Raw genomic sequence first — 72,089 nt, forward strand, 5'->3', positions numbered from 1 at the left:
AGTTCTCTCAAGGTCTTTCCTGCTGCAACAATCTCCTGACAATGCCGCTAAAAAACACATGACCTCAAATTCATCTGTGGTGTTGTAGTAGGCTGCAACTCAGCCTTCCTCTTCCAACCTAGAGTTGACCATTTTCCTGCAGTCTTGGACGAATCAGCTCTCTCATGTAGACTCATATCAACTACCAGACATAGTGCATCAACATAGTGGTTGGCCTGAAGGCTCAAACAAAACCCTAGAGGTCTAATCTGAGACCGGTAACAAACTTGTTGGTCCTAGCAGCTTCATTCCTTACTACCTCAGGAGTAAAGTGGGACAGCATGTCAAACTTTGCATCGTACTGCTCCACAGTCATATCGCCTTGCTCCAAGTTTAGAAACTATTGGTGCTTAATATATCTCAGGCTGGCAGAGAAGAATTTTGCATAGAAACTCTCCTTGAACTGCTCTCAAGTTATCTGGTTGACATCACCACCCAACATTCTCTCTATAGTCTCCCACTAGGCGGTGCCTCTATCTGCCAAAAAGAATACGACACACTGAACTTTCTGGTTGTTAAGGCACTTCATATATAGAAAAATGGCCTCCGCAGAAGCCAACCACATCTGGGTCTTGGTTGGATCTTCCAATGACCCATCAAATATCTTAGGGTTGTACTTCCTAAAATCTCTCAAATGTTTAGCCTTTGCTAATAGTTGGTCTCGCACTTTCTGTGGTTCCACACTAGGGCCTGAGCAAGGGCTGGCGAGGTCTGTTGGGCAGTATCGAACGATACCAATACATCTCTTAGCATATCCGGTTATCTCTGCTCCATTGTAGTGAGGTCTACTTAAGTGACTGATGCAATAGGGTTGGCAGCTTGCATAGCAAGTTATTCTTCAGGCTGGGTACGTCCAGCTCCTCTGCCTCCCTACCACCAATACGTATACCTCTACATGGCAGCATTTTTCCTAAATTCCACTAGCATAAGTTTTTCACAATACAACAATAATATTCATACTTTATCTAGTTTAATTCAGGTAAAGTCATAAACATAGCATCATCATAAATCATAAAACATACCTAGCAAGTGACGAAGGGCCGTATAAGCCATTGGGGTAAAACAAAAACAAAGACTTACATCATAAGTCAGTCTGCATAACCTAAAAACTTAGGCTCTGATACCAACTGTAATAACCTAACCCTTTATACTAAGCTGAGGTCATTACTACTTAAAAGAAAAGAAAAACTTTCTTAAAACAAAATGGAAAATAAAACAAATTTTCATAATCAAAACCTCAGGTACTCATTAAAATCATAAATAAACTAATGTTTGTAGAAATAAGTATCTAGAAAAAAAAAACTCTAGCTTGGGCCCTATCTAGTTTTAAAAGAATAATAATGAAAATAAAAAAATACTGAAATCAAAACTGATAACATAACGGCGAAAGGAAAATGTTTCCCTATGACACACCACAGTCACTTCTTGTTATTCGCCAGCTTTCTTCTACCTCTACCTCTACCTTTTCCTGAAAAATAAAACATCTAAAAGCTGAGTATAAAAATATATACTCAGTAAGGGACCTACTACTAGTCCCGCTAGGTGTCTTTAACTTTCTATTAGAGTCTTGTAAAGTAGTACCCCTAAACTAGCACGTTTCCAAACATGCACAAATCGTGATCCCATCGAAACATCTGTAGTCGTTGGTGAACCCAAAGGAACACCTAGGACAAAACTGGTCTTTGGTGAACATAAAGGAACACCTAGTACAAAACTGATCTTTAGTGAACTCCAAAGAAGCACTAAGACAATCAGGCTATGAGTGACGTCGTCGAGTCACTCATATACATATCATCTCATATTGGACTAGTGATCCCATCGGACTACATAGTCATAAAAAGGTGGTGACCTCGAGAGACGCCCATGTGGGTACGACTCTAATAGATAACGCTAACAGTACACCTTATCCATAGCATGTAGCATAACATAACATCATAAGCATGACATGAATATTAATCATAGCATTCTTAATCATGAGATTAATATTTCATGCATTAACATTAACATCATCAATCATCATCGACGTAAATAAGTCGTAACTATCAGTCATCATCAGCATAAACTCAGTCATAACTATCAGTCATAACAAACATAAACTAAGTCATGATTATCAGTCATCATCATCATCAACACATTATGCATATTAGCTACATCAATGCATAATGAAAAATTACATGCAATCTCTTACTTCCGTTCAGAGGTCTAGTAAGAGAATATTTTACCTGGAGATTAACTTAATCCAAAAATATAATCCTAATAGCAAAGTCTAGCTTCCCAAGAAAAATCCTAAACAGTAAGGGTAAAATAAACTAAGTTCAATAACTTAATAAACAGTTGCTTAAGGATCCAAAAATCATTTAGTTCAACTTACCTAAAGTTGAGGTTGAATTCCAATTAAACCTTAATTTAGGAAAAATTCCACAGCACCTACTCCTAATTTGATCCAACCAGTCCTTCATGAAAAAATCGAATTTAATCCAAAATTAAATTATTTAGGGTCCAAAATTAATCTTTCTTGGGCATTAACCAAAACCCAATCAAACTTACCAAAAATAGGGGAAAAAAGACCAAAAATAAGCTTGGTGGCTAAAAATAATGGCTTGGCGGCTCAAGAAAATCAGCTGCAAGGACGCGGCTCATTGACACACACGGCTCGAGCGACTGACACAACTAGGATCAGCTGGCACGTGTTGGTGGCTTGCAAGGGGACTCAGCTTGGCGTATGCGGACGCATGGCTTAGAAAGAGTCACGTGCGACTTGGGTTGGGCCCGACTAAGGCACGCGTGCAACTCGACTTACGAAGATGTGGCTCGATTGATACAGACGTTCAACTAGCTGTTCACAAGTAGCGGCCAGTGCGACGAATGCAATAGATAGCAACGCTTAGTGGTGGACGACGGAGGAGAGACGTGATCGGCGCGTTAATTAGTGAAGGCTGAAGACTTCGTCGATGGCAAATATTTCAGAGGAAGATGGACGGGAGAACGGCGATTCAACCGGCAACGCAAATGGAAGCTTACAAATGGCTCCCAGAGGCAGTCGAACGAAGAAAGGTGGAGACGACGACGGACTTAATTGGAATTTGAGGGGTTAGGGATTTTTTTAGGGTTTCTTGAGGAATGAGATGATGAATAGCGATGGAACGCATCATGAAGTCCTATTTAAAGAAAATAATAATAATATAATTATTATAAATTTTCTTTTTTTTTCCTTTTCCTTTTCCAAAACAAAATAAATCTCATACCTTCTCCACATTTAAAACCAATAAAATCTAATTTTTAAACTCAAATATTCTCTCTCTTCAATAATTTTTAAACCATCACATCATCACCTTTATCTTCTTTTATTTTTTCTCCCAAAATAATTATATCTTTTCTCAAATAATTATATTATTCCCAATAATATAATTATTCTTATCCTTTTCACAATTTAATTAATTAATTAATCATACATACATACATCCATCCATCCATCTAATTAATTCTAATTTCTACAAAATCAAATAATTTCAAAGATTAATCCAAATAACACCTAAAACAATTTCAACATGGCCGAAATTAGATTTAAGATAATTAAGATTAAAATTACCTTAATTTGAGGCCTTATATTTTTTCATTCAAAATTGTTCTTTGATGGTTTGTTATATTTTTTTAAAAAAAAATCCTAAATAAATAAATAAAAATAAAATAAAAGAAAAATGGTTTAAAGCAAAAAGGGAAAGAGAGATTCTCTCCTAAAAACCGCAAAATATAGAGAGAGTGTGGTGCCCTAGAAAAAACACCCCTATTTATTCACCTAATTTGTTTCAAATAACCCTTTCTCTCCGATCTTTTTTCAAAATTGCATTATTTTTTCAATTTCCCCAACTAAGGCAACCGTATATAATATATATCATCCATATGAAGGTAAATCATATTGTTTAGCGAACAATTTGGAAGGACACACACCTGTTTTTCAAAATCATCCTTTTAAAACATTAGAGTTTCTTTAAACCACTAGCTACATGTCATGTACATGACATTTGTGTTTCATTTTTATTTTATTGTCTAGCATGAATTTTCTTTCATAACAATTTTTTTTTTCTGTTAAGTATCTTCATTGATTAATTTTCCTCCCAATAATTGTTGTTTAAGATTAAACTCATAAATAATTCTTAAAATGGAATGCTATAATGATTGCTAGACAATTCTACTTTGCAACCGTTGAGAAAAATAAATTAACTATACTACATTGGTTTACCATACTAAATTCTAGAAACTTGTAGAGAAGAGAGTTGATGAATGAATAAAAAAATACAAATTAAGAGAAAGTAACAAATCCAAAGCCTTTTTTTTATATAAATACATATAGATATTCTTAATGATGTCAATTTATGAGATATTGTTTTTTAAAAAAGGAACAATAACTTCATAAATCACATACTATCACTTAAAGATATATTTTTCTATCAGTGGAATCTTTTTCTATTGTTGTTTGTATTGGCCTTTGGATATGCTTTCATTTTTATTGTTGTTTATGGATTTATTGGATCAAACCCAATAACTTCTCGATTTGACCAGCCTAGCCCCTAGGTGGATAGATCGACCGAACACTCGATGACTAATGGAGATGTTCTAAAGTGCATGTTTTATCAACTTGAAACATCAATGAAATGTAAAAGATTTTCAAAGGATATATTTTTAAAATAAACACATCTAGAAAAGCATAAAAATAATAATAAATAAATAAAAAGAAATAGAAAGGAAATGAACAACCCAGAACTAGAAACATGCAATGAAACTGAGATATTTCTTCTTAGTTGGAAGACTATCCAAATTGTGTGCAAATTCTAATGTAGAAAAAGAGGTTTTATTGCCATACATATTTAAGAATTCCTAAAGATTCATTCATTGTATTTTGTGTAAGAGTTAATAATTAAATGTATTATTAATTCTTTCCATTTAGAAGGTGGACTTTTTTATTTCCTTAGCTATAAAATTGCTCATTAGTTATAACTTTTAGTTTTCTTGAGCTATTAGAAGTTGGAAAGACTTTCAATATTTTTGAGCTATTAATTATTCATAAGTTACAATTAGCCTAATCAATTAACAAAATTATCTCAACATTCATTAGAATAAAAATAGGAAAGGAAAAAGACAACGTTGTCATCTACCTAATTATAGAAGCTACTTCTAAGAAAGGTCAAAAATGAAAAAAAAAATCTCCTTATTCAAGCTTTTATATATACAAGTAAAAGACACGTGCATGACACGTATAATGTGTAGCTTTAGATTATATTAAATATTGCATGTATATGTTTAGGTTGTGCTAAATTTAAAGGTATGAAATTCAAAATGTGATAGAATTAGATTGTACATGGGAAGAAATTACAATAATTAGATTAAAATATAAAAATTTAAATGTAAGATTTGCATACATCAAAAAAAAGGATTTCTTTATAAACAATATTTTTTGTTTATTGTCATCTATGGGTTTGATCCATACTTTTGTTGTCTTCATTGAAATTCCTCTCGATAGTGCAACATAAAGTTGTTCATGAGAAAACACATTTTTCAGGAAGATATATTCCAACATTTGGAATTGTTTGTCCTTGTGTTTTCTTAATTGTCGTTGCAAAGCATAAAGGATCTATTGTAATTTGGTGGGCTTAATGGTATTCGTGGAAGAAAAACTTATTTTCCTGCATGATCATCCATTGCTATTTCAACATGTATAATGTTTTTACTAAATGATCAACATACCAATCTTGTCCCATTGGATGGATCCAAATTTCTCAATAACGACGTTGGTAGAAAAAAATCAAGGAAGTCTTTTATATAATAGAAATAAATGTTACAAAAACTTTCTAACTTTCAAGTCTTAAAATTTGTATTGTTAATTAGGATTAATAAGATATTTAATTTTTAATTAATTTTTTAAAATATAAATGAAAGACTATTTGCATTCCAACTCTTCACATCCTACATACTTTAATTTCACTAAACTTAAGTATAATTAATTTAAAAAGTAGTGGGTAAATGAAAAATCATTTACATTCAACTTTTCACATTGTGCATACTAATTCCACTAAACTTAAGTATAATTAGTTCAAAAAGTAGTGGGAGAAGGTGTGCCTTTTATAATTATACATATTACAAAAAAAATAAAATTAAAAATGAATTTACCATAAAATCAAAGAGTGATTGGGAACATAGAATTAAATTCAAGGGTATAATGAAGAGAAAAAAGTTTATCCACACTAATGCTTTTATATATACTATAGACTAGTAACAACACATTCTATGCACGTCGAAGGTCAAGGTTTTACTAAAAATTTAAAATATACTTTTTTCAGAAAAATATAATATTTATTTCTTTTTATATTTATAACCTACTTTTATTTCTATAAAGTTGTTTAGAGTTAAAGGATATCATAGAAATTGTGCTAATAAATTATTTGTTAAATAGACATATTAGGTATTGTAATATACACAATAAATCAAATATTTTTAACGATATTTTCAAATATGTATAGTAGAGTTTTCCTGATCTTTTTATTAAAGTATTTTTTTCATAAAATATTTTCTACATAGTACAATACAAAGTAAAGTAAATTATTAGAACAATAAATTTTTAAATGGAAAACAGTTTGTTGGAAGTATTTGTGTGTTTCTTTTTTTTTTACATATTGTTAATAATCTTTTTTATACTAACCATAAGTTATTAATTATCTATTTTTTTAAAGACAACCCATGATTATGAAATACAATAAAAATAAATCCTAGAATCACCCCTTCATCTTCATGTGATAAAACAAGGGCAAAGACAATTTTCAAATCAAACCGTTATAAGTAGTCAAAATGCAGTTACCATGAATAACAATTAATTGACATTGCCATGACAAAAAATCTTTTGCTCACTATTTGTCGAATAGAAAATCTTAAATAAGTTATTCTTGATATTACTCTAATGACTATTGCGTATACTTAACTTAATCAACAATACTTCAATACGAAAATCTCTATTAATTTTGTTAGCTCATAACTTTTGGTATCTCATTCCTCTATTTAGGTTTTTGTCTTAATGGATTAGCTTGTAAAAAAATCGAAGGTCTGCCCGACGTCGAAAAAGGCGTTGGAAAAAGTGACATCGTAAGAAGAACCTTTTCGCAATGCCGTGAAGAAACCGTCGATAGTATGGATTTCTGACGGTGTCGAACAAATAACGTTGATAGAGGGTGAAGCTTCCACGATGACACGCGAGAAGACATCGTGAAAACATTTAATTAAGATAATAATATAGACTTTCACGACGCCATGCATGTATACGTCGCCGTTACCCTAATTACTGCTGGCATTGCATGCAATGTAACGTCCCAAAATTGTGAGGTATGTTCTCAATATAATTACTTTAAGTTATTGAGAATTTAATTTGTTGGATATAAGGTTATTTAAGTTTATAAAGGAAAAGAAAAGAAAAAGAAGAATATGAATTTTATAATAATATAATATAATATAAATTATATTATTATTATTATTATTATTACTAAATTTCTTTAAAAAAATCCTTAAAGTTCTTATTCTTCTTCATCTCAGCCGTCGGCATCCCCCCCTTCCCATCTTCTTCTTCTTCTTCCTTAACCAATTGCTGCCGCCTCACTCCATCTCCTCACTTCTCCATCGAACGCAACCGTCCATGTGTCCCAGTAGTTTGCTGCATTTAAAGTTGTCGCATTCCTTCCATAAGCCTCAGTCTCGTCTGTCTAAGCCGAGCGTCGAGCGTCGCATCGTTCTTCTTTCCGTGTGTCGTCGACAAAGCGCAACCACCACCGCCGCAGTTCTTCAAGCCGCACACTAGACCCGACCCGACCCGAACCAATGTCTCTGTCATTCGAACTAATTTTCTATCTTCTTCAGCTGCGTGCGTCGAGCTACCTCCCAAGCCAAGCTGCACGCCAGCCACCCTTCCTTACAGCCACTTGAGTCAGTACTTGGTAAGAGAGAGTGTGAATCTTCTAGTTGTTTCCTTAGTCGATTTCAATATTATTGTTGGAATAAATTTTTGGATTGATTGGGTTCATGACCATGGATTTTTTTTAAGGTTTGGAACTCGAATCCTTGGATTCTATGACGGGTTTGTCTGGAGTTTAATTCTCCATTTGCTTAGGTAAGTTGTAGATTCTATAAATTGGGTATTCCTTGATTGGGCAGCTTGCTTGTTTAGTATTTAAATACCTTATGATGTGTTTAGGTTGGTTCTTTGGATCTTAGTTTGGTTAAGGAGCGTAGCTAAATCTAAGGTAAGGGAATTTCTACTACTGGACTCCATTTGAAATGTAGAATGCAGTAACTGATATGAAAGTTATATTATATTGACTGTACTGGACTGAATGATGTGCGTTTATATAGTTCGTAATTTGTGTTTGGGATGTCATGTGTAGTCTATGCATAATGAAAGGTTGTGTTGTTGATGGAGTTTGAATGTTTGGGCTATTATGAGTAATTTGCTTTGACTGATGGGTCGTGCTATTGACTGAATCTAGGTTATGGGAATTTGACATAGATGATAGGGATTTGTTTGTTTTATGTAATTTGGCTGTATTAATGGGTCGTGCTATTAGTTGAATACATATGATATCGGACTGTCAGGTGTACTTACATATTGGTGGCTTGTACTCTGGAATGGAATTCGACTTCTAATTGTGATGTATAGTTTAGTTGAATATACGGGCTAAGGGCACTATGACTATACTTAGATTGCTGGACTGATATATTATGTATAGAAACTGAACCATTAGTTGAAATGTTTAGTATATGACTATCCATGGACTGTTTAGACTGGACCTATGGGTAACATTAGCTTTATTTATGAGGTAGCGTACCTTGCAGGCACGGTGTCCTATGGGATCACCACATGTTGTGTATCCTTCGGGATCACTAGATTGATATGTTTATCCAACGAGATCACTAGACTAATTGAGATGTGCATCCCATAGGATCACTAGAATGTTATGTTGCAGGATACCCCTCAATAGGAAGCTAACCGTTATTCTCCCCTAACGCGACTAGTAGTGGGTCCCTTACTGGGTATATTTTATATTCACCTTTTTTATATTTAACTTTTTTAGGTAAAGGTAACATGCGAGGCAGAACGACAAGGGCAAGAAGAATTTGTGAATGCCATATGGGGATGTCTACTTTAATGCTTCCGCTAGACGTTTCTTTTGTTTTGTTTCCTTTTTGTTATCTTAAATTGTTTTGAGGATGGGAGTGAGTCAAATTTTAGGATATTTAATTGTTTTGTTTGATAGTTTTTCCTAGGTGGTTATGTGAACATTTGAATTTCGTTATAAACAGGGCCTGAAAACAGTTTTCCTATAGTTTTAGATATTATTTGAATTTAAACAGGATTTATGAAATTTTTGTTTTCAATTTGGTGATGTGTCTTGATAGTAAAGTAATGACCTCAGTCTAGTCTGTAAAGTTGGGTCGTTACATGCAAGATATCGTGAGAGGTCGACCTTTTGCCAACGTTACTTTGGCTACAGCAAAAGTTGAACTTTTAAAAATTCCGATAACCATATCTCGACGCCGGATTGCATGACATCATGAGAGGTCGAACCTCTGTCGACGTGGGGAAGACCACATCACGAGATGTGTGACGTTTTGAATGCTTTAATAGGGTTTCACGGCGCCATAAGTGACTGCCTCGCGAGGTTGAGATCCTATGCCGACATATGGTAGGTAACATCGCGAGATGTGTGACGTTTTGATTGCTTTTGACTGGATTCTCACGATGTCGTAAGTAACTGTGTCACGAGTTGAGGATCCTATACCAAGTCATAAGTGAAACATCGGGAGTTCCTCTATACAAAACCAACTTCACATTTTGTAATTCACAAAACTGAGAATGAGAAGTCCGAGAGAGAGTTGAGAGAAGTTGAGAGAGAGTTAAGAGAGGTCAAGAAGAAGTGCAATCGTTGCCGCCCACTCTATTTCGTTTGTCGTCATCTATCGTGTCACTCTTCATTTTGGTAAGTGGTTTACTTTGTTTTACTTTTGTTTTAGCTAATTATTTTTAGTATTTAGATTTCAAATTAGTTTTAGGTTTTAGATTTTAAATTAGTTTTATGTTTTAGATTTTGATTTAGTCGTAGGTTTTAGTATTGCATTCTAATTTAGTGTTATTAGGATGTAAGATTGAAGTTGAGATTAAAGTTACCAATACCACATTCTACTAGCCACATGTATTTAGATTTTGATTAAAATGATAGCAACATACATAATACTAATATGACTGCATGCTTAGGTGAATAACTGTAACGTTATTGATTTTAAAGAAGAAAAAATTACCTTTGCAGTGGGATGTACTTTACTGATGGATGAATGTATATTGTATGTATGTTTATATCAAACCTGTTGTGTATTTCAGAATTACAATATGCTATATTGAAGCAACGAAGAAAGAAAAGGAATAGTATGAGAAGTCTATAGAGGAGCTTATGTGAAATTGAGGAACTCAAAGAAAGTCAAATAGTAGTAGTCAAGAGTTCAACATGGACTATAGCTAGTATGGCCAAAAAGACGTGGGCAGAATGTGTAAAGAGGAAAGTTGAACATTATTACGAGCTGCGTTGAGAAAAATACAAGCTTGCTTCAAACGGAAACAACCCTTACTCTGGTGGTTCAGAAAATTGATTCGAAAGAGAGGAGCATAAAGTGACAAGATTGAGAACCGAACAGATAAGTCATTAGAAAGTTCCTCACTTGCATATTATGTAAATATGATTTATTGTTAAAAACGCTATCAATCACATTTACTTAATATACAAGTGGAAAACTTTCTATGCCTTACTATTCTGTTATCAATCTTGTCATTTACGACTACTCTATTCCTAATAAATTATCTAGAACTGCCAGAGTAAAGGTTGTTTCTGTTTGAAGCAACCTCGTATTTCTCTTGACGCACCTCATAATGTTCAACTTCCCTCTTTGCACATTCTGCCCATTTTCCTATGATCATACTAGCTACAATCATGCTGAGGCAATGTGTAGAAATTGAGAAACTAGTGTCGGCGCTTACAACTATGTTTTAAGTTTTCATTTTTACTTTTTATCATTCATGTAATTTCTGAACTTATGAACTTTTACTTTTTTAATACTTGAATTAATATTAATATAAATTCGATTTAGTATTTTAATAATTTCTTTTTAGTTTTACGTTAATCATAATTCAATTTGAATTTTTAATAATTTATTATTAATCTTACGTTAATTGTGTTTTAGAATGAATTTAAATCAAATAACACTATTGATGATGCGTACTAGACGACGCTGACGTATTTGACAACGTTGGTTGTAAGGTATTTGCGACGTTATTAATAAACATCGGTAGTTTCCCAGTGTCGACATGTTGACCATGTCGCCGAACAGTGCATTGGTAGTAACCCTTTGCCGACGTCGTCCCGTTTGCGCGTCGAGAGTGCCTTTCACGACACTTTTCTCATGATGTTCTTGTCGACGTCCATTTTTGCGTCTGTGTAGCCTTTCCTGACGTGGATCTAACATCTGCCGATGCATCTCTGCGTCAGCAAAACCCCTTTATTTTTGTAGTGTGACTTGATGGTCATGGCCTCAAACATTCTCATATTTTTATATCGTTGTTCGTCATCGTAGGCTTGAGAGAATGATATTTTTCAATTAGCATATCGACTTTATATAGTAAACTAAATTTGTAGAATGAGAAGAGACCTCAGGTGCACAAAATTTCTTTATTTATTATTCGTGTGAACTGTTTGATTAATGTAGTTAGTGAATGATTTTATAACGATAAAAAATTGATTAAAATCATTATCCAAAAGAATAAATGAAAATATTGGAAGCTAAAAAGAATTTTGGAATTAAAAATAATAAAGTGTAATTAATATCTACCAAATGTATTTAGTGGTAATTTGTTTCAAATAATGTAATTAATATTTAGATATTAATTGTTAATTAATTTAACAAGTTATGTTACTTTACAATTTTCTTTTAAATTTTTATTTAACAAGTTTTAAAATTGACAAAATTAACACTATTGTTATAGTTAGAATTACTAAAATTGAGAGGGGCAAAATGGGAAGAAAATATTTCTGTCTGTTGGTCATTTTATATATAGTATACACTATAGATTAGTTCCTTGAATCATTAATTAAGGTAAGTTGTTCCGTTTGATGTTTATTAACATAAATGTAATGTTACAACATTCACATATATAAACGTAAGGTTACAACCATATCTCAACCTAAAGTTGTGTCAATTCCACTGGTCCCACGTAGATTTTCTATAAAATATCAAAGTTTTTCATTTTATTTTCAAGAAAAATACATTTTGACTTAAAGGAAGCTTGACTAAAGTTATATCGGGATCATTGAGATTTCACATTCTACGATGAGAACTTTTAGTTCTTCGTTTAGCTCACCTTTTGGAAAAATTAAAACACCTCAATTTCTACTCTATAGAATAAGTAGAGAGAAATAACAAAGAAACTAAATTTAAAGAAAACAATAAAATCAGTAACACAAAAAGTAACGTGGATAAAACACTAAAACAAAGGAAAAACCTACCCACCGAAAAGGTTAGGACTGTTACGTAAAAATCTATTGTTGATTCCAATTACAAAATCACTTTCAAAATTTTGGACTATTCACACTTTTTTTCATTCTTATAATAGAGAATAGACAAAAAAAAAAAAAAAAAAAAAATCTAGAATTTCTGACTAAGACGACTTGAAATTAAAAAATTATGCTTCTTTTATAGTGTTTGGAGCTTATGGCTTTCTTAAACCTTCTAGATTCGAGGTATTTGTATTGTTAATATTTGGCCAAAATTTAATAATTCCTTCATGCCAATGAACGACCCAATCCAACGAGCAAGTTTGTTTTTTTGAGAAAGATAATACACCAATTTCAATCCACACGTGTTTTAAGTTCCAAAATCGGGTGTTTTACCTTGTATCAGTCTCGGATCTAGCTAGGACAAATATGAGGGTGTGAAAGGGAAAAAGCAAGAGGAAAGAACTCGAAGAAAAATAGGAAGAAAGACGAGAAAAAACAGAGGTAGGCACCATGACAGATAGAGAGTTTTGAAAGAGGGAACGGAAAAAACTGTAGCAAAATTTTAAATAGTTGAAAAATTACAGAAGATATATATTTATTATTAACGTTTTTTTTCTTTTGGGAAAATACTTTTCTGTATAAAAAATTTTGGTTTCAGTTTTTCTTCGATCTTATTAAGTTTTAAAGTATTCTCTCTTAAAATGTGAACACGTATTTGAATCTTTACCTTAAATTTAGAAATACACTCGCATTGGTTTTGTTTCTTTATATATCAAAGTAACATGCGTCCATAAATTATATAAATATATTTTACATGTACAATATAATTGATGTGATATTTCAATGAATAAAAACAACGGGTTTTTAAAAAAATATAACAAAAAGCAAAAATATTTACGATCGTATATGAAAATTTTGAAAACGAAAAAAAATTCAGAAGCCTACAATATGAAATAACAAAAATACTCTGATTAATCGGTCACACGCGAATGCAAAAAGTTTGGTGTATAATCGTTCAAATATTAGTAAAGTGATATTGGTTACATGATCTTGTACCAAATCTTAACGATCTTGGTATATGATCTTGTACCAAATCTAAATGAAATGATCGTATACAAATACCTAAACAATCTTGATGCAAGATCTTGTATCAAATCTAAACGATCTTGGTATACGAACTTGTACCCAACCTAAATGATTTTGGTACACATCCTATACCAAGATCATTTAGATGTTGGTACACAATCATTTAGATATTGATAAACGATATAGTACCAAATTTAAATGATCTTGGTATACGATCTTGTACAAAATCTAAATTATCTTGATACACAATCTTGTACCAAGATCGTTTAGTTATTAGTACATGATCATTTAGATCTTAGTAAACGCTCGTTTAGTTCTATCACTTATCTATCTGGAATAGATAATTGATTTATCTTTGTCTATCTCGGATAGACGACTGATCATTTAGATTTTGGCATACGTTCGTGTAGTGAAAAAAGAAGAACAAAAGAAAAAGATGAAGTGGGAATATGAAGAAGGACAAGTAATAATATGAAGCAGATGCATTGGAATTTAATAATTATTTTGGCAAATTTAAAACTAGCAATGAAAATTTTGGAATTTATGAAAAGAAATGCTGACTTCATAGACTTTTTTTTATGAAAAAAATGCTGGTTTCGTAGACTTTTTTTTTTTTTTTTGTTATACCGATCCTATATATTTTTGCTTTTTATTTTATATATGTAAATTAACCTAAAAACAATATTAAAATGGTTTTTTTTTTTAATATAACAAACCGACAAAATTTTTGCACTATATTGAACAATTTTGAAAATTAAAAAAAAAACTCACAGGCACACAATGGAAAATACCAAAAATGCCCTAGTCAACGTACGACTAATCGACCACACACGTGTGTGTAATTCTTCTTTTAAGCAATCATGATACACAATCGTGTATGAAATAATACTTGATCATGTAAATAATATCAACATGATCGTGTAGGTAGTATGTCCTAAAACTCGTAGATAGTAAATATAATCTATTGACCATTATTAATAAAGTGTTTTATTCTTATAATTTCAATAAGTGTTATTAATTATATTATTAGTTTTATCTTAATAACCTAAATCCAATAAACTAACATCCTAAGATGTTTGATGAGTCTTGAACAGTATATAGAAACATACAGGGATCAATATTCATGATTTGTTGGGGCCCTATCTAGTTTAAAGGAAGAAAGACGATAGAAAAAAATAGCAGAGGAGAAGAAAGATAGAAGGACAAACTTGAAATATTTAAAAAATTGCTAACTTTATGGGCTTTGTTACACGGGCCGTAAATATTTTAATAGTTTGTTATATATATATATATATATATATATATATATATATATATATATATATATATATATATATATATATATATATATATATATATATATATAAAAGATGGTAGGAAAGAAAGTGTTCTGATTTTGTTTTCACTCATTTTCTCTATTTATAGATTATGGAAGGTGACAAATCTGAACCAGAATTCTCAACAAACTTGTTGAGATTGAGTTAGGACTTGAGATTGAGTTTGATTAGGCAAATCTCAACCCGTTCTCCTAATTAATCTAGGATTGAAGCAACAGAAATTGGAAGAAAAAAATCCTAAATCATTTTGGTCTTTTGTTAGAAAAATTTTTAAAATAAAAAATTCATTTCAAATTCAAGTGAAGTAAAAAAAACAAAAAAAATGGCAAACTTTTCAAATTTTAAGTTTGGGGCAATTCAAGTAGTACAAGTTTTGATAAAAATTCAAATTATGAGATCATGCAAAAAAAAAAAAAAAACAATCAAAACTTTGACTTAAATTCATACTTTGATGAATTGGCGATATTCCAAATTTATCAATTTTAAGTCTCAATTCTCTCAATAAATTCATTGGTAAAAAACAATAATCTAACTTCATTCAAATTTATTTCTCGGCCATATTCCAAGTGATTTAAATTTTAAAAAAAAATTGAATTTAATTCAAATTTCTCTACAAAATTGACATTGGGTTATATTCCAAAATTCTTCATATAGCATTTTAATCACACTTATGTCCAAATGTATAGTATGACTAATTTAGCATATTAGCGTTGGAGTCAAAATCAAGAACAAATCACTTGTATTTTTTTGTTCCAACTTATCGTTTTCGAGATTCACCCACCCATACACGTGAATGAATCTCGAAAAGGGGCATTTGTTGAACAAGAAATTTTGGCCATTTAAATCGTGTCATGTCATCACAGTAAAACTGTGATGATTATATTTTGATTGGATTCAAGGAGTCAAGTTTTTTCAAATCCAACCCAATTCAAGTCCCTGATGAAAAATTAGACCAAAAAAGTAATGGACCCGAGCACACCAAGCAAATGTGTAACGACCCAACTTTTTATACTAAACTGAGATCATTACTACTGAAAGGAAAATAAATTCCTTAAATTAAATTAGAAAATAAAAAAAATGTTCATAATCAAAACTTCAAATACTCATTAAAATCATAAATAAATAAATAGAAATAGAAATAGAAATAAATCTCAAAATAACAAAATCCTAGTTCGGACCCTATCTAGTTTAAAGATTAATCATTAAAGTACGAAAAAAAAATACTAAAAACATAACGGCGGAAGAAAAACGTCCCTATCGCATGCTACGGTCACTTCTTGTCATTTGCCAGTTTCTCTCTACCTCTCCCTTGACCTTTACCTTAAAAAGTAAACATGAAAGAGTGAGTATAAAAATATACTCAATAAGGGACCTACGACTAGTTCTGCTAGGTAACTGTTAACTTCCTATTAGGGTCCTGTAAAGGGTACCTCTAAACTAGCACGTTCCCGAACATGCGCAATCTGTGATCCCGTAGGAACATCTCTGGTCTTCAGTGAACTCGAAGAAACACCTAGGACAAAACTGGTTTTCGGTGAACACAAGGAACACCTAGGACAAACTGGTCTTTAGTAAATCTCAAAAGAAACACTAAGACAATCAGGTTATAAGTGACCTCGTTGAGTCACTCGTAACATATCATCTCATACTGGACTGGTGATCCCGTCGGACTACACAGTTATAAAAGGTGGTGATCTAGAGGGATACCCATGTGGGTACGACTCTAATAGATAAAGCTAACAGTACGACTTATCCATAACATGTAGTATAATATAACATCATAATCATGGCATGAACAATAATCATAGCATTCTAAAACATGAGATTAATGTTTCATGCATTAATATCAACATCATCAATCATCATCAACATAACTCAGTCAGATCCATCAATCATCCTAACCATAGACTAGTCATGACTATCAATGATCATAAACATAACCACATTATGCATATTAGCTACCTCAATGCATAATGGAAAATTTTACATGCAAGTCCTTACTTCGATCTGAAGGTCTAGTAGGAGAATATCTTACCTATAGATTAGCTTAAACCAAATTCTAACAGCAAATAGCCAATCTTTCTCAAACAACGAAGTCCTAAATAGTAAGGGAAAATACTAAAGTCAATAACTTAATTCACAGTTGATTAAGAATCCAAAAATCCAGTTGATTCAACTTACCTAAAGTCAAGGTTGAATCCGAATTACCCTTGGTTGGGAAAAACACCACAGCTCAAACTTCCAATGAAAATCTAACTAATTTAATTCAAAATTAAATTATTTAGGGTCCAAACTCAATATTTGTTGGGTATGCCAAAAACCCAATCAAAACTTACCAAAAATAGTTTAAAAAGGATTAAAAACAAGCTTGGCGGCTCAAACGGCTCGACTGGAGGGGAAAATCAGCTAGGCAGCTCGGCTGAGGGAGGGAATCGACTTGGGTAGGGGTTGGCTCGCGACTTGCTTAGGCGTGCATGGCTTGGACGCTGGAGGGCGACTTGGCTAAAACATGCGTGCAACTCGGCTCGGAGTTCACGGCTGAAGACGACTCGAATGAAGGAAGGCTCGGCTACAACGTACGACTCTACTTACGCAAGGACGTAGCTGCTGCAAATGACTTGCGCGGCTCAAGCAGACATGAACAATCGACTGATGGACGACTGTCGACGAGGCAAAAGGCAGACGATCGATTGACGAACGACTGCCGAAACGCGGTGGAAGGCAGACAACACATAACGGTGAGCCGATACGATCAACAGACGACGAAGGTGCAGACGGAGACGGCTAACTGAGATAGAGACGACTGATGCTTGGGACGACGACTTGCGAAAGGTGGCGGCGACTTATGGTGGCTATCGAACGGAGGATGGTGGCGGTGGTGGACTTGTTGGTGGCTAAGGTTTCCATTGAAGGGTTAGGGTTGAAATGAAGAACATGATTAATAGTTCTTTCCTAAGGAGCCTATTTAATGAAATAATAACAATAAAATTATTATTATTTTCTTTTCTTTTTCCTTATTCTTTTCCAAAAAATCTTATACTCTCTCTCTTCATTTAACTCCATCAAATCTTCTTTCTAAACTTAAATCTTTCTCTCTCTCCAATCACATCACTTTATCTTTCCAAAATAACAAACCAATCTTATACTTAATATAATCATTTCATTATCCCCTTAATATCAATTATATATAACTATATATAATTAGCCCCAAATCCACCAAAAATAAAACAAACAATAACATTCACTTAAAACAAACAATTTTATTTGTAAACTCCAAATTTAATTAATTAGATATTTTCCAAAGTATCTAATTAATTCTAATTTCTACAAATCAAGGATTTCCACAATTAAATCAAATAACACCCAAAATAATTCCATCATTGGTCAAAATTAAACTTAAGATAATTAAAAATAAATTACCTTAATTTGAGGCGTTACAAAATGGGCCCAAGCCTACCTAAAGCCCATCAAATTTCTCTATAAATAGAGATCTTTTCCATTCATTTGGTGATCTTTGGTTGAAGGAAGAATTGAAGCTCTAAAGAATTAAAGATTCAAACTTCAAAAAGCTTTCAAGACATGCAAGTTTTTACCAACATTGAGATCATTATCTTCTGAAAGATTGAAGACTTGGAATATCAAACTTTTCTTGAGTTTCGGAAGATTAAAGCTCAAATAGACTTGCAACCACAACTTTCTAAAGATCGAAGATCAAAAAGTTATAAGTCTTAATTTGTATTTGAAAGAAAGCATCAAATGAGTAAATATTAGATATTATATCTACAACAACATATAAATCAATATACAAAATTCAATTTAAGAAATCTCGTGTGAACATTTTCCTCTAACTTTTAATCGCAAAAGATTTAAATACCTCTCTCTCACAACAACTCCTTTAATCCTCACAAAGTTTATCGATAACAAAAAAATTATTTTGGAAGATAATATTGGTTCTTGAAAATTTTTGAAGTTGTGGGTTAACTTGAAGAAAGATTTAGAGGAAATGCCTAATTTGGCTACGAAATTTCGGAAATATTCTAATTTATATATTTTTTACTTAAATAAGAAATCACTTTTTTTAGGATCATTTTATCATTATCGTTAACCATTAATATATATAATTTTTCATTATAATAAATAGTTATTTCCTTAATTACATTATTGTTATAATAATTGTATACATATAATTTCCTTATTTATATTGACAATTAATATGCAATAATGGAATAATTAAAGAACGTTTCCCATTGTATCTTCATTTAATTTCCTTAATTATAATTCCAATATCTTTATAATGTAATAATATATGTTTTAATATGGAAATATTATTAAATATGTATATCTTCATCTAATTTTCTCCATTTTCTCCATTTTTGTCTCCTCTGTCCTCTTTATCCTCCGTCCTCGTGGTTGTATTTTTTTTTGTTTATATTTCTCATGATTAATCTTCTCTATTTACATTCTTCATCTCTCGAAATTGAATAATTTGTCGATTTTGTACACAGCCAGTTATATTTCTTCTTCGATTTTGTACACAGCCGGTTATCTTTCTTCACAGTCTTTTCTTTACGAATCCATCCGCCTTCACATATATTCGGTTAGTTAAGATTTTGTGATATATACACAATTTTAAGTAGTTAGATTTTCAATATTAACACTACAGTAGTCAGATTACATTTTGTGATATATACATACATATTACAGTAGTTAGATTTTGTGATATATACCCAATATACTGTATTTTATATTTAAATCTTACAGTTCTATAGTTTTTTTTTATCGTAAATGTGTATTGAAATTTATACCCGTTCATATTAACAAAGTACTTCGTCCGGATTGACATTATTGAAGTATATTTAATTTGTTATATACCCCTTATTATTTTCATTAATACATATATTTTGTCATATAGTAATACTTTCATATGTTTTACAGGATGGCCAGAATTGCAGTATACTTCGATGAGTTTTTCAATGAATCACACAATTACGTTAGTTTTAGTGTGTCCGACATTATAGTTAATGAACATATGTGCTATAAAGATTTGTACAGTAGCCTTAGATCTAAGTTAGGCAGTATTATTGATATGAACAATATTGATATATACCTTTGCCTAGGTCCTATAGAATGTGTTAAGAAGGATTTGGCTATAACAAATGATAATGATGTTAAATGGGTTTACCATATAATAACATTGAATGTTGAGCGTCATATTGCCCTTATTGTTCATTCTGTTGGTCCTTTATCTATTTGTTTGGGTTCATCATTGTCGAGTTCTTTTCAAACTCAAATTCATGATGATGGGGGTAGAGTTTTTGAAAACATAGATATGTCTAAGGTAGATTCCAATTTTGCACCGAAAGTCTAAGACATGTTTTCAACTAAATCTTTGTTCAAAAAGTGTGTACAAGTTATTGCTCTTAGAGATAATTTTCAGTACGTTACTATGAAATCGAACAAGGAAGTTATGATTTTACAATGTGCCATTGGAAACTGCAAATGGTCCTTGTGTGCTTCTTGTTCTATTCATGAGGATAGGTCAATATGAGTTCTTACTAGGTTTGATTCAGAATGTACATGTTCAGTAGATGTTCCATTAATGGATCATAGACAAGCCACATTTACTGTTATCAAGGACCTAATTAAGAACAAAAGTTCTTTAGCTAGTTCTGAATTGTCAACTCTCAAAGATATAGTTCATTTCATTCGTGCTGAACATGGTTTAAGTATATCTTACCAAAAAGCATGGCATGCTTGTGAGGCTGCGTCAGATGATATTCGCGGATCTCCTGAGAACTCCTACAAGATGTTACCCAGATTTGCATACATATTAGAACTCAACAACCCAAGTATATTAACAATATACTTGAGTATATTGTTATACATTTTTTCTTAAATGTTCTTATTTTTTTATGTTTATAGGTTGTGTTATTGAATACAAAGTTGATGTCGATGGTAGATTTCTTTACTTCTTCATGGCATTATCTGCTTCCATTTCTTGTTGGCAACATTATCGTCCACTCATTTCTATTGATGGAACTAGTCTGAAGAATAAGTACGATGGTACTTTGTTATCTGCTTCAACACCTAATGCCAATGATCAGATCTTTCCACTAGCTTTTTGTGTTGTGGATTCTTAGAACGATTCCTCATGGACTTGGTTTTGCAACCAGTTGAAGAGAATTATAGGTAGCCGGAATGATGTTGTCGTAGTATTTGATAGGCATAAAAGTATATGCAAAGCTATAGAGGTAGTATTTTCCAACGTTTTACATCGCATCTGCCTTGTTCATTTACTTAAGAAGCTCAAGTTGAAGTATAAGAGAATAGTGGATTTCGTCCTTCATTCATATGGGAAGGCCTTTAATATTGTAGATTTTGAACATGAAATGCGTTTGTTGGAATCTTCTGCCTCTGGTATACGTAAGGAGCTTGAATCCATTTCTTTTGCTAAGTGGTCTCGTGCCTACTCACCACGTAGAAGATATAATGTCATGACCACTAATATATTCGAGAATTTGAATTCTACTATGTTGAAGGCTAGGGAGTTATCAATATGTTCAATGCTTAAGGTTTTGCGAATAATGTTGCAAAGATGGTTTTTTGAACGAAGAAATGAAGTTGATTATCAAATGACTGATTTTACGAAAACTATTTAAGATATATTAAGGGAACAGATTAAACTTAGTCGATCAATAAAGGTATGGTCATTTTAACAATTATTACTTATGTTTAATATACATCTTCATATCTCATATATACAGTATATATGACTCTTATATTTTTCCATTGTAGGTTAATCCGGTTAATAACATGCAATATCAGGTCAGAGATGGAACATTCCAATATGTTATTTACTTACCTACGAAGGTTTGTAGTTGTAGGATGTGGGATATATTGGAAATACAGTGTGCGCGTGCATGTGCTGTTTTCACCATGAAACATTTATCAATTAAGTCATATGTCTCCCCCTTTACTTGAATAGCACTTTAAGTTTAATATATAGAGGAGTAATAAATCCTTTAGGTGATCATCGTCAATGGCAAATACCTAATGATATTATGTCCATTGTCATCCTTCCACCTAATGTAAAACGTGTTGTTGGTAAACCGAAGAAGATTAGAATTACTTCAAGAATGGAGTTCAAGAGACGCGTTAAATGTGGCCGTTCTGGACGTGTTGGTCATAGCCGCAAGAGATGCAAGTTTTCCTTATTGAACTAGAGTATTATATTCATTTTTATTGTAATATTGTTAAAATTTTAATTTTAATTATAAATGTTTCCTAAATTCTCCTTAATTATATGTTTCTATATACTTCATAATATAGGAAATATACTTTGTAACGTCCCGAATTTTCGAGGTAAATTTTATCATTTTGTGTGATTTTTTTCAAAAATTTAAAAATTTTGGTGTGAATTCTCGGTTTCCTTCGACGAGGGTAGAAAAAGAAACTTAGGGTTATGAATTTCTTAAATTAATATTTGGTAAATTGATATCTTGATAATATGATATTAATTATATTATTATTATTATTATTTACTTTTATTATTATTATTTAATATTAATATTATTATTATTATTTAATATTATATTTATTATTTAATATTAATATTATTAATATTATTAATATTATTAATATTATATTTATTATTTAATATTAATTTTAATATTATTATTATTATTATTTAGTATTAACATTATTATTATAAATTATTATTATTATTATTATTATTATTATTATTATTATTATTATTATTATTATTATTATTATTATTTTATATTATTACTATTTAAATATATATATATATAATAATAATAATAATATTTTTTAGAAAACCCTAAGAAGCGCGCCCCCCCTCTTCCACTTCGTCTTCTTCTTCCTCGTGTTCACGCCGCCGCCGCCCATCTCCGCTTCTTCTCCTTTTTCCATTCTCCTCCTTCGCCCGACGCCGACGTCCGCTACCTCCAACCCTTCGTCTTCATCTTTTTCTTTTCCTTCTTTCTTCACCGTCGACACCCTCTGCACTTCGTCTTCCGCCCACGAACGATTGCGCGACCTCATCGTTCTTCACTGCCGTTCGCACGACCTCGCAAGCCGCCATCCCCAACGATCCCTCTTTTCCTTTCGTGTATCCGAGCAGGTCATCGGCTCCTCATCCCCGATTTTCGACCGGCCGCGTACGCCCAGTCGTCGCCGGCATTGGTTTTTCTTTCGTCGGCCCTCTCAAACCGGTTCGCGCTGCAAACCTGACCTGATCCGAGCTAGCCGAGCCACCACCCATACCCGAGTCGAAAACCAAGTCGAGCCGCGAGTCACGAGCTAAGCCGAACCGAGCTGAGCCGCGAGCCACGAGCCGCGAGCCACGAGCCGCGAGCCAAGCCGAGCCGAGCCGAACACCTCCAAGCCAAGCCAAGCTCCTTGTTCACCTAACCACCTAAGCCTTCCTTCCTCCACTTCGGGTCACGGTGAGTCTTCGGTAAGGATTGTTTTTTATGAATTTCCTAATGTTGCTACAACCGATTCAAGTTTGAATATTGGAATAAGATTTGGTCCTACCTTTCATCCCTTAAAGGTATTAAGGAGTTGACGTTCAAGTTCTCGGGTTCCGCGGCAGGCTTATTTGGAGATAGCTTTCCTTTCCTCGGGTAAGTCAACGTATGTTGCTTAGGACCATTTAAAATGACTTCTACTAGTATCATCGTTTAAAACCCTTGTGTTTTCGTTTAGGTGGATCCGTTAAGCGTGGACTCGATCGAGGGGCATAACCAAGTATCAGGTAAGGGTTTTTCCACTACTGGACCTCAGATCGAGGCTGGAAACGTAGTAATCCACAGAGGATTACACGTTAGTAATTGTACTGAATAAATGTATGTATGTTTGACTTATAAGTATCGTTGCTATGGTCTTGTCTGATGTAAAGGTAACGTGACCGCTAGTTGTAGCTTGTGTGTCATCGGGTGTAAGGAGTTGTTTACGGATAGACACCGATGTCGGATGTTCGGTATATTGTAGTTATGTTAATGGGCTACGTTGTGGATTGGAATTGTATGTCGATGGACCTTAAAGTTTTACGGTTAGGTACGTGGTAGTCTTTTGTCTGGACATTGATCATGGAGTTGGTCATGGAAGGACGGTGAGTTCGATTTTGATTGACTAGTTGACTGGATCTAGGGATATCACAATGGTGTGTGAATTGGAAACGCATATAGCAACTGAGGATGTAGTTGTTTAAACCTATACTATCTGACTGGCGAAGCCTATGGCAAAATTGTAATATGAATGTTGTTGGGGTATGACTGTTGTAGACGGTTTAGTATGGACTGAGGGGTAACGGTTAGCTTCATCTATGGGGTAGTGTACCTTACGGATAGGTGTATCCTTCGGGAGCACTAGACTGATATGTGCATCCTTCAGGAGCACTAGACTGATATGTGCATTCTTCGGGAGCACTAGACTGATAGGTGTATCTTTCGGGATCACTAGACTGATACGTGCATCCTTCGGGATCACGAGACTGATATGTGCGTTCTACGGAACCACTAGACTGTTATGTAGGGTACCCCTGAATAGGAAGTTAACTGTTGTTTCCTAACGGGCCAGTAGTCGGTCCCTTACTGGGTATATTTTATACTCACCCTTTCTCTTCTTTAACTTTTCAGGTAAGGGTACAGCGAGGGGCAGACCGACAAGGGGCAAGAAGAATGCGTGAAGGCCATATGGACGCATCTGGTTTTCTTTATGCTTCCGCTGATATATTTTGTTAGGATATTTGGTTTTGTGATTTGAGTTTGATGACTTGAGTATTCTATTTGAAACTCTCGTGACTGTGATTTAAAATAGGGCCCAAAATTGCTTTTGTAATATTTCTAACATTTTTAATGAATCGTAACCAGTCCTTTATGAGTTTTTTTGTGTTTTGGGGTCGAGTCTTAGTACGGAGTAGTGACCTTAGCTTAGTCCGGAAAGTTGGGTCGTTACAGTTGGTATCAGAGCCTAAGTTTTAGGTTCTGTAGACTGACTTATGATGTGAGTCTGTGTTTTGTGTCTTTATGGCTAAAACGATCCTTGCCACTCGTCAGGTACGCTCTCATGAAATTATATGTATAACTCTATATGCATTACCTTACCTAAGTTAAACTGCGAAGTTAATTATCACTTATGACTAAAGGGATCATTGGTGGTTATTAGGGAAATGCCGCCAAGGAGAGGTGCACGTAAGGGTGGCCGAGGAGGCCGAAGAAGGGGAGCAGGACATGTTCAACCTAAGGTGCAGCCTGTAGCCCAAGCCACTGACCCGGCTGCGCCAGTTACTCATGCAGACCTAGCTACTACGGAGCAGAGGTTCAGGGATTTGATTATGCAGATGCGGGAGCAGCAGCAGCAGCCTGCCCCGCCAGCTCCTGCTCCAGCTCCGGCTCCAGTTTTAGTTGTGCCCCAGGTCGTGTCGGATCAGTTGTCGGCAGAGGCCAAGCACCTGAGGGATTTCAGGAAGTATAACCCCACGACATTCGATGGGTCTTTGGAGGACCCCACCAGGGCTCAGCTGTGGTTATCGTCTTTGGAGACCATATTTCGATATATGAAGTGCCCTGAGGATCAGAAAGTTTAGTGTGCTGTTTTCATGTTGACAGATAGAGGTACTGCATGGTGGGAGACTATAGAGAGAATGCTAGGGGGTGATGTGGGTCAGATCACGTGGCAACAGTTCAAGGAGAGTTTCTATGCGAACTTCTTCTCTACTAGTTTGAGAGATGCCAAGCGGCAGGAGTTCCTGAACTTAGAGCAGGATGACATGACAGTGGAGCAGTATGATGCGGAGTTTGACATGTTATCCCGTTTCGCTCCCGAGATGATAGCGACTGAGGCGGCCAGAGCTGATAAGTTTGTTAGAGGCCTCAGACTGGACATCCAGGGTTTGGTTCGAGCTTTCCGACCCGCCACTCATGCCGATGCACTGCGCCTGGCAGTGGATCTCAGTTTACAGGAAAGGGCTAAATCGTCTAAGGTCGCAGGTAGAGGTTCGACCTCGGGACAGAAAAGGAAGGCTGAGCAGCAGCCTATTCTAGTGCCACAGCGAAACTTCAGACCAGGTGGTGAGTTTCGCCGTTTCCAGCAGAAACCTTTTGAGGCAGGGGAAGCTGCCAGGGGGAAGCCGTTGTGTACCACTTGTGGGAAGCACCATCTGGGTCGTTGTTTATTTGGGACCAGGACTTGCTTTAAGTGTAGGCAAGAGGGTCATACAGCTGACAGATGCCCGATGAGACTTACGGGGAATGCGCAGAATCAGGGAGCAGGTGCTCCACATCAGGGTAAAGTCTTTGCTACCAACAAGACTGAGGCTGAGCGGGCAGGCATGGTGGTGACAGGTACGCTTCCAGTATTGGGGCATTACGCCTTAGTTTTGTTTGATTCGGGTTCGTCACATTCTTTTGTCTCTTCTGCCTTTGTGTTGCATGCCCGCTTAGAGGTAGAGCCCCTACACCATGTTCTATCAGTATCTACTCCTTCTGGGGAGTGTATGTTGTCGAAGGAAAAGGTGAAAGCATGCCAGATTGTGATAGCAGGCCATGTGATTGAAGTAACGCTGTTAGTCCTGGACATGCTCGACTTTGATGTAATTCTGGGTATGGATTGGTTAGCCGCTAACCATGCCAGCATAGATTGTTCCCGTAAGGAGGTAGCGTTTAACCCTCCATCGATGGCCAGTTTTAAATTTAAGGGAGAAGGGTCAAGGTCGTTGCCTTAGGTAATCTCAGCTATCAGGGCCAGTAAACTGCTCAGTCAGGGTACTTTGAGTATCTTAGCGAGCGTGGTGGATACTAGAGAGGTCGATGTATCCCTGTCATCAGATACAGTGGTGAGGGACTATCTGGATGTCTTTCCTGAAGAACTTCCAGAGTTATCTCCTCACAGAGAGGTTGAGTTTGCCATAGAGTTGGAGCCGGACACGGTTCCTATATCCAGAGCCCCATACAGAATGGCCCCAGCAGAGTTGAAAGAACTGAAGGTGCAGTTACAAGAATTGCTTGATAAGGGCTTCATTCGACCGAGTGTGTCACCTTGGGGTGTGCCAGTTTTATTTGTTAAGAAGAATGATGGATCAATGCGCCTATGCATTGACTATAGGGAGTTGAACATGGTAACCGTTAAGAACAGATATCCCTTGCCAAGGATCGACGATCTGTTTGACCAGTTACAGGGAGCTACAGTGTTCTCTAAGATTGATCTTCGGTCGAGATATCATCAGCTGAGGATTAAGGATGGTGATGTACCAAAGACAGCATTTCGTTCCAGATATGGACACTATGAGTTCATTGTGATGTCTTTTGGTTTGATGAATGCTTCGGCAGTGTTTATGGACTTGATGAACAGAGTGTTTAGGGAGTTCCTAGATACTTTTGTGATTGTGTTTATTGATGATATCTTGATATACTCCAAGACGGAAGCCGAGCATGAGGAGCATTTACGTATGGTTTTGCAAACACTTCAGGGTAATAAGTTGTATGCAAAGTTCTCGAAATGCGAGTTTTGGCTGAAGCAGATGTCCTTTTTAGGCCATGTGGTTTCTAAGACTGGAGTCTCTATGGATCCAGCTAAGATAGAGGCAGTCACCAGTTGGACCCGACCTTCCACAGTCAGTGAGGTTCGTAGCTTTCTGGGTTTAGCAGGTTATTATCGACGATTTGTGGAGAACTTTTCTCGCATAGCTACTCCTCTTACTCAGTTGACCAGGAAGGAAGCTCCTTTTGTTTGGAGCAAGGCATGTGAGGACAGTTTCCAGAACCTTAAACAGAAGCTAGTTACCGCACCGGTTCTTACTGTACCTGATGGTTCTGGCAGTTTTGTGATTTATAGTGATGCTTCCAAGAAGGGTTTGGGTTGTGTTTTGATGCAGCAAGGTAAGGTAGTCGCTTATGCTTCTCGTCAGTTGAAGAGTCATGAGCAGAACTACCCTACACATGATTTAGAGTTGGCAGCAGTGGTTTTTGCTTTGAAAATATGGAGGCATTACTTATATGGGGAAAAGATACAGATCTTCACGGATCATAAGAGCTTGAAATACTTCTTTACTCAGAAGGAATTGAATATGAGACAGCGAAGATGGCTTGAGTTAGTGAAGGACTACGATTGTGAGATACTGTATCATTCAGGCAAGGCAAATGTGGTAGCTGATGCTCTTAGTAGAAAGGTATCACATTTAGCAGCACTTATTACCCGCAGGCCCCATTGCATCGAGATCTTGAGCGGGCTGAGATTGCAGTGTCAGTGGGGGCAGTCACTATGCAGTTAGCCCAATTGACAGTACAGCCGACTTTGAGGCAAAGGATCATTGATGCTCAGAGTAACAATCCTTATTTGGTTGAGAAGTGTGGCCTAGCAGAGGCAGGGCAAGCGGTTGAGTTCTCCATATCCTCTGATGGTGGACTTTTGTTTGAGAGGCGCCTCTGTGTGCCATCAGATTGTGCGGTTAAAATAGAATTATTATCTGAGGCTCACAGTTTCCCATTTTCCATGCACCCAGGTAGTACGAAGATGTATCAGGACCTGAAGCGGGTTTATTGGCGGCGTAACATGAAGAGGGAGGTAGCAGAATTTGTTAGTAGATGTTTGGTGTGTCAGCAGGTTAAGGCACCAAGGCAGAAACCAGCGGGTTTATTACAACCCGTGAGCATACCGGAATGGAAATGGGAAAACGTGTCCATGGATTTCATTGCAGGACTACCAAGATCTCTGAGGGGTTTTACAGTGATTTGGGTTGTGGTGGACATACTTACCAAATCAGCGCACTTCGTTCCGGGTAAATTCACCTATACCGCTAGTAAGTGGGCACAGCTGTACATGTCTGAGATAGTGAGGTTACATGGAGTGCTAGTGTCGATTGTTTCTAATAGAGATGCCCGTTTCACTTCCAAATTCTGGAAGGGTTTGCAAACTGCTATGGGCACGAGGTTAGACTTGAGTACAGCTTTCCATCTACAGACCGACGGTCAGACTGAGCGTCTTCACCAAGTTTTAGAAGACATGTTGTGAGCGTGTGCATTGGAATTTCCAGGTAGCTGGGACTCCCACTTGCATTTGATGGAATTTGCTTATAATAACAGTTTTCAGGCTACTATTGGCATGACACCATTTGAGGCCTTGTACGGCAAATGTTGTAGATCCCCTGTTTGCTGGGGTGAGGTGGGTGAGCAGAGATTGATGGGTCCTGAGTTAGTTCAGTCTACTAACGAAACGATACAAAAAATTAGATCACGTATGCTTACCGCACGGAGGGATCTTGAGTTTGATGTGGGGGACAAGGTGTTCTTGAAGGTAGCACCTATGAAAGGTGTCTTACGATTTGAAAAGAGAGGAAAGCTGAGTCCCCGTTTTGTTGGGCCGTTTGAGATTCTGGAGCGGATTGGCCCTGTAGCTTATCGTTTGGCGTTGCCACCATCACTCTCGACAGTTCATGATGTGTTCCATGTTTCTATGTTGAGGAAGTACGTGCCAGATCCATCCCATGTAGTGGATTACGAGCCACTAGAGATTGATGAAAACTTGAGCTATACTGAACAACCCGTTGAGGTGCTGGCTAGAGAGGTGAAAATGTTGAGGAATAGAGAAATTCCTTTGGTTAAAGTCTTATGGCGGAATCACCGGGTGGAAGAGGCTACATGGGAGCGAGAAGATGACATGAGGTCCCGTTATCCCGAACTGTTCGAGGAATAAAACTTTCGAGAACGAAAGTTCCTTAAGGAAGGAAGAATGTAACGCCCCGAATTTTCGAGGTAAATTTTATCATTTTGTGTGATTTTTTTCAGAAATTTAAAAATTTTGGTGTGAATTCTCGGTTTCCTTCGATTATGGTAGAAAAAGAAATTTAGGGTTATGAATTTCTTAAATTAATATTTGGTAAATTGATATCTTGATAATATGATATTAATTATATTATTATTATTATTTACTTTTATTATTATTATTTAATATTAATATTATTAATATTATTAATATTATTAATATTATATTTATTATTTAATATTAATATTAATATTAATATTAATATTATTATTATTTAGTATTAAAATTATTATTATAAATTAATATTATTATTATTATTATTATTATTATTATTATTATTATTTTATATTATTACTATTTAAATATATATATATATATATATATAATAATAATAATATATTTTTAAAAACCCTAAGGAGCGCGCGCCCTCCCCCCTCTTACAAAATTTTAAAGTATATATATATTAAAATATATTAATATTAATCACTTAATTACTTACCTTCATTTTTATTGCTTCCTTTTCAATTTTTTCTACTTCTTCAGTAGAGCAATGTTGTATATGTCATCGTCAAATAATTCATTTTGTCCTCCCTGTTAATATTCATAATTATTATGTAATGTACAGTATAAATTCCAAATATAAATTACCTCTTCTCCGTCATTTTCTTTTCAATTGTTTCCATTTTGTTCATCATTAGAGTTAGTTTGGAAAAATATACGTCTATATATATCTAATATACAGATTAAACAATAAATCATAATAAATAAATGAATAGAATATGTATCTGCTGATTAATAACATCCCTTCAACTTCATTATCATCATTCTCATTGTGTGTATCCCCTTGACCTTCATCATTATTGTCATCCCTTGGTATCTTATTATAATTTTCCACTATTTGATTTACCTATTCTTTGAACATATCCTTGAGACATTCGACCTCCTTAATCAGCTTGTCCAATTTATTGTTTAAACATTCACTGTTGGCCAGAATGAGTTCTTGAAATTTCAGGAAGTAATTAGGAATTTTCTCATTGGATGACTTACCTTGCCGTGAACATTCACCTCTCTCAAATGTTACATTAGTTTCCTCTCTCATTACATTTTCATGGAATGTCCTTCCCACGAAATCTTCCTCAAACATGGTCTTAAATTTGATATGTTCCAGAAATCACAATCATATATGTGGGTATACTATTATCATGTGAATATAAAATATTATCGATATGTATAAAATATACAGTTGCAAAATCAAACCTAATCATTATCAAGAGTGGGATGCACTCATTGTCATGAACCCAATTCAGCATGCAAATCTTATTGTCATGAACTTTTTGTGCACAGAATATTGATGATCCAATCAAGAGTGGGATGCACTCATAGAACCATACTAGTAAGGAATAAACAAATCCAGCAATGCAAACAACTAGGGCAGTAGGGTTTCTTTTATAGATTTCTTAATAGAATCAATCAACAAATTGTAATCTAACCTACCCCATGGAAACACATCAAATTGTTCTTCATCATCAATTAATTCGATGTTTTCCAAATCACATCCCGTTGTGAACTGTTTCCCTAGGAGAAAATTCTCTAAGAAGTATATTTTAGTCATCTTAATTCTATCTTGCTCCTTCAATTTTTTTGATTCATTAAATAAGAAGGAGACCCTAAACCTAGGTATCAGATCTTCATTCTTGAAGTATTTTGATAGAAATTTGTCCTTGACCATCAAAAAATCAACGGTCAACAATGGACCACAATTCAATCCCGTTATAGCTTGAATTCTTTAATGCAAAATTTGGCAATAGTTCCTTCAAAATTGAACCACAACTCATCGTCCTTCGTCAATGTACATTGACGTCTGATTATGTGGTATAGTAGTTGGCTTTGGAATTTGGAGAATTTGATGTCTAGAAAATTTCCACAGGGTTACATAATCACTTCTAAACACTTCTAGTTCCCTACTGTTCAATTTTTTTTTAATATTCCTAATTACATCTACTCTTGCATATATGTTCAACTTTTGCACTCTAGATCATTGACTCCTTTTAAGTATCAATGGTGTATCCTGCACACAACATATAAAGGACAATATTGTTATATGTATACTTTATATATACTAGTATAAAACAGTATCTAAAGTATATTTCATCATAGTTATGAATACCTCATAATCTTCCTTCTGCTCCGTTCTTTTTTCTTCCTTTTTTTTATCCTCAGTTCTTTTCTGTATCAATATTAGTAACATAATTTGTTAGTGATAACTAAATGCAATTTAATAAACTGCAATATTATATGCATAAATGTTATATACCTTTGTTTTTTATTTTATTGATCATTTCTTCTCATTTGTTTTTTTTCTCCATCACTTCTTTCTTATCACTTTTCTTCATCTTATTCTATTCACTTGCTCTAACATCTTTCTCAAACTTCCTCTTTTTAGATACCTACAATAACAAACTTTTAGTATTATAACGGTAATTATCTACATACCTACATTTGAAATATACGTACATTTTCAGCAGCAGTTTCCTTTCATTTCCCCTTGAACAAAGTTTCGAACAATTTTCTTCTCGCTATTGGTACATTGTCCTGCTCATAATCGAATATAATTAACGTTAGTTTCTATTTATACATAAATCTTAATGTAATATACAATTTTATAATATGTAAAAATCACCAATATACCTCATTAGACTCCGATGAGAAGTTTTCAGGTACCATGCGATGTTTGTCCTTCATTATTCTACAAACAAATATAATTAAGGGAATCATCATCAATATATATACATAAGTAAATATATACGTTGCAATATATATACAACAATACATATAACATGAACTTACTTATTTTTCTTCGTTCTTTTTGGGCATTTTGGCTTCTGGAGCTTCAAAAACCATATTCGTTCTCATAAATTTTTTATCATCATACACCAATATTTGTGTACCTGTCGACCCTTGTAATTCTTCTTCATTATCCTCAGGATAAATTGTTTGTATTGGTTTGTAATCCAGTGGTTCTTGATTTCTTATGTCCTCATATGATATATACACATTTTTAATATTTGTTTAACTATATATACAATATTTTATTGTAATTCAGTAAATATCAAATATATACCTCTGCATTATCTTCTATCAAAATAGGATTATCCTTGCTAGATTTAATCTTCTTCAGTCTTGATTCAAGGCATCTTTCGCTTCTTCTAATCATTGTTTTCCAAACTTATCCTATAGAGTATGCAACAATATAAAGTATGATGGAAGGTATAACAACATGACATGCATTACTTAAATATATACAGACTTCAAAATGCATGTTTAATCAGGAAATACCTAGAACATGCATTTCTACGCACGAAAAAGAGTTCCATATATACCCTCTTTGTTTTCACTTAATAATCGAAACAAAATAACTTACCTGTACTGTAAAATTATTCTGAAGAGGATGTTGCAAGGAAAATGGCCAAATATTTAATTTCAGTGCACAAGTTGAGTTTTTGAAAACCCTAAACAAGTTTTCAAGCTCTATCACTACGCACGAAATACATTTCTATATATACCCCATTTAGTTCACAATAAAAAGACAGAAAAATTAGTCACCGGAATGGAAGAATGCGGCAGAACACTCATCGGAATGGACGAATGCTGCGGATGGAATGAATAATGTTGATGAAACCTTAACGATTTGTTTCCAGAAGAATATCGAGGAAGAGAATGTGTAATGCCCGTGGTGAAGTTGCCTTTCGTGGTTAAAAAATGCCTCAATATACGACATTAACGTATTAGTTACCTTTTTTAATCTTTTTTAAATTCGCTAATAATTAAATATGAACAATGCAGTAATTTGGACCAAACTTTTATTAAAAAATTAGCCCATATAGTACTGATATAAGTAATTTAAGCCCATTATGTAAAATCATATGTCTAGATAGGCTATTTGAGTTAAAACCCGTGACTTTAATTACACTAGTCATTCATTGCGATTGCAACAAGACTTGAGGCTTATTTTGGGCTTATTTTGTCTTAGTTTAAAAAAATTGAAGCCCACACAATAGTGGCCTATATTCAAATTGGCCCAAATTTAAACGTCATTTACCTGTAACATAATTTGAGTGACACCACCTCCGAGTGTATGCTTCTCTACCCACCACATATCGGTATATCAGCTTCAATCCTACAATTAAAATACTGTCTTATTCATTTATTTGAATCAGGTTAGTTTTGTTATATTGAGCCTCAACTCAATCTTCTTATATGCAACATGACTAATCTCCGATAAAAATGTATCACGTTATATCTTTTATTGATTTTTAATTTTTCTTTTTCATTTATGTAAAATAAAGAAGAACATGAGATTAGGTGCAATCTTGGTTACAATTAATATTGAGAGTGTGTCTTCTAACCATTCGTGTACCTAGAACAAATAGTACTTGTCATCTCCCTTATGAGCAGTAAAAGTTGACTGGTATTACTGTGGTGTGAACTCCGGTGGAAAACTTCCATTTCCCTTAGTAAAACAAATGCATCTCTAAGGTCTGGCATTTTCTATTTATTTAGATGGTTTATTCTAGGTCTTTGAATATAGAAAGAAATCCTTATCTTGAACCAAACAAAACTCTTTTAAAATAATTTTTAATGGAGTGTTCTTTTCTATAATGTTTAAACGATAAGAATATGTTGATGTTGACCCAGAATCAGATGCACAAACTAATGTGCAATGATGAAGAAATGCTAGCTATCTTATAACAAAAAAATATAGACTTTACAACATAGATTAATGATGAATTCGAAGAAATGGACCTTGATGGTCGTCAACATGAATTTTCCTCAAATACTTTTACTGAACTGAACATGAATGCAGTAGATAGCGTTCAGGAACACAATTCAATTATAGTTCAGGTGGTAACTGACAACACGAAATTGTATAAGGGAATGATTTCTGAAAAATAAACGCTACAACATATGGTCAAATATTTTGTTATTAAAAGTCACGCAACGTGTGAAGTAGTAGAATCAACACCGACAAAGTGGCCATTCGATGTAAGAAGTCGAAAAAAGGTTGCACACTCGAGTAATGAAATTTCGACTAAGAGTTGATCGTTATAAATCTATCACGTAAATAACAAATGTAAAAATAAATTAGAAAATTAACTTAAATAAATTGAAAAATTAAAAAAGTATTCAAAGAAATTTCGTCAGTTTAAAATAAATTGAAAATTCCATGAAAAATGTGAATGATGGTAGGTATTTTTTTTTTTTTTTTTTTGTTAGAGGGCAGAAAATAAATTAGTATGAAATTTTAAAAATAAGAATTAGTTAAAATGAGAGAAGATTAAATTAATTAAAATAAGAATTAGGTAAAGTAATTCTTATTTAAAATTACGACCATGCCATTTTTTAAATTTAAATTCTTATTTTTTGTAATTCAAATTTTTATTTTTTTAATTAAAATTCTTAACATTCTTACTTATTAAAATTCTTAATATTTTAAACTTTTTTTAATTCAACACATTTTGATATTCATCCGTCACATTTTAACCAATTCCTTAAAACTCCTTCCTTCCATTTTAACTAAATCACTTTTTAATTAAATTAAAAAGAAATTAAGGTACAAGAGGGAGAAAAAAATTGAAAAAAAAAAAGAGAGAATCAAAACTCAACAAAAAAAAACAAAAAATTCCATTATTATATTAATATAACTCTCTTCCTTTTAGAAATGCATCAAAAACACTTCATGAAATCTAGGATGACCCGGGAATAAAAAAATGACAAATTTTCTAATTATTAAAAATAAAATGTATAAATGAAGGTACATTCTTTTATAGAAAAAAAAAAATCGTAATGGAGTATTAAATTTTAGATTTTTTCAACGTATTGTTTTCAGTTACAAAGAAAAGGAAATAAGCATTAAATTAAGAAAAAAAAAAAAACAGGTTGGTGCAAAAATAAGTATTAAATTATTTTAAAAGTTAGTCAGAAATTTTTTTAAAAAGTAAATTATTATGAAATTAGAAAAAAGAAGTTTTTATTTTGGTCGAGTATTCAACTAGACCAAAGAGAATCAAATTTAAGAAAACAAGGAGAGAGAATCAAAACAGTACTATATATTACTTAATAGTTTTAGAACTACACTATCTTAATAAATACTTTGAAAATATGCAATATTCCTCCCCTTTTTCCGAATCAAAGGATACAATCATTATTGTCATAAACAACACCATTCTAGTTTTTCTCCCAAGAAAAAAATATACCAATCTAATTCAATGGAGAAATAATAGCAAGTAGGAATTAATTGGGATGTTTGAAACTTTCGAGGAGAAAAGAAATAGGGGTTGTTCATTATTACTAAAATCTTTATCATAGCCTACTAATTGGACCCTCTTCACCGTCTTTAGTGCATTGATTATTGGCTTTATTTTTTTATTTTAGATTTAAATGGTTTGTACACTCTATTTTGTTTTATTTTGGTTAACTTCAATATATATATATTTGATTGATCATATTTTGGTCTTACTCCTTAAAATTCAGTTAACTCCTTACTGAAATGATAAGGTGATTTTTATATTTGAGTGATTTAGGCTATCAAATAAGATAATCGATCTTAATAATCTAGGATTTACTTTCTAATTAAAGGCTAAATGATAAATTGATATCTTATAAAAAAAAAAGAAAAACTCAAAAAGTCACATTGATTTCAAGATCTTGGTCGTCGCCATTTTTTGTACATTGTCATTCTACTTCATTTTCTCAATTTATATGCTAAATGCAAATCATCTGCATACAAAATTTTTAGTCTCAAGTTTAGGATGATATTTTGTGATTCGTTGAGGTGTTTTTTCTTCTCTTCCTCCTAATTTTTCTTTTTTTCTTTTTTTGGTGATTTATTGTACGGATATTTTGTTGGAATTTATGTCCTAAAACTCGTACTTTGTTATTTGATTCAATAAGTTTATTATTGAATTCTATAATCTTAAAACCAATAAATTAAGATCCCGAGGCTATTTTACTAAGTTTGTCAATACACTTGAACTTTATATAGAGACATAAACATGGATTAAGTTCGAGTTAATAGCCCAAATAGTTTATAGTGTATGAATAAGGTTGGGCACCTTATTCTGGAAAAACACTGTGGATGCGACCCACTCCATATTTAGTACAAACGATGTAATCCTGAATTGTTCATGTGGAGACATGAGAGTGGGGGCATCCTATGTAAATGGTTTGCATAAGACTGGAACCACGACATAGTCATTTTTTAGTTATAACGCCGTAAACTATATAAACTGACTATTTCAATTATAATGACCTAGGTAACTTGATCTTAATCCTGAGCTAACTATAAACTTCTGTTCATTCGGTAGTATCCTTAGATCTGCATAGGTGAGGGCAGCTCTTCTTCGCTGGCCCAATAAGCCTCCCATTTCAGAGATAAGACCGAGTGGATAGCTAGGGACATAGGGTGCAAGACGAAATTCACTCCTACCCACTTCTGGGATAGTAGATAGGTTGTTCCCTTAAGGACTGAATCCAAGTCTTGAACAAGGGGCCCTACATTCTCATTGGCCCGAGAAGGATTCAGGTTTATAGGTTGAACCTTAAACCAATTGTTCAATAGTGGATGAGTGGGTCTTAAGGAGCAAGATGTAATCTCGGGGGTAAAACAGTTTTTTGACCCAGCCAAGATTATGAATAACCTGTGAAGTATCAACTTACCCATCGTGGTTATATCAGGTGGGCAGAAATATATCTATAGTGAGGGGAGTGCAACTATGAGTCTTTAGTGGAATGACTCATTACTTAACGAATGTTAATTAAGCTTGGTCTAAAAGAGTTTAGCTAGTTAATCTCGAATCGTTGGAGCTCATGATCTATAGGTCCATTAGTTTCCTCTACTAGCTCATATGAATTCAACTTAGAACAATATGTTGGAATAACTCGAATTGTTCGAATTAGATAAAGAGAGAGAAACTGACAAGTATATATGATATAAGTCGGTAAATATAAACTTTAAGTTTTATGTTTAAATATGATTTAAATAATAAAAATATGAATATTGATTCATATTTAGAAGCTTGGAAAGTTTTGAAACGGTCAAAGTTGTAAAAGTCAACATGTTGATTTTTGACTTTGAAAAACAAAACTTTGACCGGATTTATATTCAAATATGATTTGAATTTTAGAAAAATGAATGTAGATTCATACTCGAGAGGTTGGAATTAGTCAAGATGGATAAAATAGCAAAACTTCAAAAAGTTGACTTTTGACTAAGAAAAGTCAAAGTTTGACTTTGACTTAATTGGTCAAATGATCAAATTACCCTTTGACTAATATATTTATTATAATTGTTAGTGGGAAATGTGGCAGCTTGTGATGAATTTATAAGCCACTAATTTCATTAATAGTTAATGGATTAATTAGGTGTTGAAATTTCATGAAGTAAATTGCATGCATTTTGCATGTAATTTTCTTTATAAACTTCCATTTACAGAATGAGGAGAGGCAGATAAGGTTTTCATGAAAATTCTCAAAACGATACACCTTTCTCCTTCCATCTCTCTAAGATTTCCTTCATAAAAACTAGTCCCACAACTCGATTCTTAGTCTGAGATTAGTAGGTCAACATAGTGGTTGTCCTTTGCTTATGATCTTTAGGCAAAAAGAAGTTTTAGAACGAAGAAGAAGTTAAAAATTACAAAGGTAAGCTTATCGTTTATCTTCTCTATTCTTCGTTTAGGTTTGTCAGTTGAAGCATGTTAATTTCTAAATCGTTTAGATACATATAGAGTAAAACATGATCCTAGTCTTCCGCTGATGTATGCTCTCTTTGTTGTTTTTCCATCATATTTATCTATCATTTCGTAAAGTTTATTTTATACATGTGTTGTAATTACCTTATTTTTCTAGTTTATTCTATACACTTATATGGCACTTCTATTTTAATTTTTAATCTATTCAATGTCTTATTCTAATTTGCTTCAAGATTCCAATTTCTTTAAAAAAAAAAAAAAGTAGAGAGTAGGGATTTGGAGAGAGGATGAGGGAGAGATTGAAGTTTTGGAGAAAATAAAACAATTAGTTTTAATTTGGGTTTCCTTCACTAAAGTGTGTTAATTATGTTTTTGTGTTAACCCACACGATTTATAGAATAAATTAATAAGATTTTTTTGTGATTTATTAATTTAATTAATATAATGAATATAGTATAATAATCCAAATATAAAAGCCAAACAAAATTTTAATGGCAAGGACCAAAATAAGCTAGCTTTTTTCAAAACTTTGGGAACCAAAACATACGTTCTTGAAAGTTTAGAGACTAAAATAAAATAAGATACCAAGTTTAAGGACTAAAATAAGATTTAACATTTATTTATTTAGTTTTAAGAAATTGATACGCATTACAAATTTGTGGTTTCATTTAGAAAAACTAATTTGGTAAAATGAAACTAGCAAAATTTAACATATATAAATTATAGATATCGGTAAATTTTTAATAGTGTCTATTAGTAATATTAATGGAAACTTATAGAATATAATATCTATCAATTATTTTACTATATTTTATAAATATTTTTTAAGTTGTCATTTACGGTAATTTTTCTTTTGATATACATGTTTTATTAGGACAATTTGATATATGTGTCTTCCATTGTTGTGTTTTAAAATGTATTTTAATCTCAAAAGTTTAATAATACAGTTTTAGTTTATAAGTTGGAGAGTTTTGTTTCCGGAATTTGTGATGAAAAAATATTTATATATTGTAAATATAATGATATATTATAAATGTAGATATCCATAACCTACATTGGTTACAATTTTCATATAACTTTCACATTCAATTCTATATTGTAACATCCATCCCATTGAATTTCATAATGTAACTTATACCATAAGATGTCTTATAAATAGAGGAGTATGGTGCCTTTGTAAGACACACCACAATTGAGTTTAATTGTATTCTCTTCTCTCTCTCTTCTCTATTCTTCTCTTTGTTTGTTTTATTATTCTTCTCTATCTTTATATTACATTTATTGTTTCACATGAGAAGCGTATATTGGAAACATTGCCTGCATTTTCTTCTGGATTATATTATACTCATATACAAGTAGTTGAAACATATGCCACCATGAACCCGAAGTTCATGAATTTAAATATGTTTACTGTTTGGCATGATCGATTGGGTCATCCTGGGTCAATAATGATGAGAAGATTTATTGAAAATTCTCACGGACATCCACTAAAGAACCAAAAGATTCTTCAAAGAATTATCATGTATTGCTTGCTCTCAAGCAAAATTAATTATTAAGCCATCACCAGCCAAAGTGGGAGTGGAGTCACCTACATTTTTAGAACGAATTCATGGTGACATATGTGGACCAATCAATCCACCAAGTCGACCATTTAGATATTTCATGGTTTTAATTGACACATCAAGTAGATGGTCACATGTGTGTTTATTATCAAGTCGAAACCTTGCATTTTCATGATTACTTGCTCAAATAATCAAATTAAGAGCACAGTTTCCAGATTATACAATAAAAAACATTCGACTTGATAATGCTGGTGAATTTACATCCCAAAAGTTTAATAATTATTGTATGTCAACTGGGATAAGTATTGAACATCCTGTAGCTCATGTTCATACACAAAATGGTTTGGCAGAATCATTTATCAAGCATTTACAATTGATTGACAGACCATTACTTATGAGAACAAAACTTCCATTATCTATATGGGGTCATGTTATTTTGCATGTAGCGTCACTTATACGCATAAGACCGACATCTTATCATAAGTATTCCCCAACACAATTAGCTTATGGTCAGGAACCAAATATTTCTCATTTGCGAATTTTTGGTTGTGCAGTATATGTTCCAATTTCCCCACCACAACGTACTAAAATGGGACCTCAAAGAAGGTTAGGAATATATGTCGGATTTGAATCCCCATCAATTATTAGATATCTTGAGCCCTTGACGAGAGATGTATTTACTGCACGATTCGCTGATTCTTATTTTAATGAAATAAATTTTTCAACATTAAGGGGAGGAATTAAGAAGTTGGAAAATGAAATTGCCTGGAATGTATCGTTATTGTCTCATACAAAGCAATGTGAACTAGAAGTTCAAAAGATAATTCATTTACAAAGTATAGCAAACCAAATGCTAGAGGCATTTACAGATACTAAGAAAGTGACCAAGTCATATATTCCAGCTGCAAATGCTCCATCTAGAATTGAAATCCCAACTCAGCAAGTTGATACAATTAATGAATCAACGTTGCGCCAAAAGCGTAGTAGACCGATGGGTTCAAAGAATAAAAATCTTCGAAAAAGAAAAGTGACCAATAGTCGAAATGACTTAATTGACAATAGAAACATTCAAGAAAAAGTCATGGACACGACTAGTGGTAAAAATGTAGAAGAGACTCAAGTATATGAAAATAACAATGAGATCTCGATAAATTATACCATGACAGGCAAAAGGTGGAATAGAATTAATGTAGTTGTGGACAACATTTTTGCGTATAATGTTGCACATAATATCATTCATGAAAATGAAGATTATGAACCTAAATCTGTTGACGAATATCGTAATAGAAAGGATTGGCCCAAGTGGAAAGAAGCCATCCAAGCAGAACTAAACTCACTCACGAAACGTGAAGTTTTTGGACCTGTAATTTATACACCTAAAAGTGTAAAACTAGTGGGATTTAAATGGGTATTTGTGCGTAAATGAAATGAAAATAATGAGGTCACTAGATATAAAGCACGACTTGTTGCACAAGGATTTTCTCAAAGACCAAACATTGATTTTGAGGAAACATATTCTCCTGTGGTGGATGCTATTACATTAAGATATTTAATTAGTCTGACTGTATGTGAAAATCTTGATATGCATCTTATGGATGTAGTTACAGCATACTTATATGGATCTTTGGAAAATGAAATTTATATGAAAATCCCTGAAGGATTTAAGATACCTGAATCATATAATTAAAACACTAGAGAATTATGTTCAATCAAATTACAAAGATCATTATATGGATTGAAACAATCAGAACGAATGTGGTAAAATCGCTTAAGTGAATATTTATTGAAAGAAGGTTATCAAAATAATCCAATTTGTCCATGTGTTTTTATTAAGAAATCACAATCAGGATTTGCGATTATAGCTGTATATGTTGATGATTTAAATATAATTGGAACTCTTGAAGAGCTTTCAAAGGCAATAGAATATTTCAAAAAGGAATTTGAAATGAAAGATCTTGATAAGACAAAATTTTGTCTTGGCTTACAAATCGAGCATTTAGCCGATGGATTTTTATTCATCAATCAACATATACAGAAAAGATTTTAAAAAGATTCTACATGGACAAAGCACACCCATCGAACATTCCAATGGTGGTTCGATCACTAGATGTAAAAAATGATATCTTTCGACCTCGAGAAGATAATGAAGAATTACTTGGTCCTGAAGTACCGTACCATAGTGCAATAGGTACACTAATGTATCTTGCTAATAACACAAGACCAGATATAGCATTTTCAGTAAATTTGTTAGCAAGATATAGCTCTTCTCCAACAAAAAGACATTGGAATAGAGTTAAGTATGTACTTCGTTATCTTCGAGGGACAATTGATATGGGTTTGTTTTATTCAAATAAATCAAACTTTGATCTAGTTGGTTATGCGGATGCTGGATATTTATTTGATCCACACAAAGCAAGATCTCAAACAGGTTATCTATTTACATGTGGAGGAATTGTTATATCTTGGCGGTCTGTAAAGCAAACCATGACAGCCACTTCATCGAATCATGCCGAAATTCTTGCAATTCATGAAGCTAGTAGAGAATGTGTATGGTTGAGGTCAATGACTCATCATATTCGAGAAACATGTGGTTTGTCTTTCAGTAAAAATTTACCAACAATATTATTTGAAGATAATACCGCATGTATAGCACAAATCAAAGGAGGGTATATAAAAGGAGATAGAACAAAGCATATCTCACCAAAACTCTTCTATACGCATGACCTTGAAGAAAATGGTGACATCAATGTTCAACAAATTTCTTCAAAAGACAACTTGGCGGACTTATTCACAAAAGCATTACCCACATCAACATTTGAAAAGCTAGTGCACAACATTGGAATGCGACGACTCACATAACTTAAGTGATGTATCCATAAGGGGGAGTAGAAATATTGTCCTTAAGAAATATGAGTACTGCATTTCTTTCGTTTGACTATGATTTTTCTCATTGAATTTTTCTAGCAAGGTTTTATGAGGTAGTTATTAATGTACAAAAATGATGTACTTTTTTTCCTTCACTAGGATTTTTTCCCATCGGGTTTTTTCCTAGTAAGGTTTTAACGAGGCATTTATTTTTATATAATATGGATATCTAAGAGGGAGTATTGTATATATAATGATATATTATAAATGTAGATATCCATAACCTACATAGGTTACAATTTTCATATAACTCTTACATTCAATTCCATATTGTAACATTCATCCCATTGAATTCCATAATGTAACTTATACCATAAGATGTCCTATAAATAGAGAAGTGTTGTGCCTTTGTAAGACACACCACAATTGAGTTCAATTGTATTCTCTTCTCCCTCTCTTCTCTATTCTTCTCTTTGTTTGTTTCATTATTCTTTATTTCATAACATTATAAACTTTTTCTGATGTGTAGGAAAAACAATAATTATTAACCGCAACTAATTATGTTTAAAATAGGGTAATTGTTTCAAATAGTAATATTTTTCAATATCGGTAAATATTTTAATTCATTTTCTAGATTTAAAATCAACTTTACAAAAGTATATTATAAAATAATAAACAAATTAATCATGATAAAATAAGGGAAACTTACGTAAATGTAACAAAACTGTAAACTATTTACGACCCGTGTAACAAAACTCATAAGGTTAGCCATTTTTTAAATATTCCAGGTTTGCCCTTTCATCTTTCTTTTCTTCCTCGCAATTTGTCTTCCTCATGTTATTTCGTCTTTTCCATCTTTCCCTGCCATTTCGTCTTTCTTCTTTTCTCTTTTTCTTTTTTACGATTTCTTTGTATCATCTTTCTTATTTTTTTCAATTCTTTATTTATGTCGTTTAATCTTTCTATCGTTTTTCTTCTTTTTCTCTTCGTTTTTTTCGCTTCCATTTCTTTCCATCGTCTTTTTTTTTTACGTGTTTACATTTGGATAACCAAATCTAAACGATTGTGTATAAGACTGTGTAGCAAAATCTAAAAGATTGTGTATAAAGAATCTTGAAAAAAAAAATCATTTAGATTGAAGTAGGCAAATGTAAACGATCGTGTAAAAAAAAAAAAGATTGTGTATAAAGAATCTTGAAAAAAAATCATTTAAATTGGAGTAGCCAAATGTAAACGATGGTTTAAAAAAGTAAACGATCGTGCAAAAAAAAAAAGGTCGTGTATAAAAAATCTTAAAAAAATCTTGAAAAAAATCATTTTGATTGGAGTAGATATGTAAACGATCGTGTAAAAAAAGTAAACGATCGTGCAAATAAATCTAAACGATCATGTACGAAAAGAATTAAAAAAATTGTGTACCAAATTTAAAGAAAAAAATCATTTAGATTTGGGTCCCCAAATCTAAACAATCTAAATGTAACACCCAATAAATTTAAGGAACTTATTATGGGTATTACATTAAGTGGACTTCAAAGTTAAGGAATATATTCGGTTGTTTTGTGTTGGATTAATTAAATATATATACATGGGTGTGTATATTTAATTAAAGATTTTGGAGTTTGGTAGAAATTGTTATTAACTAAAACATGAGAGCCAAGTATTCCAAGTTGTTCAAAGGTTAGAACTTTCGAGGACGAAAGTTGTTAAAGGAGGGAAGATTGTAACGCCCCAAAAATTAAGATAATTTTGGAGTTAATTAGATTTAATTTATTGGGCGTTATTTTGAATCCATTTAATGAGAATTATTTGATTTATGTGGAAATTGAAATTAATTAAATATTTGTTGGATGAATATTTAATTAATTAGAGGTTTTGGCATGTGTTGTTTGTTGAGATTTTGATTAGATGGTAAGTTAAGAGAATTAAGTAAAGTTGTGGATTTTTAGTGTTGTTGAAGTTGAATTTAATTAAATAATTATGGATGTTATTTAATTAAATTGTCGGGTGAAAAGTTTGTTGGAGATTTAATAATTATATGTATATGTGGAAATATATATACAATTATTATGTTAATGGAAAAGATAATTATTTTGGAGAAAGAATATTTAGTAAGGAGAAAAAGTAAAATAATTATATTTTGGAAAATACAATTATTTGTAAAGGGATAATTACTTTGGAGAAAGATAAACAATAATTAATTATTGTGGGATATAATTAATTATTTTGGAGAAAGATAAATAATAGTTAATTATTGTGGAAGATAATTAATTACTTTGAAGAAAGATAAATAATAATTAATTATTGTGGAAGATAATTAATTATTTTGAAGAAAGATAAATAATAATTAGTTATTGTGGAAGATAATTAATTATTATGTAGAAAGATAAATATTGTTTATGGAGTGAAGTTGTTATAATTGAGTTAAGATAATTCATGTTGGAAGTTATAAGTGATTTATTGGGAAAAGATTTGATTGATTAAATTAATTGAGTACTTAAGTTAATTTGAGATTTTGGAGGGAAAAGTTAGTTTTGGTGGAATTGTAATTAATTGAGTATATATATATATGGATATATATATTTAATTAATAATTTGGAAAAGTGTATTTAATTATATTATGGAATATAATTATATTTATTTGGAAAAGAAAATAATCCATGAAGAGAGAGATGGTTGATTTTGATTGGACGAAAAAGATATATATTTATAAGAGAGAATAATGGTTTAAATAAATATATATTTATTGTAGATTTTGGTGAGAGAAAAATAATAATAATAAAGAAGTATTATTATTATTATTAATGGTTATAAATGCCTAAGATTAAGGCATTTATTTAGGAAAGATAATGGGAATAAAGATATATGTATATTTTTGGTATTATATATATATATCCTAAAAGGAAAAGCAAAAGGAAATAATAATAATAAATATTATTGTTATTATTTGGGTCTATAAATAGCATTGGAATGCTTAAGATGGAAATAAAGGAAAAAGAAAAAAGGTTCTTTATCTTCTTCTCTAAGATAACCATCTGCTGTCACCGCCTCAGTTGAAGTTAAGATTGGTCTCTTTGGAAGCTTGAGGATTTAAAGTGATGAATTTTTCATCAAGGATAAGAGGATTTTCCAACCTCCATCTGAGTAACCTTGGTAAGCCAATAAAATTAAATTAATATTTTATTTATTTAATTTTGGATCTATTTGAGGTTTCTGTAAAGGTTCAATTGGCTAAACTTTTTAAGATCTAAATCTTGGATTTTTCCCAATCAAAGTTGAATTGGTTTCAACCCTTTTTTTTAGAAAGTTAATTAATTTGGGAGAATTTTTAGATGTTAGCCAATTGCTAATTTCATTTAATTAAGATACTAAGTTTTCCTTTTATGATTAGGATCAAGTTAATTGGAGAATTTTTACTGTCAACTAGGGAGTACCTTGTTTGACTAAAATCTCCAGGTAAGAGATTCTCCTACTAGACCTTCGAACTGAATTCAAGAGACCGCATGTAATTATGATTATGCATTGATGGTAGCTAAAATGCATAATTTGATGATAATGATTATACTGAGATTATGATGATAGTTGATGTTGGTGATGATGACTGAGATTATTATGTTGATGATTGATGATGATGACTGATGTTATGTTAATGACCGGTAGTATGTTGTTGATGACTGTTGATGATTGTTAATGCATGATATATTAATCACATGATTAAGGACGTTAAGATTAATACTCATGCCATGTTATGATGTTATGTTGTTCTACATGCTTGGATAGGGTGTTCTGTTAACTTTGTCTATTAGAGTCGTACCTGCATGGGTGTCATTCGGGATCACCACCTATTTAGGACTGTGTGGTCCGACGGGACGCCAGTCTAGCATGGATATAGATATGATTCGAGTGATTCGACGGGGTCCTCGCATCCCGATTGTCTTAGTGTTACCCCCGGGTTCACTACAGACCAGCATGTCCTAGGTGCTCCCTCGGGACACCGAAGACCAGATTTTCGTTCCTACGGGAGCGCATGTTGCACGTGTTTGGGAACGTGCCAGAGATTGGGTACCATTTTCAGGACTCTAATGGGAAGTTAACAGACACCTAGCGGAACTAGTAGTAGGTCCCTTACTGAGTATATGTTTATACTCACTCTTTCTATGTTTAACATTTCAGGCGAAGGTAAAGGTAGAGGAAAGCTGGCGAGCGACAGAGAAGGATCCGTGACATGCCATATGGGGACTCAGTTTTGCTTCCGCGTTTATGTTTCAGTGTTTTAATATTCCGTTTTTAATGAAAATTTATTCTTCCCTCGTTTCAAAAAAGTGTCTCTTGTCATTGTTCCGTTTTAGTAACGACCTCAGCTTAGTATAAAGAGTTGGGTCATTACACTAAACGATCGTGTTACAAAATTAAATGATGAAATTGAAAAGATAAATTGTAGTCATATCTAAACGATCGCGTATAAATTATAGTCATATCAAACAGTCGCGTATAAATTGTAGCCATATCTAAACAATCACGTATAAATTATAACCATATCTAAACGATCGTCTTGTAGCCATATCTAAACGATCACTTATAAATTATAGTCATATCTAAATGATCGTGCATATATTGAACTATATCTAAATGATCGCGTATATATTGAACGATATCTAAACGATCGCCTGTAGTCATATCGATCGCGTATAAATTATAGTCATATCTAAACAATCGCGTATATATTGAATCATATCTAAACGATCACGTATATATTGAACCATACCTAAATGGTTCTACATAAATTGCAAATTATTATGCGCGCGTTATTGAAGACGTGGTTGACGAGGTATTTTTGGTATTTTACACGGTGAGCCTCTAGGCTTTTTTTCATTTTTGGAATTGTTCCATAGAATGTAAATATTTTGTCACTTTTTTATATTTTTTAAAATACCCCAAATAATAATATAGAAAGTAAAATATTTTTCGATATTTTCCTTAAAATTTGTGTGGTAATTCATCTCACTAAAAAAACTATTTTGGTTGGGATGATCCTTTCTAATTTTGAACTAATTTTTATCTAAACCATGATAGGCTTTTTTTAATTTTGGGTAGTAATGTAGTCTCAAAGTTTCAAGAAAATCACATCCATAATCATTTTGTAGAGATGGAGATCCTTTCATTTTTCAATTCCTATATTCGTAAGCAAATTAAAGGATTTCTCGTAAATAATAAGCTCTTTTGGTTTTTTAAAAAATAGAATAAAATGCTAAATATTTACATTACCTAGAAAAAGAAAAAAAAGTTTACAAGCCCAAAGCGTGAAATAACAAAAATACCCTGCAATTAATCGGTCATATAAGCGTGAAAAAACAATTATACAATCTAAACGATCATGTACTCATTTTAAATGATCTTTTGCCCAATCTAAACGATCTTGTACCCTTGTACCAAGTCTAAACAATTTTGTACCTTGTACCTAGTCTAAATGATTTTGTACCAAATCTAAATGACCTTGTATCCAGCCTAAACGATTTTGTATCATTGTACTTAGTCTAAACAATCTTGTACGTATCAAATCTAAACGATCTTGTATCTAGTCTAAACAATCTTATACTTTGTCTAAACGATCTATTCGTGATAGTGGTTGATCTTTGTCTATCTATGATAGACAACTAATCGTTTAGCTATTGATACACGATCATTTAAATCCTTTACCAATATCGTTTTGATCTTGTACCAAGAAGGAAAAAAAAAGAGAGAGATGAAAAGAAGAAATAAGAAATTCTGGAAGAGGAAAGAAATTGCAAACATGAAATGGAAATACAAAGAATGAAAAGTAATAATGCGAAGGAGAAGTAATAATAGGAAGAAATTGATATTATGAAGAAGAGAATAATAAATCGCAAAGAAGACAAAAAATTGAAAATTTGTCCCACGATGATCAAAATCTAGTAAAGTCAAATATGAAACTTATGAAAAAAATAATTAAAAAGTAATTAGCTTCATGATCTTTTCTTATATTTAGTACTTTTGTTACATTTTACGTAAATTTACTCTTTTTTTTTTCTTAATGCGTCTGGATTGGTTGGCTCTTGTATTATCAATTTGTCATAAGGTTGCCTTTAAAAAGTTTTTATTTCCAACTCAGTGTCAACCTTCTCAAAGATATTTAATTATACAAATTTTAATTTAATGATTTCAACATTTTAAAACCATAATTGTTCAAAATGATAAAATCTATAAAATATTTACAAAATATACTAAAACTTCATATTCTATCCAATCATAAATACTAATAACATTTATAGAAGTCTATGAATGTGATAAAATCTAAGATTTTGCTATATTTTGGAGATATTTCAATTTGATTCATTTTATTAGATTTTCAGAGCTGATTTAAAAGAAAAAGAGGAAAATTGTTAAAACTAAATTTTTTATTTAATAAAATAAACACTTCATATAAAATTTAAGTGAAATTAAATTTGTCTATGAAATATAAATAGTTTGTCAAGTTTTTAAATTAAGTATTTGAGTTTGATTTTGCATTTTTCAAAAATAGTGAATCTAAGCATTTTTGGATAACAAAAATCTTTTTTTATTTCAATCAATTTTTTATCTAAGAAGGTATTTTCATCATGTAATAACTATTAATTAATAATCATGATTTTGTTATTCTTCTAATTTAAAAATATTTTTTCGTTTTCACAAAATGAAACTACCAAAATTTGTTGTTTGGAGCGACCAATTAATAGCGAACTATGTTCGTGTAAAAGAAAGAAACTAAAAGATTTGACAAGAGGAACATAGTTCTATGTCAACCTTGCAACTATCATAAAAAAATATTTCTTCTTCTTCTTCTTCTTCTTCTTCTTCTTTTTCCTTTTTTTCTTTTTACAAGTTTAGGTTGAAATTAATTGCTTCCACTATGTTTTTATTTATTTATTTTTTCTCACTTTTAGAAGACCATCCACTGTACTTTTCCACTATAATATTAATCATCTAAAAGTGTACTTACTGTCATTGCAACTAAAGCAAAGGACATTATTACACATTTTATTTGAAATTTTGTTGATAAATAAAGTTTCTTCCTTTATTCCCGGAGGCAACTCGACATTGTTGAAGAGATTAAGAATCTGCAAAAATTCATGTCTAATAATTTAAAATGTAATCAGTGGCTTATTATGAATTTGAACTTTATTAGTGGTTTTCAACCTTTCATTTGAGATATGTGGACATTTATTTAATAACAATTGATTCCAACTCAAAATTCAATTGTGTCTGACTTAATACTCACTCCACTCAAGTCTTAATAAACTAGAGTAGAAGGAATTCAAAATTTAACTCTTAGTTGGGTAATTATTTGATTATTGGACTTTTAAATTAGCCCTATTAACTTGGTTGAATGAGAAAATTTTGAACTAATCTCATGTTATTATGACTAAATTATTAAGGGATAGTTGCAAATGTAGTAATTATATTCAAAATAATTAAGTATATAGCAACATTTTAAAAAAATTGCAAATATAGCAAAATTTGTCAAAATCTATCGATGATAGGAGTTTATTACCGATAGACCATGTAGTAAATGTTGGTCTATCACTGATAAACCATAGGAGTCTATCAACGATAGAAGTCTATCACCGATAGATTTTGCTATATTTGCAATTTTTTTAAAATGTTTCTACATAGTTAATAATTATTCTAACAATTGCTATCCATTCTAATTACCCAATTATTAATGATTAAATTTGTTACTAATTAAAAATTGAGATATATTTCCAATTAAAAATTTGGCTTAAAAGTTCATTTGGGACCCAAAATAGGTTTAGTTTAAGATAATTATAAGGATAATAATAAAATGTATAACAACATTTTTAAAAAATTGTAAATATAGTATAGCCCTTTCTACAATGAACTTTGATAGAGACTTATGGTCTAGCAATAATGGATCATAATATTTGTAATATGGTCTATCAATAATAGACTTCAATCATTGATAGACTCTAACAAATTTGTATTATATTTGCAATTTTTTCAACTATATATCTTAATACTTTAAATTTAATGGGTATATTTGCAAATGTTCCATTAATTTAGGCTAAATGCTAAATAAGATCTAAATTCATTTAATTAGTTAGGTCCAAGAACCACCTCTATAAATAGAGTTCTCTTTCATTTGAGTGGTTTAGAAATTTTATATGCAAGAGAGTTGAGAGAGAATTCTTCTAATAAAAAGAGGACTCTCTCACTCTTGATGGTTGAACCACTCTTGAAATACACAATTAGAAAACCACTTTTTAAAAATGCAGAAAAAACTTTGCTAAAACTCGAAAGACCGTCATGAAAAGTATCAGCAATGCCGATCCTCCTCCCTAAGATTGTCGTTGTAGCCATGTAGTTAAAGGCTTTAGTGGCATATTGAATACTCACCGGTAAATGTACAGTTTTACAAACATATGCACATTTACCAAATGTCACTTGTAGTTATACATTCTTTGTCACTATTTATTTATATAGTGACATCGCAGTACATATGTCTCTAGATGACAAGTTTTAATAACATATAATATTGCTGCTAAATGTTAATTATTATAAATATATTTTGTTGCATATATGTGTAAGCATCGGGAAAATTAATATTTTTTTTCCACACTAAATTTGAAGTGCTTTAAAAAAACTCTAATTTACCAACATTATAGGAAACATTAGTAAAAGTTTTTTTTTTAATTAAAAAATAATATCAAATTCATTATATAAACCTGATATAAAATTTCAAATATAATAATATTTAAAACAAATGAAGAATCACATTTCCAACCCTATCATTAAATCACACGCTATACTAATGCCAACTTCATCACAAATTTACATGACAAATACGTACTGTGTCAACAAACTTCGATAATTTTAGAATGAGTGTGAAGAATATCAATAAGAGTTATAATTATCGAGTTACATCAAGTAAGCAATGAACAAAATTAGAATCAAACACTAGTTTGCATAACATCCTACAAAATGTCTCTTGGAAACATGAAACAACATTTTCAAATAAAAATTATAAGATACCAACAAAAAATCTTGTATAGAAGACCACATGTGCATCAAATCAAACGATCAACAGTACTAGAGATTGAATCACATCGGATCAAATCAACACAAACAAGTTTAACTCCACCAAACACTTTCTCTATAAACTTTGTGCGAACAAACACTATTTTACCTTTTAAGGTTTGAGTTTTTTTAATCTACTTTTTTTTTTCTTAAGTTGTTTTCAAAATTCAAACAAAGTTTAAACTTTTTTTACAAAAATCTAATTTGTAAAATTTATAATTTGACTAAGAATTCATATGAAATCTTCTAAGAATGATGGTAGGTAAAAGCTAATTAAATGATTATCACGCGTGAATCTTTACCAACCTAAAATTGTTGTGAATGTTGAAGATTTTGTATAAAAGATATTATTAGATTATTCTTTAAAATATAAGATAATTAAAGAATAAAAAGATTCTCCTTGATTTTAGGAATCTTGCTAATTATCTTTAAAGAAACAAGATTTATGCATATAGATCTTATATGTATAAATAGGGCTTTCAAAGATAGCGTGTGTGTGCGAAAAATATTAAAAAGATTATTTTCGGCTGAAGGTCTTTGAAGAACCGTTTGCAGAAGCTGCAGAAACGAAAAGGTGTTATGATCTTATGTCTATAAGATCAGCATGTTGATCCAAGTTGAGATTGTCGATGAGTAGTGAAAAAGACGAGATAGTGGTCTGTGTGGTCACAGTAATCTTTAGAAATATATAAAGATATCGTGAAGATATTCACTCATGCGTTCAGGGGGAGCCTGGAGTCTGAAGCTAATACACATGTTATTTAATCATATAGTTGAACAGAGTTTATATGTTGCATCGATGTATATGGACTTAAGTTAATATTAATAAAATTACTCGTTAGGGCTGTGCGCAGCTCCCCAAACGTAAGCAACTTTGGCCGAAATGGGTTATCAAAGTTTCTTGTGTTTATCTCTTCTATTGTCCCTCTACCTATTACAACTGTCATTAGCTTTAGTATTAACTGAAGGTTTAATTGATTATCTCACATTGTTTTTTCAATTGGTATCAGAGCAAGGTTGGAAGATCATGGAGATAATCAGAGAGGGACTATCAGCTTCTCGTTTACTGGATGGAAAAAATTACTCATATTGGAAGTCTTGTATGATATTTTTTATTAAAACATTAGATGGTAAAGCGTGGAGAGCCCTTGTTGCTGGTTGGGAACCTCCGATGATTATTGTGGATGGTGTATCAGTGCCGAAACCTGAGGTTGATTGGACTGATGCTGAAGAACAAGCATCGGTTGGGAATGCAAGAGCTCTTAATGCGATATTCAATGGTGTGCACTTAAATGTGTTCAAACTGATAAATTCCTATAGTACATCCAAAGAAGCATGGAGAATATTGAAAGTTGCTTATGAAGGGACTTCTAAAATCAAGATATCCATATTACAGCTGATAACATCAAAATTTGAAGCATTGAAAATGTCTGAAGATGAATTGGTTTCTGAGTACAATGAGAGAGTTCTGGAGATTGCTAATGAATCTCTGTTGCTTGGTGAAAAAATCCCTAACTCTAAGATTGTGCAGAAAGTGCTTCGGTCTCTACCGAGGAAATTTGACATGAAGGTCACTGCCATAGAAGAAGCACATGACATTACTACATTAAAACTTGATGAGTTATTTAGGTCCCTTCTTACGTTTGAAATAGCTATATCTGATAGAGAGAACAAGAAAGGCAAGGGGATCACGTTTAAATCCACATATGAAAAAGAGTCAACAGTGAATCATTCTGATAATGAAGCTAACAAGGATGAGTCAATAGCTCTACTAACCAAGCAGTTCTCTAAAATAGAAGATTCAAAAATATGAATACTACAGGATTGAATGCTCAAACTTCAAATCAATATCGAAGAAAGGATGGTGAGAACACTACAAGAAGGTATAATGAAGTCACAAATAGGAGGGGCAGTGATTATGGAAAGAAAAAGAAGGGAGAAGGAAGGTCTTTCAGATGTAGAGAATGTAGGGGAGTTGGTCATTACCAGGCTGAATGTCCCATATTTTTAAGAAGACAAAAGAAAAATTATCATGCTACCTTGTCAGATGAGGACACTGATGATACTGAAGATAACAGTTGCATGAATGCCTTCATAACATATTTTACCGAAATTGATCTCGGAGACGACACTGGATGTTCTGATGAAGATGATGATGAAGATCTAACTTTTAAAGAACTTAAGATGTTGAGGAAATAAGACACTGAAGCTAGAGCAATTCAAAAGGAGAGAATTCAAGATCTGATGGAAGAAAATGAACTATTAATGTCAGTCATATCATCTCTAAAGCTTAAATTGAAAGAGGTTTAGAATGATTATGATCAGACAATTAAATATGTTAAGATGTTAAACTCAAGAAATGAAAATTTAGACTCAATACTAAAATCAGGACAAAACAGTTCAAGTAAATATGGCCTTGGTTTTGATACCTCAGTAAGAAATCTTAAATCTACATCTGAAGTAAAATTTGTTCCTGCTTTAGGGAAAGCCGAAACTGAAACAACTCTAACAACTACTGTCGGTAGCCCTCCTGCTAAATCTCCCAAAAGGATTTGTTATTACTATGGTCGAAAAGGCCATATCAGACGTTTTTGCTATAAATTACGAAGAGACATATGGTATCAGCAGCAGACTGTTTATGGAAGCCAAAAACATAATTCTACATTTTCAAAATGGAACAGAAGTAAAAGAAGTCGCATGGTTTGGAGTGTTAAATCATCTGAAAATTGCAATATTGCATTTATAACTGTTCAAACAACGAGTGATGCTTGGTACTTTGATAGTGGATGTTCTCGACATATGACTGGTAACAGGTCGTTCTTCTCTGAGTTAAAGGAATGTGCTATCGGTCATGTTACTTTTGATGATGGTGCAAGAGGAAGAATTTTAGCTAAAGGAAACATTGATAAAAAAAAATCTACCTTGTCTAAATGATGTTAGATATGTGGATGGATTAAAGGAAAATTTGACTAGTGTAAGTCAACTATGTGATCAAGGCTACAGTGTAAATTTTAGCAAAACTGGGTGTGTTGTTACTGACAAAGATAATCAGGTTCTTATGAATGGTAGACGACGGGCAGATAACTGTTATCAGTGGAGCTCTAGTAACTCAAATATGTGCCACTTGACTAAAAAAGATCAAACTTGGTTGTGGCATAGAAAGTTGGGGCACATTAGCTTAAGAAGCATAGATAAAGCTATAAGAAACGAAGCAGTTGAGGGCATTCCTACAGTAGACATCAATAGTAGATTCTTTTGCGGTGACTGTCTAATTGGAAAGCAAACTAAAACTTCTCATAAAATTCTAAAGGAATGTTCCACAACTAGAGTACTTGAACTTCTACATCTGGATCTTATGGGCCCTATGCAAATTGAAAGTCTGGGTGGAAAGAAGTATGTATTAGTTGTTGTGGATGATTATTCAAGATTTACTTGGGTTCGTTTCTTGAAAGGAAAATCAGATGCTGTTAAAATTTGTATCAGTCTATGCTTGAACTTGCAACGTGAAAAAAGGGAAAAAGATAATCAGGATCTGAAGCGATCATGGTAAGGAGTTTGATAATGAAGATCTTAATAATTTCTGTCAGTCGGAAGGTATACATCATGAACTTTCTGCTCCCATAACTCCTCAGTAAAATGGAGTAGTGGAACGGAAGAATAGAACTCTACAAGAATTGGCTCGAGTCATGATACATGCTAAACATTTACCTTTAAATGTTTGGACAGAAGCTGTTAACACAACGTGCCACATTCATAATAGAATTACTACTAGATCTGGAACAACTGTCACTTTATATGAACTTTGGAAGGGAAGAAAGTCAAATGTACAGTATTTTCATGTATTTGGAAGTACTTGTTATATTCTAGCTGATAGAGAATATCATCGAAAGTGGGATGTGAAATCAGAACAAGGAATATTTCTTGGATATTCTCAAAATAGCCGATTTTATAGAGTCTTTAATAATAGATCTGGTATAGTTATGGAAACGATCAATGTTGTGGTAAATGATTTTGAATCAACTACCATACAAACTTATGATGAGGATGATGAGACTTTAAATATGCCTGTGGATTCTTCTACGCTTCCTGCGGAAGTACTTAAAGCTGATGCTCAGGCAGATGGTACTAATATAAACTCAAAAATGATATCTAAGGAAGTTATAGCTGATAACTCTGAACTTGTTCCATCTACACATGTGAGAAAGAATTATCCATCAATTTCTATAATAGGTGATCCTTCAACCGGAATTATCACCAGAAAGAAAGAGAAAGTAGATTACTCAAAGATGATTGCTGATTTATGTTATACATCTACCATTGAACCCTCGACTATTGATGTTGCTCTTAAAGATGAATATTGGATAAATGCAATGCAAGAAGAACTACTTCAATTCAGGCGTAACAATGTCTGGACATTAGTTCCCAAGCTAGAAGGAGCAAATATTATAGGTACAAAATGGATCTTAAAAAATAAGACTGATGAAGCACGGTGTGTGACAAAGAATAAAGCTCGTTTAGTTGCTCAGGGTTATACTTAAGTCGAGGGGGTTGACTTTGATGAAACATTTGCACCTGTTGCCAGGCTTGAAGCTATTCGCTTATTACTCAAAATATCTTGTATTCAAAAATTTAAATTATATCAAACGGATATAAAGAGTGCTTTCCTGAACGATTATTTAAACGAAGAAGTCTATGTTGCTCAACCTAAGGATTTTATCGATTCTGAATATCCTCAGAATGTGTATAAACTTAATAAAGCTTTATATGAGCTTAAGTAAGCTCCTAGAGCTTGGTACGAGCGAATGGCAATTTATTTAGGTTGTAAAGGGTATTTCAGAGGTGAGGCTGACAAAACATTATTTATTCATTGAAAAAATGATCAACTCATTGTTGCCCAAATCTATGTTGATGATATCATATTCGGGGGCTTTCCTCAAGATCTTGTTAATAACTTCATTGATATCATGAAGTCAGAATTTGAGATAAGCATGGTGGGAGAACTATCATGTTTTCTCGAGCTTCAAATCAAGCAGAAAGTGAAGGTATATTCATATCTCAAGAAAAGTATGCCAAGAACATAATTAAAAAATTCATATTAGAACAGTCTCGGCACAAAAGGACTCCAGCTGCAACACACGTTAAAATTACCAAAGATACTGATGGTGCAAGAGCAGACCACAAACTTTACAGAAGCATAATCGGTAGTCTGTTGTATCTAACTGCCAGTCGACCTGACATAGCTTATGCTATTGGGATATGTGCTCGTTATCAGATTGCTCCTCAAATGTCACATCTAAAGGCTGTTAAACGAATCCTCAAGTATATTCATGGAATAAATAATTTTGGAATTCTGTATTCCTATGACACGGCTTCAATCTTGGTTGGATATTGCGATGCCGATTGGGCAGGCTCTTCTTATGATAAGAAAAGCACCTCTAGAGGTTGTTTCTTTCTTTGGAATAATCTTATCTCATGGTTCAGTAAGAAACAAAATTGTGTTTCTTTGTCTACAACTTAAGCTGAATATATAGCGGCAGGGAGTGTTTGTACCCAGTTGATTTTGATGAAAAATATGTTGCATTAGTATGGATTCACACAGGATTGCATGACTTTATATTGTGACAATTGATATATCAAAAATCCAGTTCAACATAGTCAAACCAAATATATTGATATTAGGCATCATTTTATCAGAGAACTTGCTGAAAATAAGGTTATTACATTGGATCATATTCGATTGAACTAGCAGATATTTTCACTAAGCCACTAGATGCAAACACATTTGAGCATTTACGTACTGGTTTAAGAGTATATCGCATTTAACTCCGTGAGCAGCTAAAAAGATGGCACATGTTTACACGTTCAGAATATTGATGTTGTCAGCACCGTCTTCGGAATTAATGGCTATCTATTCGGCACTTGAAGAGTTCTTTTTAATCTTAATCATTACTGGTTATTTAAACTGGCATTATCGTGTTCGCTTCATCTTCGACATTCTTCTTTTTTGAAAACTTCTGCTCTGTACTTTAATGTAAACTACATTATGGTGAATACTCGAAAGGGTTCAGATATGGTCAAATCATCCGAAGGTGAACCTGCAGCTCAAATTTCGTCGCCCTCTGTACAAAAGGGGAGAGGACGTAGGTTCAAAAGTACTCCACCACGGAGACCTTATCGTCTCCCATCCGAAAAATCTCAGGCGGAGGTTTCAAGCAAACTACCTAAGTCTGTACCTGAAATTGTTGATTCTTCTTACCCTGCATCTTCAGATACACATGCACCGAATGTTCCTGAGACTCTTATGTCTGATATGGATTCAGATGACCTGGATGATGTACCTTTGGCTCGATTGTTGAAGAAGACCATTGTTCCTGAGGTTACTGTTGAAATGTCTGTTGCTCCCTCTGTGTCTGTTCATTCTCAAGAAAGCTCGTTAACTGAAGGAGTGTTTGTTCATACTCCTGGTATTCATCTTACTTCTAATGTTCAACCTGAACCGTCAGCTCATTCTCCTCTTTCGCGCCACTTCCCTCTAAACCGAATGTTGCCCATGCATCTGTTCCTGGTGATGTTTCTACTGCACCTGAAGTAAGAACTAATGTTCATAGTGATGAAAATGAGTTGGATCCTCCAAATCCTAACATTCATTCTAAAGAAGTTCCTGCTGATGTTGATAATAACCCAATTGTTCCATCTGCTTCTCCTGAAATCCCTGTTGCACTACAGCCATGAGAAAATTTCAACAGAATTGGCATAATATAACTACCAAAACTGGCAAAAAAAAGATTCCTCCTAATATTCCATCTGTTCCAATCGATGAAATCTCCTTTCATCACGAGGAGATTGTTCAACGCTGGAAGTTTGTGGTTCAGCGGAGGTTAGCAGATGAGGTAAATGTTTCCGACAAACATCGATCCTACATGAGTATTATGAATCTTATTGAAAGGACAAGATTATCCAAAACTATTTCAAATGTCGGTCCATTTTATCCCTAGCTTATTAAGGAGTTTATAGTCTACTTGCCTAATGAATTTAATGATCTTAGTAGCCCGGATCATCAGATGGTTCATATTAGAGGTTTCAAATTTGTAATTTCTCCTGCTGTGATTAACGGTTTTCTAGGAAATGTTGTTGATCTTGATTGTTCTCTGTCAACCCCTTCAATTGAAATTTTGGCTTCTATTTTATCTGGTGGGATTCGGTCTTCATGGCCTGTCAATGGCATACCATCAGTTGCTCTTAGTGTTAAATATGCCATCCTGCATAAGGTAGGTATTGCTAATTGGTTCCCATCTTCTCATGCCTCTAGTGTATCTGCTGCCTTGGGGACTTTCTTGTATCAAATTTGTAATGACAACAAGATAGATACAGGTGCTTTTATACATAATCAGCTTTTAAGGCATGTTGGTTCGTTTGGGGTCAAGATTCTAATTGCTCTCCCACGCTTTTTCTCTAGTCTGTTCCTTCATTTGAATGTTGTTGTGATAACTACATTTGATGCTCCTAGACATGATCCTAAAACATTATCCCCCAGCTACAAACTTTTTTAGAGTAGTCATGTACCTGATATTTATCATAATGTGCATCCTTCTCGCGAACCGTGCATTTTCAATACAAGTGACTGGGATGAGTCTGTTCAAGGCTTCTTTGTTAATCGCGAGTTGGCATCCAGAATAGTTAATTCACTTACCGCTGAATCTCGAGCTTTGTCTAATTCTATCAATTTTTTATCTGAACAACGGCTGGAAGTTGATTCTCTTATTCGTCATTTAAAGTCTTTTGCACCGTCCACTAGTCGAAGGGATAATGGTTCTAACTTAATTTGTTTTTTGGTTCAAAGGGGGAGTAGCAGCGGGTGATGTTGTGACTGTGGGATGTAATGTTTGTGTTGCTAATGTGTTTTGGTTGAATTTTTGATGTTCTATTTTTAGTAAAAGTTTCCTCTAGTTTTTACTTTTGATTGATCTTTTGTAAGAAAGAAGGAAGACAGAAGTAGTTGTCCCTATTAACTACTGATTTGTGTTGTTTGGAAATTTTCTATGTTTGAAATGGTGATTCAGTTTGATTAAGTGATGGAAGCATGTGATGATAGATAATGTCCATGCGATTTTTGTTATGGCATGTTAAAAACTATTTGTATCAAAAGATGGTTCTATGGAAGCTTTGTCTTGAACCAGAAAAGAAATTTCTTTTAGACAAAAAGGGGAGTTTGTTAAAGATTTTGTCTAAAAGATATTATTAGATTATTCTTTAAAAGATAAGATAACTAAAGGATAAAAAGATTCTCCTCGATTTTAGAAATCTTGCTAATTATCTTTAAAGAAACAAGATTTATGCATATAGATCTTATATGTATAAATAGGGCTTTCGAAGATAGGGTGCGTGTGTGGAAAATATTAAAAAGATTATTTACGGCAGAAGGTCTTTGAAGAACCATTTGCAGAAGCTACAGAAACGAAAAAGTAATATGATCTTATGTCTATAAGATCATCATATTGATCCAAGTTGAGATTGTCGATGAGTAGTGAAAAGGACGAGACAGTGGTCTATGTGGTCACAGTAATCTTTAGAAGTATATAAAGATATTGTCGAAGATATTCACTCATGCATTTAGGGGGAGCCTGAAGTCAGACATCATGGAGGAGAGTAACTCATGCATTCAAGGTGAGCCTGGAGTCTGAAGCTAATACGCATGTTATTTAGTCATATAGTTGAACCTAGTTTATATATGGTATCGATGTATATTGACTTAAGTGAATATTAATAAAATTACTCATTAGGGTTGTGCGCAGCTCCCCAGACGTAGACAACTCTAGCTATTACAACGGTCATTATCTTTTGTATTAACTGAAGATTTAATTGATTATCTCACATTGTTTTTTCAGTGAACATTTATAAAATGTACATATATTTATGCAGATGCTTGTATGCATCAAGTTCAGATGAGAATATATGACAGATTCATTAGTTTGTACATTTTTATTGACTAAATTTTATATGCTAAATTATTAAAAAAAATGTTCTTCAATATCGTACTTTGTGTCAAAAATATATTATTTCAGAAACAAAAACTAAAGAGATAACAAATTAAAAAAAAAAAAAGAAAAAAGAAAAAAAAAGAAAGAGAGAGTTGAATTTGCTGATGAAGGCTGGCCTTCAAGCCACACCTTCAAAAATCAAAAGTTATAAGCATGGACACAAACTCATGTGCAACGTTATTACTTCTACAATTGACCCAAAGAATATTAGGAAATAAATCAATATTTTCCAAATATCTTCCCATAATTCAACTCCTAATTGTAAATTAATTATCATTATTTTTTACCATATTTATCTCATTGTATTTGTATAAATATTTACATCTATCAATGAAAATAATTAAATAATTCAATACGATTTCTTTTACTATCTTTTTAGAGTATCAGAGCTTTTCTCAAACTAAATTTTTTTCTACATATATCTCCACTGAAACTCCTACCAATTCCATTCCCACAGAGGCATCACCACAAAATCAACTTGTTCCTACTTCCACCCTCTTCTTACTATCCAATATTTGCAAACCTCGTACCGCTTCATCTGGACTCCACAAACTATGTCCTATGGAAGTACCAAGTTTCTTTCATTCTCAAAGCTCATTTCCTTTTTGGCCACATTGACGATTCCCTTCCTTGTCCTCTAAAATTCTTACTTTCACCGGCTGCTGGAACTACCCACGAAACCAATCTCGAGTATCTTCAATGGCTCTCCCGTGACCAAGCCCTCATCACCCTCATAAATGGAACTTTATCATCTTCTGCTCTTGCTCATGTCGTTGGCTCAACCTCCTCTAAATCATTATGATTCTCTCTAGATAAGAGATATTCTTCCAATAACAGAGCCAACATTCTAGACCTCAGATCTGCACTTTATACCATAAAGAAAAATTCGTCTAAAACTATTGAGCAATGCACTTATCAAATAAAAGCACTCGTTGATAAGCTCGCCACCGCCTCTGTTTCTCTAGAGGAAGAAATCTTAGTTCATACCTTAAAAGGTCTACTGTAGCTTTCAATACCTTTTGCACATCAATTAGAACTCAAAACGGTACTATTTTCCTTTAAAAACTTCACACCTTACTCATCTCAGAAGAATCCACCATAGCAAAATCATCCGCCATTGAAGCTAACTCTACCGCCATGGCAGCCGCACAACATTTTCCCTCATCTCATGAAAGCCATAAAAGAGAAAGAAAAAATGGTAACATTGAAAACCCTAATTTTTACTCCCAAAATAATTCTATTTTTTGTGGGTTATTAGGAAATGGGTCGAGTTCAATCACTCTTGGACACTCTACTTACAGATCTAATTCTTCTTACGGTTTGCGTGCAAGTGGTGCAAACTTTTCATAGCCCAAGGCCCAACAACATTTACTTTAGCCCAAATCGTCGAGCCTTCAATTTCTCTCTAGCCAACTTATCTTGTTGGCTTATTGGGCCTACTCCCACACATGGGCCCATTTTTTGCCATGAAAATAATTCTGGAGTTAGACACATATTTTGTCAAATATGCAAAAAACAAGGACATAGAGCTCTTGATTGCTACAACCGCATGAATTTCTCCTATAAAGGCGAACATCCACCCTCTCAATTAGTGGCAATGACGATAAACTCTATGAATTCTCAATCTTCTGAAAATACTAATAATTTTCAGTTATCTAACAATAGATGTAACATTTATATGACAAATGAGTTGGAAAATCTCAATCTATCCAACAATTATAATGGTAAGGAAACTGTTACATTAGGAAATGACCAACATTTAAATATTCAAAATACAGGCAGTGGTAAACTCTCAAATCCTTCCCATACCTTTAATCTTTCCAATATACTTCATGCTCCACAACTTGCTGCAAATTTATTGTCTGTTCATAAATTTTGTCTTAATAATAATTGTATTTTCATTTTTTATGTTGACTGGTTCCTTATTCAGGTTAAAGTCACCGGCCGAACTCTATATACTGATAAAAGCATCAATAGTCTCTACTTTATTCCCAGTATTTCTACTCTATCCACATCTACCATGCATTCAAAAATTTTAAATTTTCATGAAAAACAAGAGAATTTATCATTATGACTTTTTTGTTTGGGTCATCTGCTCCAAAGATTTTTAGTTCAATTTTATCTTGCATTGGTCTATCTATGCCTTCTTCTCTTTCTACTTGCAATTGCACTAGTTGTCTAAAAGCAAAAATGAAAAAAATTACCTTTTCCTATGTCTTTATCTACTTCTCTTACACCACTTGCACTTGTTCACAATGATGTATGGGGAACCTTCTCCAATAATCTCTTCTAATAGAAATCGATATTATGTTAGTTTTATTGACAATTTTAGCAAATTTACTTGGCTCTTTCCTATTGCTTATAAATCAGATGTTTCTTCTATTGTTCAAGAATTTGTTCCTTTTATTGAAAATCAACTATCTCAAAAAATGAAAGTTTTTTAATCCAAAGGTATTTCTCACCAAAATCCATGTCCTTATACTCCTAAACAAAACGACATTACAGAACATAAACTTCGTCACTTTGTTAAAACTGCAATGTCTTTAATTTTTCATTCCTCTGTTCCTCTTGAATTTTGACCTTATGCCTTTTCTACTGCAGCTTTTCTTATTAATTGAATGCCTTCACCCTCTCTTCACATGTTGTCACCATTTGTAAAGCTTTTTGGTGTTACTTCTGATTGGCATCAATTGAAAGTTTTTGGATGTGCATGATATCCTCTTCTAAAACCCTACACCAAACACAAACTTGAACTCGAAACCACAACACATATTTGTAGGCTATCCTCAAAATTTTAAAGGTTATATTTGTAATAATTCATTAACCAAACAAACTATTGTTTCATGACATGTTATCTTTCATGAAACTATTTTTTCCCTTTACCCAATCCTCTCCTTCTTCTCCATCTAACACTCCATCCATTTCTGATCCCAGGTTACTACTCACATTACTCAACCTTCCACATCCTAAATCCTCAAACTTTGTCTTCATACAATCTCTCACTTCTAACCCCCCCCACTGTTGACAATACTTGCTCACTTTTTATGGATACTAATGCCCCTCGTCAGTCTTTACATGTTTCATCTATTGTTGGTACAGAAAATGAGATAGATGTTTCGACCACCAACGCACCATCTGTACCTACTCCTCGTAACACTCATGCCATACAAAATAAGAAAAAATAAAAAAAAATTAAACCAAAGGCCTTCCATATCACAACAGCTCTCCCAACTCTCATATTCTACACTGAAGCTTCCAAGTATCCTGAATATTGTTGGTTGTATATGGGTTTTTCGTACAAAATATAATCCTGATGGCTTAGTTGCTTGTCACAAAGCACATCTAGTTGCTAAAGGTTATCGCCAAGTACCAGGTTTTCGATGAAACTTTTAGTCTTGTTGTCAAGAAACCTACTGTACAAATTATTCTTGCTCTTATCGCTCAATACAATTGGTCCTTGACACAATTAGATGTCAAAAATGCCTTTCTTCATGGTGTTCTTCAGGAAACAGTATACATATCTCAACCTACTGGTTTCAAAGACAAAACATGTCCAAACCATGTGTGTCTTCTATACAAGAGTTTTTAAGACCTCAAACAGGCCCCTCATGCTTGGTTTGAACGTTTTACCTCTTATTTATTTACTCTAGGTTTTGTTACCTCTAACATTGATCCCTCTTTATTCATTTGATTAGTCAGATCTTCTCTCACTTACTATTGTATTAGATAAAATCATTGCCACTGGCCCAAACTTTTCCTATATCTCTATTCTAAAAAATCAATTGACACTTGAATTTAAAATATCTGATCTTGGTTTCTTAAAGTACTTTCTTGGTCTTGTAATACATTCCTCCCCTAATGGCATATTTATCAATCAAGCTAAATATCTTAATGATCTTCTTCACACATCAGGAATTGATCTCTATAAAATCTTGTACCATACCAATGTCTACTTCTCTTGACCTCTATACCACTACACCACCTTTTAATGATCCATCTCTATACCACAAACTAGTTGGTTCCTTGCAATATCTTACATTTACTCGCCCTGATGTTGTCTTCTCTGTAAATCGTGCCAGCCAATTCATGCACAAGCCAATTGTCATTCACTTCTCGGCAGTCAAACATATCCTTCGCTATTTATGTCGTACTCCAACCCTTGGAAAAAAATTTCGCAAAGGTTCATTCTCTCTTCAAACCTTTTGTGACTCTAATTTGGCAGTGATACTTTTGATAAACACTTCACCTCAAGATTCATTGTCTTCCTCAGCTCTAATCCAATCTCCTGGTCTTCTAAGAAGCTACCTACAGTCTCTCATTCTTCCACAGAAGTAGAATATCATTCTGTCGCCACTACTATTACCGATCTTTATTAGATTCGACAGCTTCTCTATGATCTCCGTGTTCCTCTCAAAACCACACCAACACTATGGTGTGATAATGCTTTTGCTGTCTCTCTGGCTCGTAATCTTATTTTCCATGCAAAAACCAAATACATTGAAATTGATTATCATTTTGTTCGGGAAAAAGTTCTTCGCAAAGACATCTCCGTTCGTCACATCTCTTTCGACAAACAACTTGCTGATATACTTACAGTCTCCAACATTTCTTCATCTTCACAACAAACTACTGACTTAACCTGAGTCATTTGTTTGAGGAAGAATATTAGAAAATAAATCAAGATCTCCCAAATATCCTCCCATAATTCAACCTCTAATGGTAAATTAATTGTCATTATTTTTTACTATATTTATCTCATTGTATTTGTAAAAATATTTACATCTATAAATGAAAATAATTAAGCAATTCAATACAATTTCTTTTACAATCTTTTTAAAGGAAACCAAAAACACTACCGAGTACCATAATCTTGAATGATATCAACAACATCTTGAATCTCATACGCATATCTAGTAATACCAACCAAGACTCCAAAGGATTTTTAAATTAGTTTCAACCCACAATAGCCAAATACTAGCTTCAAAAGCTTTAGATAAACCATGAAACATAGCAATGACTTGTGCAAGCTCAATAGAACTCATCATGGAGAAATGCTACTACATAGTAAGCATCACCTCACCATTAAACTTTAATAAAGAATTCAAAAATACTCTTGCGATTAGTTCAGTGTGAAAATCGTTAGTATCTTATTTTTAAAAAATATATACCTTTGAACTTTTAATAAAGTTAAAAAATACCCTTAAAACTAAAAATATATATCTTACTCAAGGAACCTTAACTTCTCTTCTTGATTTACTAAATCACATATCAATTAGACTAAATCAAGTTTACTAAATCACAAATCTTAACTACTCAATCACATATCAATTATACTAAACCAAGAAGAGAAGTTAAGCTTCATTGAGTAAGTATAATTGATATGTGATTGTTGACTTATTTCTATATGATTGTCATTTGATTGTTATTTTATTGTGATATATGACTTATATAAGATTGCCAAATGATCTTTTATCATTAGATACTAAGTGTATTTGATTGTCAATGTGATTGGTATCTCATTACCATATGTTTGTTATCATATATTGTCATATTTGATGTCATGTAATTACTATGAGATTTATATCCAATTTCTATTTGACTATCATCATTAATATATTATGATTACCATGTGATTGCTATGAGATTGGTACATTGTTTTTTGTTTTGATGCAACTATAACAATATATTGTTTTTAGTGTTTTCATAGCATATCAATATATTGTTTTGGCAATTTTTATTATATCATATATCAATCAATTAGCAATCAAACAACAATCAAATAGCAATTGATATCATGGAGTATCATTATTGTAGAAACTAGCAAGTATGTATGTCAAAGAATAAAAGGTAATTAGATGACAACCAGAAGGCAATTATCAAGCAATATATAAAAAACTACTAACTAATGGACAAAAAATGTAATCAAATGATAACCAGAAGGTAATCTAATGGATATCAAAAGATTAACCAATTGAACAAAAAAAAAAATAATCATACAACAATTAGATATCAACAATACAATAATTGGATAAGAATCAATATCATGAACAATTAATATCAGATAGTAATGAAAAAAAACCAATTATTTAGCAACAAGTATATCATTGACAATAAATATTAGATCGTAGATAACAACCATCAAATAACAATTAGTATCATTGTTAATAAAATAACAACCAATATCAAATAGCAATAAAACAACAATTAGATAACAAATATTCAATATCATTATCGATCATATAACAATCGATACAGTAAATAGCAATTAAATAGTAATTAGATAACAAACAATATCATTGAAAACTTATTTCAAATATTAATAAAACAACAATCAGATAAAAATCAGTATCATTAATAATTAGTATTAGATAACAAAATTAGTATCATTTACCACTAGTATCATATAATAATTAGATAACAATTTGTATAATTGACTATATATTACAATGAAATATTAAGTATCAATCAAACAACAATTATTATCATTAACAGCGAGATAGCACTCCAACAATAAATAGCTAGAAATTAATATCATTGCCAATTATACGATAATCATCAGAAGACAATCAGATAAGAAACAATGAACAATCAGATATAATTGGCATCTTTAACAGTGAGGGACATCTTGATCATTCATGCTTTTTAATTGTGTTGGGCTTAAGGATTTTGCTATTCTTGTAAAATCATATAACATTGTCTATTGGCTTAATTTTAGCAAGTGACCCTTTTTATAATTAACTTTAATTATTTTTTCCTTGTCCCCTCTCCATTCTCTTTCCTATTCAATAGCAAATAGTCACAGGTTGCCTTTTTTTTTTTTTTTATTCTCCATTCTTTCCCATATTCAAGAGAAAAAACGATATAGAGTGCATCTTTATTTTCATATTTTAAATATGGGGCAAGAAGAAGAAAGAAGAAAGATGAAAGAGAAAAAATAAAATGATTAATTGGGCAAGGTGCAATACCTCTGTATAATTTTGTATGCTATAATATTGCCACGCCATTATCCAAAAGGTTAAAGATTCAATTCTCCGATTAAAAATGTGATCGTACTTCTAAAAAGTATATTTTTCCTTTTATGATATAGTTGAGATATATTTCAACGAAAGTCCAAACAAAACTTAGAATTTAGAATCGTATTTCCAAAATTTTAAGAAACATGATGATTATTTTTTTCTTTTTTTCTTTTTGTCAATTTCATTAAAGTCAGAGGTGGTGTTGTTTATTATTCTATTATTCTATTTTCCTTTCTTTTTTTTCTAACTACCAAAATTCAACAACTGCTCCCATCTTGGGCTGAATTGTCCAATTGTCGTCTAATTCAAATTTCAATTCTTAAAAGGTTAGATATTTTGGAGATTAAGTTGATCCCATGACTCTTAACATGTTATTCTGGGCTAATTATTAGATGACAAAATGAGCTTAAGCTTTAATACACACCTTTAACTAATCCAACTGAAATATTTCTTTTTTTTTTTTTGAAAAAAACACCAATTTAAAATAGCTTAAATACATGTGATTAACTATGTAGTTCTTTCTCAAAATATGTTATGGTCATGTTCAATGCAATTCCTAATAAAGAATTGACTATTCTAATTATTATAGTGGATTAATATTGGTTGTATGAGTTTAAGTAATGCACCTATAGTACAAACACACATCGAATACGTCATGGCTTTCTGGTACGGATGGATATTAAATATGTGGGTTTTAAATCTTTTGGATAATTAGTGTTTAAAACTTAAATATTTGTGTTTTATTTACCCAAATTTATATATAAAATGAAAAATTATTTAATTAAATGTAAAAAATAACGAAAGATTAGCCATCAAATAGCCTTACAACATCGCTCGACACTATGTGGTGAAAATCCTCGATAGTGTCAAGACGTTAGGTAGTTTTTCAAGTTCTTCCTTCCAACGTTGTAGTGTTAGGACTTAGAGAGGTGTTTCAACGATTTTCTCCTTCTTTGATATGGTTGGTGTCTTAGGGCTCCAAATGACCTTTTTAATGTCTATTATTTCACTCTCATACTTGACTTTACCTATTAGATGCTCCAGGCATACAAAAGTATAAAATAAACATATTACACAACATAATGAACTTAGATTAAGATCAGCGAGATAGCAAATTTAAGGTGCTACCCGTCATTCTTATTCATGGCCATGAATATATATAATAGTTAATAAGGAAAATTACATTTTTAGTCCCCTAATTTGAATGATCATGTGTTTTTGATCCTTGAGTTTTAAAAATGTATCTTTGGTTTATAAGAATAAACTCATTTGGTTCATAGGTCTCCAAAACATATCTTTTTAGTTCATGAGTTTTCAAAATAGATTTAAAAGATCCTAGAAAGTATTTTCGGTTTGATTTTTTAAATATTATTATGTGATATTTAAAATTAGAAAAAAATAGTTTTAGAGAATATATGATTTTTAGAAATTATTCTTCTAAATTAAATTGTCTTATAATTAATTATTTAAAACAAAAGTATACAGTTATTTAAGAGACTATTTAAATTTATTTTTAAAAATTTGGGGACTAAAAAGGTAAATTTTCAAAACTCAAGGACCAAATGATCGATTCTTATAAACCTGAGAACTAGATGTTAGACCTATTCAAATAATAATACGTATACCTATTGTATGTGTTATGTACATGTGGATTATATTAATAATTTATCACATTGAGTTAATTATTTTATTGACACTTATTATGTGATCTATTTAATTAAGCGTATACTAAATAGGTAGAATATCATTCTAGATTGATTTGGGTTTAACAGAAACTCTAATTGAACTAGAGATATTGATTTGAAAAAGTTATGAGATAATCAATATAATCTTTAGTTAATTCTAAAGTAATTGACTGTTGTAATAGCTAAAGAGACAACAGAAGTAAATAAGACAGAGAGCTTTGACAACCCAGTTCGATAAATACCACCTACGTCTGGGGAGCTGCGTGTCAAAGGCATACTTGTCCAAGGTATTATTTACCTATGACCGTATGCCCGAATACCCCTAAATCGCTTTATCTTTATGTCTTGAAAGTAGTCTAGGTTAATTCTTTCGTTTTCGTGTCACCGAGTCATAGTGTGACATTTCGACTTTTTCATATGCAAGTCTGCTAAGGCAAAAAGTCTCAATATGTACTATAGGGGGCACATGAGTAGTCGCACCCCTGCCGAGCCTTGTCGCACTCTTTGCAAACTAAGCCTTTTCTTTGCAACTGACAGTCTTCAATGCTCACTTTTATGATGTTTCAACAATTTATTTTCTCTCTCACGTTTTATAAAACCATTTTCTCAAGAACGTGAAGGGAGGCTACGTCATATCGCGAGTTTGTCCGCAGATTCCAAATTTCGAACGACAGACTTGTTGATCGAGCTAAACAAGTGCCGCACAATCGTGTTTGAGAAGTTGCGATTGTGACAAGTGGTATCAGAGCCAAATCGGCTAATTGACGATAAGACCGAAATATGTCGTCTACGAATCCATCGGGCAAGGCCCAAAGAGACCGACTAGTAGAGTTGGAGGAGCAGATGCTCTACCTAATCGAAGTTCCCGACTCCATCCGCTTCTTGGAGTCCCGTCTTGAAGAGATGCGGTAGCTGGTCGTGTCGAAGGATTATCCATACAAGAGTTGTTGGCAAGAGTCGACACTCTAGAGGGAACTGTTGGAAGAACTGGTAGCCACAAACGTGGGTACAGTTCGATGGGCTCTGTTGCCCATATTGAGGAGCGTGTCCAGGAGCTAGATAGCTCTCAGAAGACACTGTTGGAGATGATAAACGGCATGTTAGAGAATTTTCGAGCTACCTTCGATGTCGTCAGAAATGAAATCGTAGATGTGAATACGTGATTGAGCCTCACAATGCGAGCAATGGTAAACCAAGCTCCCGCTGGGGGATCCATTCCGGTTAGTAAAGTGAAGATCCCGGAACCAAAGCCCTTTTGTGGGGCAAGAGACGCGAAGGCCTTAGAAAACTATATCTTTGACCTGGAGCAGTACTTCAGGACCACGAACACGGTTACAGAGGAAGCCAAAGTTACGTTGGTGATGATGCATCTGTCTGAGGATGCCAAATTATAGTGGAGGTCCCGATTTGTTGACATGCAAGAGCGACGTTGCACGATAGATACTTGGGACGCTTTGAAGAGAGAACTTCGGTCACAATTCTTCCCCGAAAATGTTGAGATCTTGGCTCGACGGAAGTTACGCGAGCTGAAACACACCTGTAGTATTCGGGAGTATGTGAAACATTTTGTGGGGCTGATGTTGGATATACGCGATATGTCCGAGAAAGAAAAAGTTTTCTGTTTTGTCGAAGGATTAAAGCCGTGGGCAAAGACAAAGCTATATGAACAAAGAGTTCAAGACCTCACATCAGCGTACGCTGCGGCCGAGCGACTGTTTGATCTATCTAATGACTCTCAGGATGCGAGACGTCACCCAAGTTCCTCATCTGGGGGAAATAGGAACGACCACCCAAGTTCTCCCAAAACTGCGGGACGGGACAAACGCTTTAATGGAGATCGTAGGCCCCATCAATCGAATACTGGAAACTCCTGGCGAGGATCAAGTAACCAGAATGTGTCCAATCTTCCTCTCAATTGTTTCATATGTAAGGGACCACACTTGGCCAGGGAATGCCCGAACAAAACTGCTTTCAATGTATTTCAGGCATCTTTAGCCTCAGATTCAGACAACCGACTAAGTCAAACCGAGAGGGAAGTAAACCAGACAGAAGAAGTTGATAACCCTCGAATGGGGACCTTGAAATTTTTGTCCTCTCTCCAGAAGAAGGTGGGGGAGACGAACACACCAGTGGAAAGGGGCCTAATGTACGATGACACCTGGATCAACCAGAAGCCAACCAAAAGTACTATGGTTGATTCCCGTGCCACCCACAATTTCATAACAGAAGTTGAAGCTAAGCGTTTGAATCTCCGTTGGGAGA

The 72,089-nt window shown here is 33.0% G+C and overlaps 1 protein-coding gene across 1 annotated transcript; it reads left to right on the top strand.

Moving 5' to 3' along the window:
- The first annotated feature begins 20,636 nt into the window (after positions 1 to 20,636).
- LOC127149758 (uncharacterized) lies at positions 20,637 to 21,696 on the top strand. The gene is made up of 3 exons (XM_051085630.1): positions 20,637 to 20,886; positions 20,960 to 21,162; positions 21,211 to 21,696. The coding sequence occupies exons 1-3, from the start codon at positions 20,637 to 20,639 to the stop codon at positions 21,694 to 21,696; spliced, it is 939 nt and encodes a 312-aa protein (XP_050941587.1).
- The last annotated feature ends 50,393 nt before the right edge of the window (positions 21,697 to 72,089 follow it).

This window comes from Cucumis melo, chromosome 6 (genome assembly GCF_025177605.1).
Source record: "Cucumis melo cultivar AY chromosome 6, USDA_Cmelo_AY_1.0, whole genome shotgun sequence".
In the NCBI taxonomy this organism is placed as follows: Eukaryota; Viridiplantae; Streptophyta; class Magnoliopsida; order Cucurbitales; family Cucurbitaceae; genus Cucumis; species Cucumis melo.

Bases quoted from the DNA above. Each gene is read 5' to 3' on its own strand.
- LOC127149758 (XM_051085630.1), top strand. From the start codon at position 20,637: ATGGATCATAGACAAGCCACATTTACTGTTATCAAGGACCTAATTAAG. The intron at 20,887-20,959 runs GTATATTAACAA...TTATGTTTATAG, and splicing joins ATTAGAACTCAACAACCCAA to GTTGTGTTATTGAATACAAA. The intron at 21,163-21,210 runs GTTGTGGATTCT...TTTTGCAACCAG, and splicing joins TCTTTCCACTAGCTTTTTGT to TTGAAGAGAATTATAGGTAG.